The sequence below is a fragment of the Furipterus horrens genome, unplaced genomic scaffold, assembly GCF_987537825.1.
Source record: "Furipterus horrens unplaced genomic scaffold, mFurHor1.1.pri manual_scaffold_17, whole genome shotgun sequence".
In the NCBI taxonomy this organism is placed as follows: domain Eukaryota; kingdom Metazoa; phylum Chordata; class Mammalia; order Chiroptera; family Furipteridae; genus Furipterus; species Furipterus horrens.
The window spans coordinates 7,796,923-7,868,137 of NW_028327187.1; the positions used below are offsets into that span (position 1 = coordinate 7,796,923).

General features: G+C 46.1%; 2 protein-coding genes and 1 non-coding gene across 3 annotated transcripts; 1 reads left to right on the plus strand and 2 right to left on the minus strand.

Annotated features, from left to right (window-relative positions):
• Positions 1-266: 266 nt before the first annotated feature.
• On the plus strand, positions 267-32,451 carry ZC3H12B (zinc finger CCCH-type containing 12B). The gene is made up of 6 exons (XM_090264932.1): positions 267-449; positions 13,673-14,425; positions 23,711-23,850; positions 25,513-25,747; positions 26,323-26,429; positions 27,974-32,451. The coding sequence occupies exons 2-6, from the start codon at positions 13,815-13,817 to the stop codon at positions 29,392-29,394; spliced, it is 2,514 nt and encodes an 837-aa protein (XP_090121058.1). The 5' UTR covers positions 267-449; positions 13,673-13,814; the 3' UTR covers positions 29,395-32,451.
• A 5,910-nt stretch (positions 32,452-38,361) lies between these two features.
• LAS1L (LAS1 like ribosome biogenesis factor) lies at positions 38,362-58,374 on the minus strand. Its single transcript, XM_090263990.1, has 14 exons — positions 58,053-58,374; positions 57,099-57,224; positions 56,046-56,115; positions 55,126-55,207; positions 53,994-54,275; positions 53,674-53,720; positions 52,724-52,833; positions 50,891-50,976; positions 50,537-50,587; positions 49,948-50,154; positions 49,435-49,582; positions 43,400-43,917; positions 40,456-40,606; positions 38,362-38,609 (listed from the first exon to the last, which is right to left on the minus strand). Exons 1-14 carry the CDS (start codon positions 58,241-58,243, stop codon positions 38,516-38,518), a joined length of 2,163 nt encoding a protein of 720 aa, XP_090120116.1. The 5' UTR covers positions 58,244-58,374; the 3' UTR covers positions 38,362-38,515.
• A 5,158-nt stretch (positions 58,375-63,532) lies between these two features.
• On the minus strand, positions 63,533-63,639 carry LOC149990444 (U6 spliceosomal RNA). The gene has a single exon (XR_016508708.1). It is a non-coding gene; the product is annotated as a U6 spliceosomal RNA (small nuclear RNA).
• Between the last annotated feature and the right edge of the window lie 7,576 nt (positions 63,640-71,215).

The window sequence follows — 71,215 nt, forward strand, 5'->3', positions numbered from 1 at the left end:
ACATAGGTGTTTGACTACAGGGTCTATGTTCTTTCCACTAGGCCACACCAACCACATAGAGTGAGTCATTAATTTTATAAACTCTTTGAGGTCAGGGACTATTTATATATCACTGTATCAAAATTAATGGCTGGCCTATAGCAAGTACTTCATAAATATTTATTGGACTTTTAAACTGACCTGGAATATACAGGTACATTACATTTATTATCTTATTTAATCTTTATTATGACCAGCAAGTATTATCCCCACTTTACAGATGTTAACATTGAAGCTCAGAATGATGTCACCAAGGTGGCGACATAGGTAATTCCTGACTTCACTCCCGCTCACGAGAACAGCTAACATCTATTCAAGAATAAGACGCCACTGAGAGAATCCTAGAACATGGGGGTGAGGCTGAAGCACCAACCTGCACCTCAGAGACCAAGACACACTGCGTTAGAAGGGTAAGAAGCATCTGCATTTTCACCACATTGCTCCTCCCTCAGGGCAGTGCAAAACCATCCCAAGCCTCTGGTGCCTCTGGTGGGAAAAGAGAACCTGGGGGGAGGTGGGAGCAAGCAGTCTCCCCCAGCCTTGTGGGCTGCTTTGTGGGAACCTCCGCTCTGATCGTGCACTACAGGGATTTCAGGGGAAGCTCCAGGACCCAGCCTCTGAGAATCTGACTGTGACAGAGCTGCACCACCCAGCACATGGACCTTGGCAATTCCTGTGCTGCTTGTAGCTATCCCACCAGCAGCTTTGCTCATCTGCAGAACCAAGTCAGTGGGCATACTCTGACCACGGAACTTGGTGGGGTGCAGAAACGCCTGATTGTCCATCACTAGAGACTAGTTTGGTCATGCCCAGGCAAGGTGCTGAGTCATAGCACCACCTGCTGTAGAGAGTGCCTTTCAGGCCCATTTGACCAGAAGTGCTGGTGACAGCTCCTGGAAGCTGTTTGGCTTAGTGGTATTTAAGCCAAGAAGTGTGTGGGCAGAAGTGATTACCCAAAGCAAAGCCATTACCAGGCATGGAGGCTTCCTTGCTATTATACAGACAAGGGGATTAATTCATAGCTAAGGCGGAGGGTAGCTCCTAGCCCCTCCCAACTGGAAAGCATGTTTGGGAAATTGAGAGTAGCCTGACACACTCCTCCTCCTCTTCCAGGCAAGGGGGCCGAGAGGTAGCCCCACCTGCTGTGAAGAGTCTTCTGGCCCCATCTGGTTAAGTGCACTTGAGTCAGGACAAGGGCAGAGAGAGCTGATAGTGGGCAGAGCAAAACCGATGGCCCTGTTTAGCCAAAGGCCAGGGAACTTGGTGTGCAGGTCAGTTTGAATGAAAACACAAACAAAGAGGTTTACAGGTTTGACGGCTGCTTCTCCTGCTGTGACCAGGCAGGGAATCTAATTAATAGCCCTGCTCATTGCTAAACAGTCATTAGCCTGCCCAAGCAGGGGACCTAATTGGAACACAGAGTAAGCTGTGTAGCCCTCTCAACAGTACCACTTTGAACAGAGAGCACAGCCAATTGTCTCCCCAAACCGGAGAGCAAAATCACTGGTCTCATCCGACCAGGGAATTCAGTGCACACTCAGGCTTCTTCCGGGCCCCCATATAACAAGCCGTCACAGTCTCTGGGCTCTGGCTTACTGCCCTGGCAGGGCAGGGAAGTTAATAGCCCCATTTATTACTGAATATATTGTCCAGTTTTGACCATCCAGTAAACCTGACCAAAGATGATATATATGTTATGTATATCTTTTTTTTTTTTTTTTTTACTGTGTGGTTGCCTCTCACTCATGCCCCTAACTGGGGACCTGACGTGCAACCTAGTCATGTGCCCTGACTGGGAATCGAACCAGCGACACTTGGCTCGCAGGCTGATGCTCAATCCACTGAGCCACGCAGCCAGGGCTTGTTATGTATATCTTATATTTGATAGTCTATGTTAAGTTGATAACAGGTTAACTTCAACCACCTACAAAAACGGTGCACTTTTATGTCTACTCTCCCCACACCCCCAGCTGGGGACCTCACCAGCAACCCAGGTGTGAGCCCTGGGTGAAAATCGAACCAGCGACCTTTTGGTTTGCAGGCTGGCGCTCAATCCACTGAGCCACGCCAGCCTGTCCAGTTATTTAATGACTTCTGAAGTAATTCCATAAAGTCTGCATTCTTTGTGATGTGGTCTCTGATTGGAATAGCTAAGTTATCAGTTAACGATTCAACAAAGAAATTCAGTGCCACAAACCAATAAATTTCCGCTCTTTAGCCAAGGGACTTTGTGTACACATTGAGACACACTTTCAACAGTCTAGAAGGCACTTGATAACTTAGCCTTAGCCTTCATTTTATGATGAATATATCCTTAAAGTCAGCAAGAGGTGAAAGAATAGGGCCTTTTTAGGTCTTTACTGAGCACATACACAGCCCTGTGCATGCACATGTCCTAGATACCCAGGGATATTTTGAAGCTTTTTAGTGTCCCCTGTGGACATCTAGTTCCAAGCTTTTCCTTATAAGTTTTTGGTCAGCTTCTTGTTTGCCCCAACTGTTATTATGACCTAAGACACATGTTATGTTAAACAGTTGCCTCTAATTGTTTTTGATAAATATCCCTGGTTGGGGGCATCTATTTACCATGCCCCGGCTCTAAGTCATGTCAAATGAGGGCAACACCTGTGATTCAGGGTTTCCAAGGAAGTGCCATACAGGTCAGATAATGATAATTCTGTGGGGATGGGACTTCAGAGAAACTCCAAATTCATTCCTTTCCCTCTGTTGGCTTCTGAATTGGCGGTTCTCATGGCTGCTATGATTGTGAGGCTGTTGGCTTTCAGGGCCATTGTTGACATGGGGTGGGGGTGGGGAGATGGGAATAGGGGAAATTAAAATGCCACGACATTTTCTGTTCTAATCAAAGTTTAGCTAACACAATTTGTTTTTTTTTGTGTGTGTGTTTTGCTTTTGATTTTTGTTTTACAATTAAACACTCCTTGGATGATTGCAAATCTTTGCCTAATTTCCAGAGTTGTGGGAAAGTTGATTTTAACAATTTTTGTTATTATTCACATTATTTTTATTGACAAGCAGATTTTTAGAGGTATTTTCTTGACACTTTCTGTTGACATCATTCATAGCTAGTATTTATTTAAAGTCACGTAAATATAAAAAAATTTTCATGGCATAAAGGTAATTACATAAACTTTGAGACATTTGGAAAATTATTGCTATACATAGTTTTTATTATTTTTAAAGATTTTATTTATTTATTTATTTATTTATTTATTTATTTATTTATTTCTAGAAAGAGGGCAAGGAAGGGAGACAGAGAGGGAAAGAAACAGCTGTGTGTGGTTGCCTCTCACGTGCCCCCAACTGGGGACCTGGCCCACAACCCAGGCCTGTGCCCTGACTGGGAATCGAACTGGCCACCCTTTGGTTCACAGGGTGGTGCTCAATCCACTGAGACACACCAGCAAGGGCAGTTTTTATTATTTTTGACCTCTACTATGAAAAAAAAGTGCTTTGCAAAAAAGAAAAATAGTATTAATGTTGACTGAAATATAAAATCAAGTATAGACAGATTTTTATGGAAATTGCCTCTAGATAGGTAATAAGTGACTCACTCATCATCATTTAGGTAAAGTCAGGGCTATATATAACTGATATAAAGTCAAATGGTTTTTATTATTTTGATCAGCTAAAGTTGACTGCAGGCTTCTATGAATATGGCAGAGATTACAGTAGTAAAAAGAGAATACATTTAATAAAATTGTTATTAAAACCCACCACATACATAGCGATATGTCAGATGTTGGGATTGGGTAAAGTAGAGATACAAACATGAATGTGAATGGTTCCTGCCTTTAGCGGAACTTACAGTCTGGTGGTGGAGAGAGACAGACTTGTAACAAATGAGGGAGAGAATGAAGTGAGAGAAGTAAAGGGGAGAGAATCCTGAGCGTGGAGAGCATTACTCACTATTCTTGATCCCGCCATAGCCTTTCACACGTCCTTGCCCTTTTATGTGCTAATCCATCTGGTCAGTGTCTTCTGCAACTTCCTTACCTTTTCCCTGATAAACCCTGAAAGCCAGCTCAAATTTTACTTCCGTCACCTCAGATAACAGAACTACTTATTCCCTCCCTGGTATTCCCTTAGCACTTATGAACAACTTCATGAGAGCATATTATATTGTTCTGTAGCTATTTTTTTTTTACATGTTTACCTCACCTAAGAGAATGTGGAGCACCTTATAGGGACTTGTCATATTTGTTCTAGAACCTTCAGTACCTGGAGCAGTGCAGGGTACATAGTATGCCGAGAAGGAGTGGACAATAAGAACTTCAAAGATTCAAAATGGCACAGTGATGTTATAAAGTGGAAGGGCAGCTTTTGGATATCCTCCTAGTGGTGATGTCTTTTTTTTTTTTTTTTTTTTAAGATTTTATTTATTTATTTTCAGAGAGAGGAGAAGGGAGGGAGAAAGGGAGAGAAACATCAGTGTGTTAGAGGTACACTGATTGGTTGCCTCTTGCACACCTCCAACTGGGTACCTGGCCCAGAACTGAGGCGTGTGCCCTGACTGGGAATTGAGCTGGCGACCTTTTCGTCACAGGCAGGCACTCAATCCACTGAGCCACACCAGCCAGGGCCTTGATAAGTGATGAATGCAAGGCTAAGAGAAATACCGCTTTGACGTGTTTCAACGGTACAGTTGCTGGGAAGCAACCTACCAAGTCTGGGGTATGAAAATAGGTTAGTTAGGTGGGCAACTGGTAGAGAACTTTACAGCTTATATCCAGTTTTCACATGTTTTGTATTTAACCTTTACAAACCCCTATGAAATAGATGCCATCATTGTTCTCGATTTACAGGGGAAAGAAAACTATGCACGGAGAGTTCCAATTCGCCCGAAATCCCATTAGTAGTCCCAGTAGAGTTGGTACTAGCATTTAAATCTATTGACTCTCATTCTACTACACTATGAGCTGCTTACTATGAAGCAGTTCATACCTCTGTCTGCAGTAACCAGTAACAGTGGCTAACATTCATACAATTTTACCGTTTATAACATACTTTCATCATACACTTTCTTGTTCCTCGCATCAGTCATCTCAGCAGACGGATAAGAGTATCTTTATTTCCCAGATAGGAAAACAGACTCGTAGGTGAGATGCCTGCGTAAAGTCACGCAGCTTTCTTAAGTGGTAGAAGGAGGATTTGAATCCACATCTCCTTACTCCAACTCCAGATGCAGAAAGCTTTTCACTATTCTTTGGCTTCCTTATTCCTTTTTGGAAACTTTAAGGATCACCAGCATGCTAGGCTCATGGGGCATCCAGGAGTACCTCCGGCATAACATGGTTGACACATTTAGTATAACATATATTGCATTATTAAGCATTCATTATTCTGAAAACCTCTGAAATATTTTTGTAATGGTTTCTTATGAACTTTGCTGGCCACAGAAGTGCAGTGCTACTGAGATAAAACAGAGCTGTTACAAAAACAACACATAACTGTTTGAAGAAGTGAAAACAAAGAATGTATTGGTTTAAAGAAGGAGAATTAAGACTTGGGAGAGTCTAATAACATCTGTTCCACTCCTTTCCCTTCTACTTCCGTCTTCCCTTCAGTACATTTCAGATTTTGTCTTGAAGATCTTTGGGGATAACCAGACCTAAGCTAATGATGTCATGGCTGCAATACTGCAGCCACCCCTCAGAACTGTCCTGATCATCAAGTCCTTTCTCAGTTTAGTCTATTAATTTGCATGTGAAGAAAAAAAATCAGGATATACTCTATTCTCATTTTTCTAAGTAATCAAATCGGAGGGAATAAACAAAAGATCAAGCTCAGTGTTATTAACTGAATGGGATGTCCAAGATATGTTTATTCCCGCTGAAGTCATAGAACAAGCACTTTTTTCTTTTTCAGTTACTGGAAGGACAGAATAGTTTAGCCTCATTTCCCTACAGCCTTTTATCAAAAGAGTCTTAGGGGTGGAGGTGTGTAGCACCAAGAGAAAGAGAGAGAATAGAGAGGAAGGAGAGTAAAAGGGGAGAGGTAATAGAGGAGAGAAGAGAGCAAAAGAGAGAGGAGGAACTTCACAAATGAGTCATGGAAGGAAGTAGCTGTGTCCTCTGGAGAAGCTACTTTCCCAATAACTCCCCAGCCTTCACTACTGACCAGAGAACACACATTCGCTGCAGTTACTCCAGCAGGGACCATCTCCTGTAGTATATGATGCAGCTTTCCCGCACGAGTGTCAACTGATTTTTCTGCAGACCTTCTTTGCAGAGCAAGAAGTCACTAGTAAGTATGTAACCTACAGCTCTCCTGTCCTTCTGGAAGGTTGCGCCCTACAAATGCTTTTATCTGTGGAAGATAAAATCCAGTATAACTTAACGCTGCATTTTACAATGTGGTTTCAGTTCATTTGGACAAGAAAGTGTGGGTAGTGTAAGGTGTTTTAGATGTGCTATGGATATAAGTCCTCCCTGATGGGCTAAATGGTGGTGTAAGGTGGCAGGAAAATGAGCCCCAGTTTAAGACCTAGGAATAATGGATCTTGAAATCAAATTATTGTGTGTCTTTTATGTTTAAAATCCTAGGAGGATGAATGGATGATGAAAATCAACAGACTATTACTTTCCTATCAGCATTTTGTCTAAAGCTCTGACACTTGACATGGGGCAAAGGACAAGGATTGAAGCCATATAATCATGCAAAGCTATGAAATGAAATCAAACTTTTAAAAAGCTTGGTTGTGCTTAGTTCTGGTGGTGACAGGTTTTGCTGTGACATACATCATAATGAGAATGCACTGAAGACAAAAAAATTAAAGGAAGAAAAAGCCAATTTTGTTTTAGAGGGTAGTGTAAAAACAGACAGGCTGACAGCCATCTTCTCACTGAAGGAAATCTCGTGTTCACAAACTATAGAAAATATGCTATTTTTTATACTTATTTGTTTGCTAAGTGCTACCTACCTATAAACCATTCAAGAGTGCATGAACAAGTGGGCATAATTGGAGGTTGAGGAAGCATTGCAGCAAGTCTTTATCTCCTTTATAATTGCTATATGTAATTGATTTAATAGAAATGAAAATGGAAACACATTTTAGATTTTGGGTTTTGGATTATCTCAATTAGCTTTGATGTGAATCCTTTACATTTTGAGAATCAGTAAAGGTTTGAAACCCGTTAACCTCCCAAGCATTAAGAAAGGTTACACTTTATGTTTCTTCCTGGGATTTGTGTAATTTCTTTAGCTGATGTGCTTGACACAAGGAATTAAAGGTGGGCTATATAAGACATAACAACCCAAAGCTGGGTTGTGTAGGTTATGATGTGGCCCTGCTGATTGAAAGTATGTATGTGAAAGCACTTAGCTAACGCTAATATGCAATGCAAATGGAGATTATTGCTCATATGTTATTACTATTCCTAAAGTTTAATAATAAATTTTATTTTTTAAAGATTTTATTTATGTTTAGAGAGACGGGAAGGGAGGGAGAAAGAGAGGGAGAGAAACATCAGTGTGCGAGAGGTACATAGATCGGTTGCCTCTCACATGCCCCCCCAACCGGGAATCTGGCCCACAACCCAGGCATGTGCTCTGACTGGGAATCGAACCGGTGACCTTTTGATTCACAGGCCGGTGCTCAATCCACTGAGCCACACCAGCCAGAGCTATTTTTGCCATTTTTAAAGTAAAGTATGATGGCTTAATACAATACAGATTTGGATTTGTTCTCTTCAAAGCTAATTCTTTTAGAAAAATTGTACAGTTTGAAGAGTAGAAACCAAGAAAAGAGCTTAGTATTCTTAGGATGACTCAACTATAGCCACTGCGCAATTACCTGGGCCCCACTAAAAATCCCACTTTAGCAGATAATTTTTAGGTGCACATTTTCTTTGAGGATGCCTGCTATGAAAAAAATTGTGAGAAGGGAAAGGGAAATACAGTTGTCTAACTAAGTATTCCTAAATCTATCTCAAAATATGCCTTCACAGAGCAAAGCTTGAGACTTAACTCCACAAATAATAAAGTAACTTAACCATATGTAGATGATTAAGAATTTACTATTTTGTTCTTGACTTAGCATCTGCTGGATAGTTCTGTCCTACTTGGCAATTGGGTTTTTTTTTTTTGTTTGTTTGTTTGTTTGTTTTTTAACAGTTTCAATGGTTTTGGCTCAGTAGACATGGTTAGATATTTCTGTCTCCATCCAGGGTGTTTTTTGGCATATTTTGGTTTAAAGAAATGAAGTTTGTAGTAGCACCTGAGGATTGACCTTGGAAAATTGTTCTGTGAACATGCAAAATGAATGGATTGTATTTCATAAACGAATGATGGGGGAGAGGTGGAGGAAGAAAGTACACTGAGCAGACCGGAAGACTTCGTTTTGTTTTTTCTCGGGGGAAATTTATTGAGGTCACTATTGGCTGCTTTTGCCTGCATAGGTTTCTCTGCTTTTTTAAGATTCAGATGCAAGTTTGCAGTCATTTGCTTAATCATATTCTTCGGCAAATTATAGGTAAGCTCTGTACATACAGCACATGGCTTTCTGGTGACAAAGCTCTTAGCTTCTTAAATTATATCCTAGTCCTATAACTTCATCTGACTAACGTGATTTTCCATAGTATGCCAGTCTTCAGTGCATTCATTTGGGATTTTTTTTCAATCAATAACAATGAAAGATAAAAATTCTTTTCAACACCTGTCACAAGTACATGCTAGAGCGTCGTCTTTGAAACTTTTCTCCCCACTCACTTCCTTTTTGGGCGAAAGTAACTATTTTCTTTTAGACATCCTCAGTGCTTTTATTTATTACTACTCAGCAGTAATATTAGACATGAGGTATTGACTAAGGCACAATACCATATTAATCTTCATATATCTATAATTTTAAAAACTCTTCCCTGCCCAGAAAATTGTTACTGTTTCCTTCAAGCCTCAACTCACGGCTCCTATACTTTTTAAAATGAAAGTATAGTTGGCATACAATAGTATATTAATTTCAAGTGTACAAAATAGTGATTAGACATTTATATACCTTATTATGTGATCATCACATTAAGTGCAGTAACCATCTGTCACCCTGTAAAGTTATCACAGTATTATTGACTATATTCCTTTTCACCATTTTTATCCACCCACCCATCCCTCTCTCCTCTGGGAATCATCAGTTTGTTCTCAGTGTCTTTCTTTCTTTTTTAAGGTTTTATTTATTTATCTTTAGAGAGAGGAAGGGAAGCAGAAAGAGAGGGAAAGAAACATCAATGTGTGAGAGAAACATCTATTGGTTGCCTCTTAACGTGCCCCCAGTTGGGGACCTGGCCCACAACCCAGGTACCTGCCCTGACTGGGAATTGAACTGCTGACCTTTTAGTTTGCAGGCTGGTGCTCAATCCACTGAGCCACACCAGCCAGGGCTTGTTTTCAGTTTCTATGAGTCTCTTTTTGTTTTGTTTGTTCATTCGTTCTGTGTTTGTCTTTTTCTTTTTTAGATTTCGCATACAAGTGAAATGCAGTTTTTGTCTTTCTTTGTCTCTTAATCACTTGTCATAGCTTGTCATTGTGAATTATATAATTATTTTATTATTGTCTATTTTCACTCCCCACCACCATCACTATAAGTACCTTGAACTCAGAGACCATGTCTGTTTTTATGTCGTCAGCCCCTAACATATTTCCTGGTACTTTATTAATAAGTCAAAAAATGACTTCTCTTTTTTGTAGCCAAGTAGTATTCCATTGTGTAGATGTAGCACAGCTTTTTTATCCACTCATCTACTGATGGGCACTTGGGCTGTTTCCAAATCTTGGCTATTGTAAATAACACTGGTGTGAACATAGGGGTGCATATATTCTTTTGAATTACTGTTTCGGGTTTCTTCAGATATAGTCGCAGAAATGAAATCACTGGGTCATATAGTAACTCTATTCTTATTTTTTGAGGTATCTCCACACTGCTTTCCACAGTGGCTGCCCCAGTCTGCATTCCCACCAATAGTGCACTAGGCTTCCCTTTTCTCCACATCCTCGCCTGCAATTGTTTGTTGGTCTACTGATGATAGCCAGCCTTACAGGTGTGAAGTGATATTTCACTGTGGTTTTTATTTTCATTACCTTTTGCAACAGCATGGATGGACCTGGAGAGCATTATGCTAAGTGACATAAGCCAGTCAGAGAAAGACATTTACCATGTGATCTCACTTATATGTGGAATCTAATGAACAAAATAAACTGATGAACAAAATAGGAACAGACTCATAGAGAGCAGGCTGACAGCTGTTGTGGGGGGCTCAGTGGGGAGTGGAGGAATTAAGCAAAAAACAAGAAAGAGAAAAAACTCTTGGACAGGAACAGCAGTGTGCTGATTGCCAGGGGAGGTGGGTGGCGGCAGGTAGAAGAGGGTAAAGGGGGGTAAATGGTGATGAAGGAGACTTGACCTGAGGTGCTGAACACAATACAACATATTGATGATGTGTTGTAGAATTGTGCACCTGAAACCTGTATAATTTTATTAACCAGTGTTACCCCAATAAATTCAATAAAAAGGGGAAAATGACTTCAAGTATTATATCATTCTTGAACTTCTTCCTAATCCCTACAACCACCACTCCCATCCACAACCCCACTGACAGAATCAAACATTTCCTTTTCTGTATGTCAATGGAAATTCTCAAGTAACCTAAAGGACCAACCAGACATTAGGTTCGCCTATTGTTCTGACATCATAATTAATCATCCTCCTTTCATTCTCAAAAGTGTCCCAGCTTGGACTCTAATTGAGACGATCGCCCTGTATAGAATTGTGGTTCAGCACTTTGTAGGGCCACTTCTAGCCAATTTTTTATTAGTTTGTGAGTTCTTTGAGGACAAGGGTCAGTTCTGGTTTCCTTTCCTAGACCCAGGGCTTATCATAGTGTCTGGCACTCAGTAGCTGTTCTTTTGACTAAAAAAGACATTCCTGCTATCATTGCTTCAAGAGGTTTGCATTGTAAAACGATACAAAATAAACACAAAAACGTGACACCCACACACCTACATAGGTTCTAGGACAGATGAAAAACAGTTTTTAAACAATTATATTGCTTAAGGCTTTGAATGGTAAATCCACCTTTATGTCTGCTACATCATTTATTTCTGTTCTACTTTAGGTTATTGAGTAGGGCAATTTCCCAATAATACCTACTAATTTCAATGAAGATTTTCTTTGTGGTGGGATTTTTCCTGAGTGTAGATTTGCTATTGTATGTCTGTCTCTGCGAACGTGGTGAAGGCGCTCACACCAGCATCAGCTGGAACAACTAGTAGGGGAGAAACACATTCTGTGCTCCACTAGCTAAGAGCAGCCACATATGTCTTGTACATTGCTTCAGTCACTTAAAAGCAATAAAATATATATTTAGTCTTATAAACAGTTGTTTTCAAGTGACTCTGGAGTTTTGAATAAATACAGGGCCAGGGATCTCAATGTCCTAGACATTATTTTGAAGAGAATATAAGGTAAGTCAGATAGTAAATGTGGAACTTAAAAAGGGAATAGTCTTTAAAATTTGAATAACATTAATGGGGGAGTAAAAGCAAAATCGTTGTCTATGTGTTGGCTAATTAAGGGGCCATATCGAATTCACAAGTGGGAGAATAATCATTAGAGGAGTTCTTCTATGCTGTCTGAATGTCAGTTCTCATATCAATTCTGCGTGCATATGCCATTTCCACATGTCAGTCTTTTAAGTAAGCATGCAGTTATGCATATCATTCTTAGATGGAGCTATTGGTAGATTTTCTTCCTGTTTGTAAAAATAGGATTGAAGTGTAACTGGAAAACCCTAGTACATGGGTTACATAGATAGTCTGGTTTTAGATTAGTGAGCACAGCTGCAACCTGAAGAGCTGGTCAGCACTCACAGGTCTACAGCTTTCCCCTACGGTCAGCCTTCCCTTCGTTCCTCCCTCCCTTCCTTTCTCCCTCCCTCCCTCCCTTCCTTCCTTCCTTCCTCCCTCCCTTCCTTTCTCCCTTCCTCCCTCCCTTCCTTCCTTCCTTCCTCCCTCCCTTCCTTCCTCCCTCCCTTCCTTTCTCCCTCCCTCCGTCCCTTCCTCCCTCCCTCCCTCCTTCCCTCCCTCCCTCCCTCCCTCCCTCCCTCCTTCCCTCCCTCCCTTCCTTTCCGAACCCCTAGTGCTATGTGTTGCACCCTTTACACACATTGAGAACGTACTATGCTCTGTTCACTTATCTAAGCACTTCTCTTACTCATTGTATATAACCATTACCCTGGCTGGTTTGGCTCAGTGGATTGAGCGTCGGCCTGCGAGCTAAGTGTCGCTGGTTCGATCTTCCAGTCAGGGCACATCAGAGAAGGAAAACTCTGATTCCAAAAAACCTCCGCTGCCTTGCGGCATACCTCTTCAGGGGAAAGGCTAAGGGAGTAAACCCCGACAGAAAATCCGGAGCCGGAGTCCCTAAGGCGGTTTGACGTTGTAGTCAACACCGGCAACTCCTGCGGCGCACCTGAAGCCAAGCTGTATTGACTCCGTCTTTCCCTTGGACCCTTCAGCTGCGAAGAGAGGGGGGGTCTGCTGCATGGGCAACAGCAGACCCTCCATATCACCCTGCCCAGGCTCTGTAGCTTCAGCTTCACTGGAGAGGACACTCCAGCGTCATCGCAAGATGTCGATTCAACACGGGAGGAGACAGATACCGTGTCACTCCCGAGTCGGACTGCACAGCCATTCTCGGCGGTGCAGATAGACTCTTAAGAAGCTACACCATCGTCTCTCGAGACGGACGGCTGCCGACGATAACCATTACCCTGTGAGGTAACTATCAGTATCTTCATTTTACACCCGCGAAGCTGCGGCTCAAACTGCAGGAAACGCTGTAGCCAGGTTAGAACTAAACCCGCCGTGACAGATGAGGTTCGGTGAGAAGTTTGGATATAAAACTGTCCCCAATTCTTTTCTGTAATTTCTATTTTGTAAATGTTCTGGTTTCTTATGCAAGTTGAGTTGATTTTCTTTCTTTTCCAATACAACAAATGCAATTACAATAAATATAAGAGGCTGCAGATACAGTTCCTGAGTGCGCACGAACCTCTTTCCTTATCTGGAGCACACCTCTCTCTATTTGTTTCCCTTATATAGCCTTCTTCAGGCACTTAAAAGCAATTTTAATGGTTTTAAATTTCCCCAGTAGTTGAGCGCCCTGATATTGTGCATGGAGCAGCGCTGGAGAGGTTGCAGTCTTCAGGAGGGGAGCTCAGCTCTAGCAAGAAGCACCTGCTGTGGGGTCTGGACAACCTACCTGGCATAAAGGAAGAGAGAGAGTCCTTTCAAGGATATTTATATTTTTGCACCCTATGGAAATGCCATGTTTCTCTTCCTCAAAGCTGTGATAAGCAGTTTAACTTGAGCTGTGATTTGTGTGTGGCAGGAGGGGGGAATTATAGCATTATGGCCACCACTGAAAGACTTATCTATAGAAGTATTAGAGAATTAAAAAGTATGTATTTTAATGTAAGATGAGCCCAGCTGTTTTAAGCAAAATAACAATAGTAATAATAAAATGTCAGACAACCTATAGTTTCTTAGGAAGAAACTGCTGTATTCCGAAATGCCTTTCCAGAAGTTTACTAAATACGATTGTGGTATGTGTGTTCATTTGTAGGGACTAGTAACATCTGAACATCCCAAACCAAACGGACAAACCCTTGCCACCACACTTGACCACAAAGAAATGCCGCTGCACATGGGTTCTAAGCAGGCTAAAAGGAAAAAACGTTGAGCAGCTCTCAGACCCACCTAACGGGATGACGGCCACGGCTGCAGTGGAGACACCAAAAATGAAGAAGAGTGCTTCCAAGGAAGAGAAGCAGCAGCCCAAGCAAGACAGCGCAGAGCAGGGCAACGCTGACTCCGAAGACTGGCTGAGCTCCGAGAGTGACCCTGAACAGATGAGCCTCAAGAGCGGCACCAACAATGACAACAGCTGCAAACCTGGGGCTGTTCAGCTGAAGAAAAAGGAGATTTCCTCCAAGCCACACCGCCAACTCTGTAGATCCCCCTGCCTAGATCGCCCAAGCTTCTCCCAGAGCAGCCTTCTGCAGGATGGGAAGCTTGACGTGGACAAGGAATACCAGGCCAAGATGGATTTTGCTCTAAAGCTTGGTTATGCGGAGGAACAGATTCAATCGGTGCTGAACAAGCTGGGCCCAGAATCACTTATCAACGATGTATTGGCAGAGCTTGTCAGACTTGGGAACAAAGGTGATTCGGAAGGGCAGGTCAACCTGAGTCTGTTAGTGCCCCGGGGGCCCAGCTCCCGAGAGATTGCAAGCCCTGAACTGTCTCTTGAAGATGAAACAGACAGCAGTGACAATTTGAGGCCAGTTGTCATCGATGGAAGTAATGTGGCAATGAGGTAAGACTGGTACCTTTTCTCTCTTTCTTTAAAATTGCCATGAGTGCATAGAAATTCTCTTCCTTTGCCGAGCACCATGATAGGCCTTGGTTGTTGTCTGCAGCTTGTGCTCCCCTAGGTGGACAGAGGCTAAACTCCTTCTGGCCTGGCTTTTTCTCTCTACTTTGACATTGTTGCCGATCTGTCTTCAGCTGTCCTGAAAGCAGCTCGGACATCAGTGATGCTTCGGAAAAGACGTAACCATTTGGCCTTTGTTTTTCTTGGAGTTCTCCCTCTGACCTGTACTTGGCTACACCAATCATCCTGAAAATGTTGCTTTTATAATGTCACTTAGGCCCTCGCTGTTGTGGTTCAGTGGATCGAGCTTTGGCCTGCGAACCAAGTGTCACCGGTTCGATTCCCAGTCAGGGCACACGACTAGGTTGCACGCCAGGTCCCCAGTTAGGGGCGTGTCAGTGGCAACCACACAGTGATGTTTCTCTCCCTCTCTTTCTCCTTTCCCCTCTCTCTAAAAACAGATAAGTAAAATAAAATAAAAACAAGGTAACCTTGTTAAAAAATAAATATAATGTCACTTTGGGACCTACTTTGGAACTTACAGTAACTTCCAGCCACCGTTCTACCAAATTTGGATCCCTTTGCCTGGCTTTGTGATCTGATCTTTTCCTTCTCCTATTTGACCGTATCTCTCACCCTAATGCGTTTACATCATTCTTTACATGATGCTGATTTCTATGCCCACTACTTGTGTTCATGTCATTTCCCAGCCTAGGCATGACCTTCTACTTATGAGGCACTATCACCACATACAACATTCTGACTTTTCTGATCCCAGTGGTTGCCTCTGAGCTGCAGCACTTATGGCAGGCTGAATAATAGCTCCCTAAAGATGTCTACATCCTAATCCGTGGAACCTGTGCGTACGTTTTCTTGCATGGTAAAGGGATTTTGCAGGTATGATTGAGTTAAGGACTTTGACGTGAGATTATTATCCTGGATCATCAAGGTGGGCTCAATATAATCACAGGAGTCCTTATAAGAGGGAGGGAGGCAGCAGGATCAGAATGCATAGTGGGCAATATTCAATATGCTGATGGAAAGAAGAGGTTAGGGTGATGTAAAAAAAGAGCCATGGACCAAGAAGTGTGGGCAGCCTCCAGAAGCTGAAAAAGGGTGAGAAACTAATTCTCCCCCAAAGTCTGCAGAAAGAACACAGCCTTGCCAACCCTTTGAGTTTAGACTAATGATCTGCTGAACTAGAATAAATAGGTGTGCATTTAAGGCACTGAATGTGTCCTACTCGTTGCATCAGCAATAGGAAAGCAATACAGAACCAAGAGTGCCTTCACACTTTATTCCATACTCTCTCGTGTAATTTTTTATTTCATGTCAGAGAGCCTTCGAAGTTCCTTCTTCTCTTTCTCAAAAGAGTTGTCATCCAGCTTTGGCTTTAAACATCCCCAGTGATCAGGAGCCAAATTTCCATTGAGTCTACCACTGCTCGATGAGTTCAGTGAGATTCTTAGACCATACATGATCAGCACCAAGTAAAAAGCCTAAACTAGCAAGTTTCTCACTTGACTCTCCCATTCTTCTGGAGGGCAGGGACCTTGTTTCACATCCAGGGTTTTCCCCACAGTATGCAGCACAATATTGGATGCTCCCACACAGATACCAGGGATCAGGAATAAGGGCAAGTCTTGTGAAACATACCATTGCTGTACTCAGAAGCTGCTTAGCAGGACTATGTGCAGATACACTTTAATATATACAATAATCCCTCACTTATCATGGGTATTACCTTCTAGACCCCCCCTGCAATAGGTGAAAATCCACTAAGTAGGAACCTTACATTTATTTTAGTATTTACTATACAGTACCGCAAAATTCTGTGACATAGCAAAAAATCTGCGATGAATAATTAAATATAATATTTTTAAAAATCCATAAATACAACGAGGCTGCAATAAGTGAACTGTGATGTAGAGGGGTACTACTACAGTTCTATTTAATCATCACAGTAACTTTACAGATGACAAAACTAGAACTCAGCCAAGTTAAGTGCCTTCCTTGAGTTGACTTCCTATAGGTAGTAAGTAGCAAAGTAAGCACTTGAACTTAAGCGTCTGGCTTCAAATGAATGAAATTAAACTAACATTTATAAATATATCCCATGCCAGGTCCTTTTGCATATATAATATAATCCTCACTAAAAACTCTGTAGAAATGGACTAATTCAGTTCATTTTTGCAGGTGAGGAGACTCAGGTTCAGAGAGGCTGAGTAACTGCCCAATGTGCCACAAGTAGTAAATGACAAAGCTTTTATCAAAACATGAATCTGACACCAGTGCCTCTTCAACCATATCATGCAACACTATGTGGCTATTAGTGTTATTAAGAATGCTTTGGCCCTGCCAGGTAGCTCAGTTGGTTAGAGCATCATCACCATATGCCAACATTGCAGGTTCGAGCTCCAGTCCGGGTACATACAGGAATCAACTAATGAATGCATAAGTGGAACAAGAAATTAATAGCTCTCTCTCTCTCTCTCTCTCTCTCTCTCTCTCTCTCTCTCTCTCTCAAATCATTAAAAAATAAGAAAGAATACTTGGCATTCTTCCTAGGAGCAGTTAATACATTTACAGATTTATTTTTTCAAGTCTTTTAAATCATGACAGCATCATCGCACGGTGGAAAAACCAGGCGAGATGTAGTCCCTGTTTTAATGAGGGGAGACTAGAAGCATAGTAACAAGGAAGTTAAATGATCTGCACACAACATAGTAATGATGCAGTGGGCCAGTGGAAAGCAGAGGGTGATTTCTTTGTTCAACGGGCCAAAGGTAGCTCTGCTCCCCGCCTAATAGGCATAAATCAGCATGATTCATGAGAGGTAGCGGTATGGGATCTGCTGCAATTAATCTCTTATCAGATCAGACTGCCCAAAACACCTAGACTGGACATAGGGTTTTGTGTTTTAGAGGGGGGAGGATTTAGAAGAGCCCGGCACTCCTTTGAGGACTTTGAGTTCATGGTGATATACAGTCTTCCTTGTCTTTGAAATTCTCCCCAAGGATTGATAGTTACGAAGTATTCTATATGGTTCTTTTGCTTTGAAAGGAATAATGGAGAATTAATTACCAAGGTAATTAATTTTAACATATCTAGAGTGTGCCAGTAGCAAACTGTCAGACTGACGGGAAGATGAACTGTTGTCTTTTGTAGGAGTTGCTTTACTACATTAAAGATTTCTCACACAATTTAAATAAAGCAAAAAACGGACACTGCACCTTATTTGGGGGATTTTGTTTTAATTGCCAGCTTTGTTCTTGTTGGCAACTCTTCCCTTATTTGATAAGGTAAGTTACTGATGAGTCCATTATTCTGCAATCGTATTTTCCACGGTCAAAGTTCAGCGCCACAGTCAGCTTATGCATTCATTAGTGCCGTTGGTCTAAGTTTGGTTTGTTTTCCCCATCAGTGAGCTGAAATTGTATCATGACCAGTACTTCTCACATAAAGTACATAATGACATCTGTTCATCCTCGGTGTTGGATGAGCCTGCGTTGACATTATGATTCTTTGTTTGTCATTGACAGCATATGTTTAATATTTGCAGTAGTGATGTACCTGTGATTCACATACTAATATATGCTAAGGTACTGAAGAGTGTGTTCGTTCTGTGAGCTGTTTCCTAGGGGAGGAAACATCCATTTCAGTGAACTTAAGGCTTCCAAGTGTAAATGCTACCATATTGTTTGTTAAGTCTGGGAGAAGCCCAAATATCTGACCCTTATTTTTAAAAAAGCTCAGAGGGAGAGGCTGGTGAGCCATCTGCTAGTCAGAATTTGCTTTGGAACCTGGATCATGATCTGTATCTAAGCCAGTTAATGGGACAAAATGAGCTGTAGTGTCACCAAGCTACTCTGACTTTCAGGTCCTATAGGCTCCTCATTGCTTTGTAGATGGGCTTATAGGTCTTAGCTTTTTAAAATTGCAATGAGACTTTTTGTGAGTTTTGACTAAAACAAGTCATCCTGGCAAGCATTACTTTTTTTTCTTCACTTTTAAACTTTATTCATTCCTTAAACATTTATTGAGCACTACACTTTGCATATCGAGTCCTTATGTGGGACTTCATTACCACCTCGATATATGTGGAAAGTGAATTCTGATTCCTATTGGGCATTTGACATACTTCATGGAATGCTCCAATGACATAGTTTTAATATATAGGTATTTTACATTTTCCTTAACCTGATAGTTCTCAGTGTGCTAACAAATTGATATCAGAATACAGATGCATCAAAATGCTGAGAAGTGCTTGTCTCTCAGTGCTTGTAAAACAGATTCTGCAGGGTTTTAAAAAATAATTTTATGTATTTTCCACATTTCTACCATAAGTTTATATTACTTTTATAATGATGAAAACTAATTTTAAACAAATAATTTGGTAGTATAAAATATAAAGTTGAGGTATCCAACAGCAAATGTTATTCTTGTATTTATTCCTAGTTTTAGACTGTTTTTTGAACGACACACTTGATAGCACTGCAGAGCCAAGTGAAATGAAATCCCATCGCATTTCTCCAAATTTCTCCTCTAATAAAATTCTGATTTTCCAGAGTTCATGTTATTCTTTCACTTACCAGTATTATAACAGTGGGAGAAAAGCACAGCTGGACATCTTCCCTGCAAGTCAGCTTCATGCTGGGTTAATCCAATATTAACCCTTTAAGAACTATGGGCTTGCCCAATTTACCCACAATCCACCTTTTCAGAAGCAATCGGTGGTAGCTGTCTGTAAGGCTACCTTGGAGTGTATTGGCAATAAAATATATTTTCATTTCTTTTTTCTTAAGTGCTTTGACTTTTAATAGAGTAGTATAATTGCTTTATGGTACTCACCGGAGACTTTTAAACATGGTGAACGTGTTCGGAAATGTTAACAAGGGCATTTAATAAATTTTCGTCATGTACCTCGAGAGTGATAAGACTATGGGAAGTCTTGCAGTGCATGTATTAATGGGGCCCCTGAGATTATGTATGAATTCACCCAAAGGGAACAATATAATTGGAGCTAATTTCTCTTGTAGCTGAGTGATTATCAGTGAGAAAGTGAGGAGGAATCTAAAAAGCGAGCCTCCATCACATTGTCTTTTCTTCTAATCAGTCTTGTTTGACAGGTAATACCCAGCTATTGCCATGGAATTGTTACATGTAAGCCAGTTTGTTTTAGCATCCAAACTGTTTGAATTTACTGCAGTTTAGTGTGGTTTATGTATAGGTTAGAGCACCAGATTTGACGGGAGGTGATCAGAATTTTCACAGTCAAACTAGCACACCATTTGTGAGTTTTTAGGATGATGAGAATAAATATGTCTTTTCCCAATTTATCTGCTAATTTTCCTTCTTCCAATTTCCAGTCAAATGAATTTTTTACAGTGTTTAGTCTACAAGTAATTGCGGTAGAATGTCTTCTCTTTTTACATCATGTCCTAATTATAAGATGTATACTTAATATTTTGAAGAAATTTTGGAGTTAGAGAAAATAAATCACTAATAACCCTGTCACAAAATAACAATTTTTAGTAATATTTTGATTTTTTCTTTTCTAGTATTTTATGGGTTTATACATAGACTGTTTTCTACAAAATCGAGATATTATATATACCAGTTTGTATCCTTTCTTTTCTCTTTTAGTATTACAAGCATTTCTCACTTCTTAAAATTTCAGTACTGTGATTTTTGTTGGTGTCTTACATTTAATTAACTATGGTTACTATTTTCAGTTAGTGTTTATATGTGTGTCTGTCTTGCTGACATTGTTCTTTTTTTTTTTTTTTTTTTTTTTTTTTTTTTTTTTTTTTTTTTTTATTAATAATGTTTTTTATTGATTATATTGTTACAACAGTTCCAATTTTCTCCCCCTTGCTCCCCTCCACCCACCACCCCCCTCCCCCAGCAATCCCCCCCAAGTCCATACCCCTGGTTCATAGAAATTCACTATCCCCCCCCTTGCCCTGGCTGGTTTAGCTCAGCGGATTGAGCGTCGGCCTGCGAGCCAAGTGTCGCCGGTTCGATCTTCCAGCCAGGGCACATCAGAGAAGGAAAACTCTGACTCCAAAAAACCTCCGCTGCCTTGCGGCATACCTCTTCAGGGGAAAGGCTAAGGGAGTAAACCCCGACAGAAAATCCGGAGCCGGAGTCCCTAAGGCGGTTTGACGTTGTAGTCAACACCGGCAACTCCTGCGGCGCACCTGAAGCCAAGCTGTATCGACTCCGTCTTTCCCTTGGACCGACCCTTCAGCTGCGAAGAGAGGGGGGGTCTGCTGCATGGGCAACAGCAGACCCTCCATATTACCCTGCCCAGGCTCTGTAGCTTCAGCGTCATCACAAGATGTCGATTCAACACGGGAGGAGACAGATACCATGTCACTCCCGAGTCGGACTGCACAGCCATTCTCGGCGGTGCAGATAGACTCTTAAGAAGCTACACCATCGTCTCTCGAGACGGACGGCTGCCGACGACTATCCCCCCCCTCTCAAATATTAGGACCCTTTGTAATCTTGTAAAGGACAATGGGCGAAGGTCTCAAGCTCCTCTAGCTGCTTCAAGCTGGACATGGTCGTCGTCCTACCTACCCTTGGGTCCAGAAAACCCTGATAAGAGTGGGGGTGTGGAGGGGAGGGTGGCCTTCCCACATGGGGAAGGATCGTGCAGACTCCAGGTCAGTTGGCTGTCTCCGGTCATCGGCGTGCTTGGTTTAACAGGCTGGTGTCCTTGTTGTGTTCTGGGGGCAACAGATTTGGCGAAAAGGGTTAAAAGACATCATTCAATCCATAACTACTAGATGACAGAAGGCAGGGATTAATTTTTCAATGTTCCATATTAGGGAAAGAAAAAAAAAAAAAAAAAAAAAAAAAAAAGGCTTCTTTGTAAGAAGGTGTGCTAGGCACAACTCGCCTGTCCAAAACCCTTTTGCCCATTATACTTAGTTTGGGCTGAGGTAAATAGTTTAGGTATTTCCCCCTCTCAGACCTCTGGGCCTTTTCTGTCCAAGCCATTAGGATAGAAAAGAGAAACCCGTTTTAAAGTGAAGTCCACAGACCACCCCATTCTTCCCCAACCCAGCCATTTAGTTCAGCCAAACCGTTGAGTCTCAGGAGGCAGCGCTGCAGAGAGGATTAAGTGAGGCTTATGCGTACAGATAATCACTCAGGTAATGCGATCATAGGCTTATGTCCTTTGAAAACAAAAAACACGTGTTAATTTATGTAACATAACCCGCAAACAAGTCTCTAAATCTGGAGAAGAGACTTTTAAGACGGTTAGTTGCCCTGTTTTATACTCTACTACTGATCATTGTGATTTTCCTTGAATAATAATTCTTCTCCCTAAGGTTACCCTCCTTGTCTTTAAAGGGACTACATTAAATCCATTTTTAATTTATCCTGTTCGTTTGCATAGACATAACAAGAGCAGCAAATGATCACTTATGATCTTTAGTTCTGCTTTGCTGGAACTTACCCAAGGAATATTTGGGGTGACCTTCAGTCTGTTCTTCAGGGCACAGAAGCTGTGCCACATATCTGGCATTCATCCTTGCCCGTACACACCTGTTTTTTCCAAGTCTTTCTGGTCTTTCCTTGTGCCTTAAGGTCCCTTCTAGCCATCTTTCAGGAAAACAACCTTCGTTCCTTCCCTGGAAAGATTGCTGTGGACCGCACAACCAACCATGGTACCAGGCCTTTTATCTCGCGGGCTTTTATTACCTTTGAAAGTCATTCCCAGTTCCTCAGGGCTTTCTGGCAACAATCTGAGGCCAAGTATGTTTCCTTTAGGCTTGACATTCCAGTCAAAGACTTGGTCAAAAAAAAAAAAAAGAACCTCTGTTGACAACTGGTCTTATTAGTTCTATGCAAAGGAACTTACGTCATTACTTACTTGTTTAGAATGCCAAACTCTGGAGGGATCAAATAGGGAGAAAAATATACAACGTGAAGGAAAATCTTCGTCCTAATATTCACTGAACTGGCATTTCCATTCTTCATATTTTCATTTTTCCCCCACTAAGAGATTTTGGTTTGTTTTTCCATTACAGTTGTCTCACTATTTTAGCCCTCTTGTTTCCCTGCACCCTGTCCCTCCCCTCCCCCACATTTAGTCCCCACTCAGTTGCACCTGTCTGTGGGTCATTCATATATATATATATTTTTTAACTTGACCCATCCCCTTACACCTTTCTTTTCCTCCCCCCCCGCCCCCCTTTTTACTGTTAGTCTACTTCTTGTTTACATACCTCTGGTTCAATTTTGCTCATTTGTTTGTGTTGTTCATTAGTTTCCTGTAATAGGTGACAGCATAAGGTATTTTTCTTTTGTTGCCTGGCTTATTTCACTAAGCATAATTTTCTCTAGTTCCATCCATGTTGTTGCAAATGGTAGAAGTTCCTTCTTTCTTTCTGCTACATAGAATTCCATTGTGTAGATGTACCACAGTTTTTTGATCCACTCATCTACAGATGGGCATTTAGGTTGTTTCCAGCACTTGGCTATTGTAAATAGTGCTGCTATGAACATTGGAGTGCATAGGTTCTTTTGAATTGGTGTTTCGGGATTTTTTGGATATAATCCTAGCAATGGAATTGCTGACATTGTTCTTTTTTAAACTTAATATATGTACTTAAGATTCATCTGTACTAATCCTCTGTATAAACTTTATCTAAACCTCTGGTGACACCTCTTCTTTTTTATTTGTTGAGAATATCTGAGTCATTAAAAAGAAGGTGATAGTGGAAACAGAAAGAGAAGAGAGAAAATGGAAGTAGTGATAGGAAATAACCTGTCACTATAAACTGGGACTTGTTTTTAACCCTTTGAGTGCCAGCGTCACTGTGAATGATGCTGACAAATTTTCCCAAAAGTGCCATTGTCACTCCCAGCGACTCTTTTTTTGATGGCTATAAATGTAAATAACAATGAAAACATTCATATTTTATGTTTTGGTCTCTTTTTTTGCACCTCAGATTATATACTGACATAATTTTTTTCTCATGTTGATCCAAATTTCGAATGACGCATTCGAAGGGTTAACCATCTGTGACCTTGAATGAAGGACTAATAATGGCAGCATTGGTAATAACTGGCTAAAGAAGAATTTGATTTGCTCTTTTTCACAATATATACACGACCGTTCATGTCTTGCTGCTAAGAAAGCCTGTTTAGAGCACTCCTTTGCCACCTGTTGTCAGTCCTCGCCTCTCACTCTCTGTCTTTTGAAAGCCATGGGAACAAAGAGGAGTTCTCCTGCAGAGGAATACAACTTGCGGTGGACTGGTTTCTCGATAGAGGCCATAAAGACATTACTGTGTTCGTGCCTGCGTGGAGAAAGGAGCAGTCCCGGCCTGACGCCCCCATTACAGGTACAATTTTAAACAAGACTTTGTTTTTCTCATCCAGAGGCAGAGCTTAGCAAGCTAGTTTGGGGAGAGGGAGATGGTCCTGATTTAGATCATTATTTTTCTAAGTGTATTAAGTAGACTTAAAATGTATTTTAATTAAGTGTATTTTAAGTAGATTTTCCCAAAGAAAACCATCATTCTGTGGTGGCATACACCACAGTTAAATAAATAGAAGCAGCTTCAATTCAGCAAAGAATAAAGCACACAGCTGGAAAAAAAAAGTGTGCTTTTCTATTTTACCATAGACGTCAGACTGAAGGGGGATGCTTCTGGTTATGAACATGGCTGTCTTCCAAAAGGCTGAAGAAACTACGGTAGAAAACGAATCTCATTCTGTACCAGAGAAGTGGTTGTGGTCCTTGCAAATTAGGGGGTAGAATAGAGAGAGAGAAAAGTCCCATGTCAGTCAGAGCCAATTTCTCCATGCGACTTTTGGGGTCCCACCAAAATGTTTAAATTTTCTTTTCTTTTTAACATCAGGGGGACAATTGAATATAATAACAATGACTGTCTAATAATGTATCTGACTAGATTATTTGTCTCTGTACCAATGCAGCTTTAACCCTTTTGAGTGCCATGCATAATTCAAAATTTGGATCAACAGGAGAAAAAAGTTATATCAATATATAACCTGAGGTGCAAAAAAAAGAGAGCAAAACATAAAATACGAATGATTTCATTGTTATTTACATTTATAGCCATCAAAAAGTCGCCGGGAGCGACACTGGCATTTTTGGGAAAATTTGTCAGCATCGCTCACAGTGATTGATGCTGGCACTCAAAGGGTGAAAGTATAATTTTAATATTTCTTTGTGGAAGAAGGGGCCCATGAAGGCGAAAGTACCTAAGGTCCACAGAAGTCACAGGCAGCCCTAACAGCAGTGGGATCACTGCAGTCACTAACAACAACACGTGAAGCTAGCTCTTTACGACATTTGAGAGCCACATAGACCCCAGTCCTCTGAGTCCCAGCTGTTGCCTGATGTGGCAAATGAGAAAGTGCTGTGAATGGCCGGTGGAGCTGTGTCGTGGAGCTGGGTCACGGAGCTGCGTGCCAGCGGCTGAACAGGCTCCCAGCCTGACAGTGGATCGTGGCCCTGTTAGAGCTCAGCCTTTCTTTCCTCAGCAATGCAGAGGCCAAAAGGAAAGAGGGTCAGGACTGACACGCTACAGCTTGATGTTTGCCCTTAGCTGTGGCCTCCTACTAGGCAGAAAGCAAAAGTCCCTAGGAGGGATGCTTTACTCTCCTTGTGGCAGACACATCCTCAGCATATTGCCCTATTTTCTTCAGCAACGGAAAGCTGGCGCTTCAGGCAAAGGGGGAACATAAGCATGAAGAATTCTAGAATATCAGTGTTCTTTGTCACTCTTCATGACAGGTTTAAAACTGAGTTGTCATCAAATCCAACTCCCTCATTTTATCGGAAAGAAAACAAGTCCAAAGGGGAAGGAGCCTTGTTTAAGGTCACAATCCAAATTGGTCCCATAGTCAGGAAGAGAGGCCACTTTCTATGGGAAAATAATATACTCATCCAGTTGCAGCTTATGTATTCATAATGTGGGGCTAATGTTAATTTCCGAAGATAGTTTGTACTCTGGAGCATATGATCTGTGTTTTGACAGATCAAGATATCCTGCGAAAACTGGAGAAGGAAAAGATTCTCGTATTCACACCATCCCGAAGGGTCCAAGGCAGGAGAGTTGTCTGCTACGATGACCGCTTCATAGTCAAACTGGCTTTTGATTCCGACGGCATCATTGTATCGAACGATAACTATCGAGACCTTCAAGTCGAAAAGCCAGAATGGAAGAAGTTTATAGAAGAGCGATTGCTGATGTATTCTTTCGTAAATGACAAGTACGTTTCCTCCCAGTAGACTCATGGGGATAAAATGCTGGGTAAGAAACAAGAGTTACCCTTAAGGAGCGACAACCACAAGGTGTTGTGATCACTGCTAAGGTTGCGATGTTTAAAACTGTTTTATCTGTGCGAAACGACAGGAACAGGCTTCATAGAGGAGATGACATTTGAGATGAAGTTGACAGCTAGAGGAAAGGGGGCTGCTGGGCGTGACAGGTAAAGGGGACATCATGACTAAAGCTAAAAAGGTGTGAAAGCATGCTGCACATTGGGGAAGCCAGCAAAGCATGCCAGTATGGCTGGAATGTATGGTCGTGGAAGAATTATACACAGGAAAAAAAGCTTTCTTGTGTGTGTGTGTGTGTGTGTGTGTGTGTGTGTGTGTGTGAGTGAGTGATCAAGTGCTAAGAGAGAAAGAAACTGCTGGCTTAGCAGAAGATAGACTTGAGGCAGGAAGGGCAATTATAAGGCTGTGGCTATAGAATAGGCGAGAGGTAATGAAGGTCTGAACTTCTATAAGGCGTAGTGGGACCGGAAGGGAGGGCATTTACCTCTTGCTTGCTTGCTTTCAGATTTATGCCTCCAGATGATCCTTTAGGACGCCACGGGCCAAGCCTTGAAAATTTCTTAAGAAAGCGACCTGTCGTTCCCGAGCACAAGAAGCAGCCATGTCCTTATGGTGAGTACGTATGTACAAAACTGAGTTCCTTCTAAGGGAAACGTGAGGACTCTCAATGCTTTTCTCTCCATGGTTTCCCTTTCAAATGGAAAATGCTGGCTTTTCCACTCTCTGTGAGTTAAAGCCTGTGCCTTCCAGCCGTCTGATTTAGGCATTGAAAGGAACATCCTAGAAGCTGCACGAGCAAAAGGTAACTAGAATTGCAGAGAAGATGACTTGTCACTTGTTCAAATGATACACTCCGCCTAGCTGCCTGTGGCCTGGGCAGTGTTGCTGGGGGCAGGGAGGTGCGCAGCCCCACAGGGCCCACAGAAGCAGAAAGGACAACGCCCAATTGGGTTGGGCACCAACGAAGACATGAGATTGCACCCTCTGTCGACTAACAGATACCATTTTCTTTGGATCTGTACTTTGTTTTCATTAACTTTTTAAAAATACAGTTTTATAGGGTACATATTCCCTCACTTATCATGGGTATTCCGTTCTAGACCCCCCCACGATAGGTGAGAATCCGCGAAGTAGGAACCTTACATTTATTTTAGTATTTATATATATTTTAAGGCTTTAGAAACCCTCCCCACACACTTATAAACCGTTCCCAGTCCCTTACTAACCTTCCCCACTCCCTTATTAATCTTTTCCACAATTTTATAAACACTACTTATGTTCTTAAACATATTCTACACTCTTAATCCTACGTAACTTTAACAACATACGTATACAGGACCGCAAAATCCCGCGACATAGCGAAAAATCCGTGATAGATAATTAAATATAATATTGTTTAAAACCCCGCGATACAGTGAGGCCGCGGTAAATGAACCGCGATATAGAGAGGGACTGTACTTCCATGATCTTACACAAGTTGCTCTGTTACAAAGTTTGTGGGCGTAACAGCGCAACATCGGCTGCCTGATCTGAGGCTGGTTTGGATGTTCGCTCTCTGGGCATCATACTTTGTTTCTGGGACATCTTAGTTTTTGCTCTCAGGTAACATTTATTTCAGTCATAGAGCATTTTCATGTTCACTGTGTTCATTTCACCTTCACAGAAACCCTATACCATAGACATAATTGCAACCCTTGTTTACAGAAGAAGAACAGGAGGCTCAAGAAGTAAAGTCAACTTCCCAAGGTCACCCAGCTAGTCAGTGACATAGATGGACCTGAAACTTAGGTCTCCCTGGCCTCCAAGCCCGTGCCCTTTGCATCGCACTGTGCCGCCTGCTGCCACTTGGCACCGCCTCGGCACGCGGGTCACGCCCAGGCAAAGTTGGGTGTTATAGGAAAACAGAGGCTGTTCAGCTGCTTAGCTCCTAGCTTTCACACTGCAGCTTCCTCCCAGCTTCCTTCTTCTCTCTCCCCTCACGGTGTGTGATGACTCCTTGGTCTTGTCTGTCTCTCATCTTCACGGAAAGCTACTTTTTGGCTTTAACCCCAAACAGTAAAACTCTAACCCAACTGACCAGATTGTTACGACAGTTTCTAGCACCGAGAGTTGCACCACTATGAGAGAGGTCTTACCCCACGACATTATTTTTTCAGGCAAAAAATGCACCTATGGCCACAAGTGCAAATACTACCATCCGGAGCGGGCCAACCAACCGCAGCGGTCAGTGGCTGATGAGCTCCGCATCAGTGCCAAACTGTCCACAGTGAAAACCATGAGCGAAGGGACCCTGGCCAAGTGCGGCACGGGGCTGTCTAATGCCAAGGGTGAGATAACCTCAGAAGTCAAGCGTGTGGCCCCCAAGCGCCAATCAGATCCCAGCATCCGGTCCGTGGCTGTGGAGCCTGAGGAGTGGCTGTCCATTTCCCGTAAGCCTGAGGCCAGCTCTGTCCCCTCACTTGTGACTGCCCTCAGTGTCCCCACAATCCCACCTCCCAAAAGCCATGCAGTGGGTGCACTCAACACCCGTTCAGCCAGCAGCCCAGTGCCGGGATCCTCCCATTTCCCCCACCAGAAGTCCTCATTGGAGCACATGGCCAGCATGCAGTACCCCCCCATCCTGGTGACCAACAGCCACGGGACCCCTATTAGCTATGCTGAGCAATACCCAAAGTTTGAGTCCTTGGGGGACCATGGCTACTACTCAGTGTTAGGCGACTTCTCCAAAATGAACATCAACAGCATGCATAGTCGAGAGTACTACATGGCTGAAGCAGACCGGGGGCTGTACGCCAGGAGTCCCAGCCTCTGTCCTGACAGCCATATGAGCCATACCAGGAGCGACAACTATTCTTCTTACAACAACCTGTACTTGGCTGCAGCTGATGCCCGTCCCGAAGGCAGTTTGAAGCTGCATCGCTCAGCATCTCAAAACCGTCTTCAGCCTTTTCCTCATGGTTACCATGAAGCCTTAACGCGAGTACAGAGCTATGGCCCGGAGGATTCTAAGCAAGCCCCCCACAAGCAGTCAGTCCCCCACTTAGTTCTGCATGCCCAGCACCCAGCAGCTGGAGCTCGCTCCAGCTGTCCTGGAGAGTACCCCATGCCTCCCAGTATCCATCCTGGGGCAACCCCCCAGCCAGGACGTGCCCTGGTGATGACTCGGATGGACAGCATTTCTGACTCCCGCCTCTATGAGAGCAACCCCATGAGGCAAAGACGCCCTCCGCTGTGCCGGGAACAACATGCCAGCTGGGACCCACTGCCTTGTGCAACCGATTCCTATGGCTACCACTCCTATCCCCTGAGTAACAGCCTCATGCAGCCATGCTATGAGCCAGTCATGGTACGCAGCGTGCCTGAAAAGATGGAGCAGCTTTGGAGGAATCCTTGGGTTGGAATGTGCAATGATTCCAGGGAGCATATGATCCCAGAACACCAGTATCAGACCTACAAGAACCTCTGCAATATTTTCCCGTCCAACATCGTTCTCGCAGTGATGGAGAAGAACCCCCACACAGCAGATGCCCAGCAGCTGGCAGCCTTGATTGTTTCTAAACTTAGGGCTGCACGCTGATGTGGCATTAGACCTATTCCTTCATACAGATATGAGTATTAATACTACTAATGCACTAATCCTATGATAACACTAACTAATCATTGTGTGCTGTGCTTTGCAAGGTACAGAGTGTTTATGTCACTGAAGCACATAACAACCCTGTGAGGTAAGTTTTACTGATGCCTTGTTTTCTACACAAGGAAACTGAAGCTCAGTGAGATTAAGTTATTTGCCAAGGTCATCCTGGTACCAAATGACCCAGTGAGGACGCACTCACACCCAAGTCCTCTGACTCCAAGTCTCATGCCCTTTTGCACTGCACTGTGCAGGTAATGAAGGACAAAACCCTAGGGGAGAGACCTAAATGCAAGAAACCCCAAGGGATTCCATGATAGATGTTGTCGTAATTACAGGTTTTATACTACAAACTGTTGATGATATATCTAATTTAGAGAACATCAGGATCAGATAACATGTTGAATTAACCTTTTAGAATTTTTAATGGGAATATTTAAAGGTATTTAAAAGTAAATGCATATTTTATTGCATGGATATCTGACCATTTAATATCTTTATTAAACAAGCTGTAGGGGCGCACTGAAGCTTCTAGAGCTATATTTCAAACCTATTGATAGGAATTATACTGCATGTATGACTGTATGTATTTAGTTTGAGATGTGTGTGTATCTCTGTATAACTTTTTAAATAGTAATGATGATAACATAGGCTCTACACGGACCCTTAGTCTACAGCTAAATAGATCACAAATCTGACTTGATGATTTTATGTCACGTTTCACAGTTTCAACGAGTTTCGAAAGTGAAATTACATACCAGTATTTGAGCATTGCTTTCTTAAACACCCGAGCCAATTAGCTCTATTTCCTTTGCACTTTTCTACCTGTCAACACGTAGACAGTTCTTAGCTTATAAATCTCTTCACCTCAACAAATTAGGGATCAGATTGCAGCCTTTTTCTGCAGAGTAGCTGATGGATAAGCTCCCCTCCCAGGCGTAGCAGGTGTGCACTAGACAAGCACAGAAGAGTTTGACCAGGAACAAGGAACTGACCACCAGAGACATGGCCAAACTCATGCGGCATTGCACGATGAACACCAAAGCTGCACTTGAGGAGGGGCTCACGGATGAGCTTCGGACTTCTGATCTATGCAGTACTCAACATCACAGGATGGAACGCAATGGAGGACAAGTGCACAGCCATGCAGTTCGCTTTCTCCTGCTGTCCATTCTTTGGGCAATGAAGTTGATCACTGGTGGAGCGGAATTTCTTTAGGAAACCAAACCAGGGGATTTTCTAGATAGAAAAAGGTAGCTCCCAGAAGGAGATGCTACGGCTTTTCTAATAGCTGGCTCAGTTATGCACTTCACATGCACTCCAAGAGCGTGAACTTGCCCTTAGATCATTCTTAAATGCATTACTAAAGAAGGCAGGACTTTGGGTTGAGTGGCATCATTTGCACAACTTGTATCTTGCTCAGGGTGGGAACCTTTGTAGCTAAATGCCTCTGGAGAAGGCATTTTTGTTTTTTTTAAAAGCTGCACTAAATGAACCCCCTTTTTGAATCCATTGTATAGTTCAGCATTTTGAACCATGACCAGCTCACTATGTATTGAGCTGGAAGTTGCTAATTTCTACGGTCGTTTTTTCATGAAAGTTGAGAAGGCCTGGCCTTGGCCTTTCGTTTCTTCATGAGAAGGTGTGACACTGCCTATAAATGTTTCTTACTCTGAAACACTCCGAATGTGAGGCTGTAGTCAGGGTTGTTTCTGGTGGTTTGATAATGGCTTGCATGCTGCTTTCTGGCTTTCCGTCTCTGTCCTGGGTGATCAAAACTGCATCTCAACCAATGTTTCTCTTCTGTTAACCACAGCTTCACATTCATTTCCTACCCTCTGATCTTTCCACCCCCCCCCCCCAGCATACTGAGGTGTAAAAGTATTTTATGTCATGTAGGTCCATAGAGAGGAACAGTTCCCACTAAAGTGCTTGCCATTTCCCACCATGTCATTCTTTCAACTTCTTGGATCTTCTAAATCTGTCCTGTGTCTACACCAGGGTATTTGACAATCGTAAAGAACTCTGCTGACTTTGTGCCAGTTAGTTCATCTTCCTACCAAAATCATCAGTGGCATCATGGTCTCCGCTACCTGCACGATTCACCAGCAAGCACAAGATTAATCTTGTCAGCTGCAGTTCATCTTGAACATGTTTGTATTTAGTACTCAAAAATTTGTGCCCTGGCTGGTGTGGCTCAGTGGATAGAGCACCGGCCTGCAAACCAAAGGGTTGCCGGTTCGATTCCCAGTCAGGGCACATGTCTGGGTTACGGGCCAGGTCCCCAGTTGGGGGCGTATGAGAGGCAACCACACATTGATGTTTCTCTCCCTCTCTTTCTTCCTCCCTTCCCCTCTCTCTAAAAATAAAGAAAAATATTTTTTAAAGAATTTGTAAGCTCCTCCCAATGCAGGAAATATTTTTTAAGGCAGAATATGTAGTTCTTATTTCCTAAAAACAATTGTCATTCTTCTCTTCTCATAAAATGTGTATGAACCAAAGCTGCTAGGAGCAATGCCTCAAATAACCAGAAATGACCTTTTGTTGATACAAATTGTATCTCTTTTTTTCCTGATTGTATAGTAACAAATGTACAAAACTCATCTTAAACTAGGTTTGGTATTGACTTTCACCATGATGTTTGTGGCACTGTGTGTCACAGGGAAGTAGCCCAGGGGTCGTGAGAGAGCTTTAATTTCCAAAGGGCAGTAGTAGTTTATAGACAAAGACAGTTTTTCAAGGCCTCTTTATTATAATGTGCACAGCTATTGTGTATACAGTTTCAAGCATTATATTGCAATAATTTCTCTTTAGCCTGTTAAATTTAATACGTCCTTGCAAAAGGGATTTTGTATAAAACGTGTGTTAGTGAAATCATCTACAGGAATCTATATATGGAGTGTACAATTATGCATAAACCCAGTTTGGTTCTTAGTGAACTTATTAGAGAAACATTTTCTTTATATTGAGGTCTGCACACTTCTTGACTTTTCCATTTTGTAACTATAAAACAGCAAATACAAAGAAGCATTGGGAACCCCTCGGCTTCCTTGATAATGAAATCAAGCTTCCTCCCTGGGGCTAAGTGGGCGTCCTGCGGGATATTTACCTCAAAGCACTCGGCAGGGGGCTGCACAGTGTTTCGTGTGGTTTTCAAGCAACAGTACGTTTTGCAAGAGGTGCTTTGCGATTTTAATTCTTTCACCGAATTTCTGAACTCATGGGAAGCCTGTGCTCGTTCAGACCTTAGACTTTGTAGATGTCGTGATTTTGTTATTGTTCTGTTTTATTTTGACCCGAGGAAGTGTGACTCTGGAGTGGCATGTTCAGCCCAGTGAGCCTTTTCAAAGGCAACATATAGCCATTGCATTCTCTTAAGGGTGCAAGGTATGGAAGGGACAATGACGGAGATGCCTTATGGAGACGCTCTACAAAGCTTTTCTGCTCAGTAATTGTCTCTGTCTGTCTCTCTCCCCATTGCCCTCTCTCTGCTAGTTTCCATGAGAATACTTCTAAATCCCATTTTTGTTTTAGAATAAAGGATCTTTATACAATATTCGAACATTGATATCCATTAACCTTTGGCACTGGGTTTTCTTCTAACATAAAACAATTCATTTTGAGAGGCACTGAGTTACCATTCTATCTATGCTGTACAAATGCCCTTTTTGAGGGCCAACAATTTTAATACACTTTTTTTGACCCTGTGAACCGGGTCTAGAACTTCACAGGGAAAGTAACGTCACGCTGTCCAAAGAGTCCTGCTCAGGTCTCCTCCTAATCCTTCTCTGCCTTCCCCGAGCTTGCTTCTCCTCAAGCCTGAACTGAGAGGAGTGCAGTCTTCAAATAAAATCCCAACAGTTTGTTCTCATTGGAAACCAAACCCGGTATATTTTGGGAAAACCTGCTTGTCTAAAGTAGTCAGCGCCTTTGAAAAGACTCAGAACATTCAATACCTATCATATTGTAGCTAGCTATATACATAGGCAGACTGACTATTTTTAATCCTGGTTTGTGAATCGTGGAGCTATAGTAGTTTGCTTTACCTATTTGTGGGATTAAACAATACTGTTTAATGGTTGTAAACTTTTATAAAACCTCTTTGGGTTTTTTGTTTGACCCAAACATAATGTAAGTCTCAATGACAAAATATACAAAGCCAACCAGAGCTGAGTGAAAACATATTCCATCCCCAATTTTGTCTGCCCCCCTATAGTGCACGCGTAATGCTTTGCAATATGTTCTTACTAGCATGAATGTGCTATGACTACTTCATGAGGTTTTCATTTGTTTCACCTATAATAGTGATGGAAATGCTGTAACATTTACAACAATGAACTGTAACCACACTTATTTACTGCATAAACTATTTGTCTACTAACTACTACTGGCTCTGTTTCTTTAAGAGCAACAGCACCAAAAACCGTAGCACACCTGCATATACACACACTCGTTTGCTCCGAAAAAAATTAAATTTCTGTACTTGGGACTTGCATCTTGAGATAAGCTATGGAAGAGGGATCCCCCTAAGTGAGTTCACCTGAATTTTATTGTAGTAGGCATATGCACTCCAGGTTTTGTACGCTAATAGCTCTTTTCTTTTTCTATCAACATTTTTTTTTAATTTTTGATTTATTTATTGTTTTTCTATTACAGTTGTCCCATTTTTCCCCCATTGCTCCCCCCCACCCAGCCCACCCCCTCTCCCACAGTCATTCCCCACCCCGTTGTCCATGTCCGTGGGTCATTTATACTAGTTCCTTTACTAAACCCTTCCCCTACTTACCTCCCTTCTCTCCCTCCCCACTCCCCGCTGGTCACTGTCAGTCTGTTCCTTGTTTCCATGCCTCTGGTTCTGTTTTGCTCATTTGTTTGTGCTGTTCATTAGTCTCCTGTATCAGGTGATATCATATGGTATTTGTCTTTCCTTGCCTGGCTTACTTTGCTAAGCATAGTTCTCTCTAGTTCTATCCATCTAACACAGCTCTTAATGCTAGTCAACTGGTGTTTCTGATGGGGTTGGGCAGGACCAGGTATGCACTGGTGGGTCAGAACCAGGTGGAGAGCTCAGATCTAGTTTATCTTCTGGATTGCCTTGGGGTCACAGACACATCATCTGCTGGGCCTTGGCCAGAATATCAAGAGCTACAGGTGGCCTGGCACCGTACACTTCAAAGGCAAGTCACTCGGGGAGTATCCAGCTGCATTAATTCCATCAGGTTATAGGTGTGGCAACGGAGACTCCAAAAACAAGAGATACCCCAGCTGAACAGGGAGTTAGTGGCAAAGCCAGCAATGAAACCCTGGCCCTTTATCACGGTGGGGTCTGCTTTTCCCTCAGGCCTCTCTAGAGACTCCTCCTCACCCCACCCCTGCCACTTCACGCCAGTCTCATTGTAAAGGCAGAGGTGACCACAGTGCCTGCAGGGGAGCCCAGCCCAGGAGCCTTTTGTAGGGGCTGTTGGCGAATCTGAGGATATCTCTTTTTTCCTTCTGTCATCTGCCTCGAGACTAAGAGCGCTCATGTCTCCCTACCCTCTTCCTCTCTGTCTTTCCCCTTGCTACCTTCTTGCGCATTTCTCAGGCAAACGCCTGCCAAGTATCTACTGAGTACAAAGAGGGGCTTGGCCTCTACTGGCCTAGGGAGACCGAACACGAGGAAACAGTTCCCATCTTCTGGAACTAGCACTCTAGTGAGGGAATGAAGTACACTTAGAGAATGAATTAGTAAATTAAGACTTTCCTTGGTTGGGAGGGGGGAGGTATAAGGAGGATAAATGGTAATGGGAAAAAAATACAATAAAAATTATTTAAAAAAATAAACATAAAACTCTAGGTACGAGCTGAAAAAACAACTTTCCTTAGTAGAGAATTCTACACCTGAAACTTACAGAATGTTATTTTCTACACCTGAAATGTATAGAATGTTATTAAGCGATGTTACCCTAATACCTTTAATTTTTTTTAAGAAAGGCTTTTTTTGGAGGGCAGTGGCAGCATGAAGGTAGGGGAAGTGATAAAAAAAAAAAAAAAAAAGAATTCCAAGGAGGGACAATTCAATTTTCAATGACTTTCCCTAATCATGGGTGGAAACTCAACTAGTCTGACTAGATCCCTCCCTAGCTTACCTGTCTGGCCTCAAAACCTACATTTTCTTCACATAACCCTTGTTCCAATCATCCTGGACCCTCCACAGTTGCCCCAACATGCCTTCCTCTTTCTTATCCCCTCCAGACTTTTACTTTAATCTTCTAGTTCTTGTTGTGACTAGTATTCACTCTGAAAACACCTTGCTAATATCACCTCCTCTGTTAAGCTGTCCCACCTCCTTGCCCAGACATTGTTAGTCGCCCCCCACCCAGTGGGCCTTGCAGGCATCTTGAACAATACCTCTATTTAAGCACTTGTCACTCTGTTATAATTATGTTGACACAGCAGACTCCCCCACAAAGCTGGTGTTCCTTTGGGGCAGGAATCATGAAGGGGTGACTCTCAATTACAGTTGTTGAATAGCAATATAATCTATGCTCCCTTCCCTGGACCCCCAACCCTGTTCCCAATTAAATGCGTACAACTGAAAACACTTTTTCTAATCAGTCTCTGATTTCCAGTCAGAAGGAAAAGGCCCAAGGGCATTGAGCTAGGGCTACTTCCTGCCAGGTTGTCTCCCAAACCTCTCCCTCATCCCACCCCCCATCCCCACCCCTACCATCTGAAGCAGCCTACCCAGGAACCTGGCCACACAAATCCCAGCTTTCAGGAGGCTTCCAGCCAACAATGACTTTTGCCTCTTACTGTCCCTTGACCTGGACTAGAACTGAGCTCCAAGAGCCTGCTCCTCATCTTTCAGTGTTTGAGGGCCAGGGGAAAGCACTTTGTCCGAGGCTCTATGGAGACCTGAGTCCTGATGTCAAGGCCCACCAACGCTGGCATGAATCCACATCACTTATACATGCAAAGCATATTAAGCTTTACAGAGCACTTTCACCTCTGTTCTCTTTTTTTGATCCTTACAAGCCTGTGAGGCAAACATTATTCTCCTACAAATAAAGAAACCGTGTCATGATTTGCCCAAGGATGCTCTTGCTAAGCGATGGAGCTTGCCTCAAAGTAGGTCTCTGGGTAGCTTTCTCCTGTATGCCAGTGCATCGCAAACTTTACCATCCGTCAGTCACCTGAAGAGCTTGTTAAACCAGATTGCTGCCCGCCATCAACCTGATTCAGGTCGAGTGAGGTTAAACATTGGCATGTGTAACAAGAACCCAGGTGATGCTGATTTTGCAGGAAATGTGGATCTACACCAAGCTATTGACTTGCTCTGCGCCCTTGTACTCCCTTCCCTTTGTTTCCACCTCAGTGTCTCAATGCCTAAAGCGAGGGAGCTAGGTTACAACTAGGATTTCCAAACTTTTAAGCAGCAAAACCAATTTGGCAAAATATTTAAAAATCCATACACACTAGCAAAAATCCAGGCTGCTCTAGAGAAGTGGTGGAGGGAAACGAAGCTTGCAGCACCCACCTTCTCATGGACCAGGCGCTGAGCTACCCCCCAGAGTAGTTTTGCAAATCTCTTGACTAGGTGTGGCCTAGATTTTCTTTGAGGGATCCATCCTTTAGCTCTGACATTTCAGGATGCAAAAACACAGCATTTGTCTTTGTGGCGGGAGAGGCAAGAGCTGGCTAAACACTGATTTTAATCAGTGCAGGAGACTGCTTGACCCATGGCTAATGCTTGGACCTACACAGTGCAGGAAACCTTAACCCTGTTGGGCTTCTAGGTTTGTGGACCCCTTTCAGAATTGGATCCGATCTGTGGACCAGCTCTAGAAAAATGACATATACACATAGAGATATTCAGGATATCCTTTTAAAGGTGTTGGGGACTCCCTAGAGGTCCTAATTAAAACCCTTGGCTGAGGGCTCTGGCGTTAAGGTTTCCAGTAAATTCCTCCTTGTCATCTTCATAGCATAAGCCCTCTATCATTCCTCAGCTCAGCCACTTCTTGGGCCAGCTTCTTGGCTGGAATGTTGCCTGGTTCTGTCCCTTGCTCCACTCCTCGGGGTCCAAACTGGGCCCCATAGAAATGCCCACTCTCTTGCCCAGTTGATGACTGTCCCCAGAGTGGGGGATGGGGGTATTGTAGTTAGACTTGTCCTTGGCCAATCACCGCCCTGGAAATATCACCCGGAGAAAAACCAAGAACTTGTGGTGCCATACCAGAGATCCCTTAAGACACTTATTTGTGACTCCTTTCTCACCTGGCAGAGGGCTCTAAGGGGTGAAAACATGGATTATTCATGCACATGTGTCTTGGCAGCTCAGGGCTGGCACAGGGTAGGTGCTCTAAGTGTCTGAGGGAATTGGGGGACCATAGAGGAGCTCTGGGTCAGTGGCTAAGGCAGCTCTGGCTTTAGTGCGCACCACAGGGAAGTCCACTGTATCTTTTCTAGGCCAAAGGGGTGGGAAGTAGCAAAGAAAGGTTTCCCGCACTCTCAACTGCTGTGTGGTGCCGCCCAGTGAGGGCAGGCAGGAAAATGAGTCAGAAGCCTGCTGGAGAGTATCAGCAAGGTCTGGGTATTCCCACTGTCAGGAAGGCCCTGAGCAGCTTCTCCTGGTGCTCACTGGACTGTATGTCCAGCGATGTTCTCTTCTGGGACTTGATGCTTCCCAGTGAGCTGGCCCCAAACTAGTGGCTGAGGCCAACAAACATGGTTTGCGTCAGGAAGAAGCTATGAGTGGAGCCTGGTGATGGAAACAATCAGGGGTAGTGGGCCCAAGGGGCTTCAGAACCCAGCTCCCACTCAAGGCCCCACTATGATCCCGCCTTCTCTGGAGCCCCCAGGATAAAGGGAGAACCAGTGCTCTGCCCCAGCACACAACTCCTCATCTCAAAATAACCAAACCAACACTTGGATGCTCATTGTATTTAAAACAAAAACAAACAGGAACGATGAAAACGACACCGTGGTGAAGCTGGGGTGATGCAGCTGGGTTGCTTCACAGAACGTCAGGCGTGCTGCAGGGAAGGCACCTGCCCCAGCAGAGGTGGTATGAAGGTGGCCATCAGAAGAGCTGCACGCTATTTTTGATCCTCTGCAGCTGGCTCGGCGTCCAGAGAAGGCCCTCCGCATTGTTGCTGCCATCAACACAGTTGCCACTGGTCAGGGCCAGAGTGCTGTGGGGGGGCGGGGGGAGGGGCGCGGGGAGGCCGTCAGGCAAGGAGGCGGCTCTAGGCTCTGCAAGGGCTAAGAGTGCTTGACTGGGTGTCTATGGGAAGGGCCCACTCACTGTCCTGCTTGGCCTCACAAAGAACAGAAGAGAGCAAATCTGAGAAACCACTTCAGACAGCCTCTCTGGTGGTGGCTCCGCCCTCCCATCAGCTGAGGGAGGGAGGGGAGATGCACAACTTTTCAGATGAAGCTTTATGCAGCCCTGGCTGCTGTGGCTCAGTGATTTAAGCGCCAGCCTCCAAACCGAAAGGTCACCGGTTCCATCCCCGACTGGGGCACATGCCTGGGTTGCAGGCAAGGTCCCTAGTTGGGGGCATGTGACAGGCAGCCGATCGATATACTCAGATGTATGTTTCTCTCCCTTTATTTCTCCCTCCCTTTTTCCTTTTCTAAAATTAAATAAAATCTTTTAAAAAATAAGTTAATTCTTCTCCTTCAATTGATTCCCTAGTTGTTCCTTTAAAAAAAAAGAAATTTTATGCAGAGTCCCAGTGTATAAACCAAATTAAAGCAGAGAGATCTTCGTTGAGGTATGAACAGCGTCCAACGCCACCCTGCCCACAGGAAGATATTTTAAGTGGCTGCCTTAACAGACCTTCTTTCAAGGCCCTACCTCTTGGGAGCCCCAAGAACCCCAAGCTGGAACCCTCCCACCTCCAAGAGCTGAGGAAAGGGCCTAAGGGCAGGCTTGGGCTACGGGACAAGGCCCAGCTCCAAAGCCAGGATTTCAACATCGCTCTCGGGAGACACTGTGCCCGCCTCCTCCCTGGCCCTGCTCAGAACACTGCGGTTTCCCCTGCTTTCTGCAGGTCAGTGGGGCTTCCGCGTAGATGAGGGTGACAGCTCAGAGCAAAGCCATCATCGATCGCTTCTCTCAGGCAGGTCCATGGTTACAGTACAGCATCTGAAAAAACCTTTACAAATGACCTAGTCCCATTCCCTCCTACTACCCACCAATTTACAGACATGAAAAGGCCTAGAGATGAAAAGGGACTTGCCCAAGGCATAAAGCCAAGTCAGGGGCAGGGAAGCCTGCTATAGCAGAAGCGGCCTCCCTACTCCAGGGAAGAAGCCTCTCTACTCCCGGTGTGGGAGCTGAGCCAAATCAGCTTCCTTCTGGAATTAGGTCTGCCTGCCCACACTTCACCCTTGATACCCCGGTCCTCATCAAGCCCGGCTCACCCAAGGGGACAGGAGGTCTCTCATGTGGGCCCCCCTCTCAACTACAACCCACATGGCTTCCCCAGCTGCGTCCTCCCTCCCTTCTCCTCTCCAAGAGGCCTGCTGTTCCCTAGCCTCGGACAGCCAGTTCATGGCACTGCCTTGGGCCTGGCCAGCTGCCAGGCCCGTTTTCTTCTCAGGAACGTGAGGAAGTTGGATTACAGCATCCGTTCTTGACCTTCTGGGAGTGGTAGACCCTTTAGAGTACCTGTGGAAAGCTATGGAACTCTCTCCTCACACTCTCTCTCTCACACACACACACACGCATGCACGCACATGGACAAAAAGCAGATGCAATGTGAGAAGGCTGCCAAACCAGTTCCATGTGGTTGCCACACTGGCTGCCCCCACTAGCAGCTGGGAGCCATGGCAAAGGCCCAGCCAGGACTGGAACTTACACTTCACCCATTTAGGCTCTGACCGGGGACATCTGTGTCCCCCATCCAGCCCTCTTTGTGTCCTGTCCGCCCCTCCTGTCCTCCCTCGCTCCCCCCATCCATCCTGCAGGAGGCAGAGAAAAAGGTGAGAAACCCTGCGGCCACAGGCACTCACTTCATCTTGTATTTGGGGGGCTCCAGCCGCTGCTCAAGCACAGGCTGGTCCAAGAGGTACATGGTGTCATATTTCTCCAGCATCAGCTCTGATGGGTCCTCGGTCTGACCCGGCATGAGGCCAATGGGGAAGTTGCTCCACTGCACATCTTCTGTGGAGCAAAGGGAGCAAGAGAGGGTTGATCAGTTCTTAGACCAATGCACAGGCCTACCTCCCCGGTCTACCCGCCCCCGTCCCTGAGCCCACTGGGCACGGGCTCTGTCCACCCAGCCTCACTCTGTGCATCACCTCCGCTGAGCGCCTCTCCACGTGAGCGCCCCGCGCCCCGGCCACACTCCCCCATACAGCCTTTAAGGCCCTTCTTCCCGTGCTGTTCACACACACACCCCATGCACCCTCAGCACCCGCACAGCATGCACAGCACAGACACCTTCATTCCCCTCCACTCCTCTGCCACATCCCCAGACACGTCCCCACACAGACACAAACACCCTCAGACCTGGGTGTACACCATGTCAGCCTCTCACCTGCACCCCTATTTCCACACAGATGTCCTGGAATGGCTACATGCCCCCACATTCCCACCTCACCTCCTCCCCAAACCCACAGACACGTCAGAGTATCTGGAGGATGTACATTTCCTACACGTGACACACAAACTCTATGACGGGTTTGAAGGCCACGCCACTTCTTAGTGGCGTCGGCTTGCAAGACTGACAGCCCACCTCAGGGGGAACTTCTCAGAGACAGTAGGCTTCCCCGCCCCCTGCAAGGCCTTATGGCCCCCAGCTGCACACCCAAACCTCGTTCCTTCTCTACAGACGCGCAGTGTCGCTGAGCGTTCCAGCCCCACGGCCACCTGAGCACCACATGCACACAGACCAAGTGCTCCCCGTTCCACGAATGTCCCATTTCATACCTTACCTCCTACATCTCTCACTCACAGGCACAAAACCCAGACACTTTGTTACTGTGTGCCCACGTGCATGCGCACACGCAGGAAGCAATGGCAAAGGGGACAGGGAACGGTTTTTAATGGCCTCGCCTTTCCATGTTCCCAACCAGACACTGTACCTAGCAGTGGACTGTGTCAGGCACCCTCTGTCCTCGGCTCTGTTACTTAAATGCCACCCACACAGCATTGTACTAAATGTCCGTCCCCGTCCTTACACCAGCACATCCAGCGTTTTCAAGTGAAGCCTCAAATAGTGAGCTTCTCCGAGTACATCCACTTCCTGGCCTTCCGCGTTTCCCTGGTACCCAAAGAATTCTCCCTGTCCTCCGGCCGCTAGAGTTCTGGGAAGTGCCAACCCGGGACTAGCTTTGGGTGTCACCCGCACAAGCCCCTCCGGAAGGGCTGCTGCCCTGCCTGCCTGTTTCCCCAGGCCTGGTGCTCTTACAGGAGGGAAGTGGCGCCTGTCCTGATGCTGCGCACTGCCCTGGGCAGGCAGACACGTTCGTACACAGGGACCCTACGCCCAAGTCACTGATTTGTGCTCCCCCCGCCGCTAACATCACCAGCGCCGTCTACACCGCTGCCCCTGCCTCTCCAGCCTGACAGCCTTGCGCATGTTCCTTCACGGACAGCAGGGAGACACACAGGAGATCTCGGGAGGGCTGTCTCACTGCCGGTCTCACGCCTTTCCAGACATCCCCTCCTCATTGCGCTGCGCGAGCACGTGTGTGCGTGCACACACGTGCACAGACAGTGACTCCCGATGGGCTCTTTTCACAGCCCCTTCTCTCAAACACACGCACGCGCTGCCCGTGTCAATGCCCCTCGCCCACGAACGCAGGCCTTCCTGCCCTAAGATATTCCTGCCACCGTGCCTGGGTTTGTCTGGCACGCGCAGGCACAAACCCGATCACACAGACACAAACATGTGCCGTCACCCCTAGCGCTCGGGGCTTTTGTGCCACAGCCCTTCCACGCACATCCACATGGGGCCAAAAGCTCCACCCTGCCCCCTCAGCTCCTCACTGCCTCCCCTCCCTCAGGCTCCATCACACAGGCAGTACTCCACATCTATGTGTGGGCGCACACACATGTGCCCACACACACACCAGACTGCTCATTCCTTTGGGGTCTCCCTGCCTTAAGGTCCCTGCTCCCTCATGTAAATGAGAGCCGTCAAAACACCACCCTCCCACTGTGGCTCAGTGGATTGAGCATCGGCCTGCGAGCCAAGTGTCACTGGTTCGATTCCCAGTCAGGGCACATGATTAGGTTGCACGGCAGGTCCCCAGTTGGGGGTGCAAGTGAGAGGCAACCACACAGTGATGTTTCTCCCTCTCTTTCTCCTTTCCCCTCTTTCTAAAAATAAATAAAGGAGCAAACAAATTGTTTTTTTTAAAAAGGGCCACCCTTAGGAGGATCAGACTCATGGTCCCCCACTTTGTCATCACACAACCCTCCCTGCCCTCCCCTGGCTTTGTCTCACTAACTTCTATGCTCACCTCCTAAAAGCCATGCCTCTATTCTGATCTCGCTTCCACTTCCTCTTGCCTGAATGCCCCTGGGTTCCTTCCTTCTCATGCCCACAACAAAATCCTGTGTGTCTCTTCGCCACCCCACTCCATGTGTACACGCCCATCCACATATACACAGAAAGCACTGCTCTGCCTCTGTGCCCGGCATCGCTGCACGTGACGAACACATGCAGAACCAGACATCTGCCCACTGTCTGCCTGTCACTTCGTCCCCCGTTTTGCAGCACAGGTCCCACACCATCCCCTCTGAATGTGCTCTGTGCATGAAGTAGCCAGGAGCAGGGCAGTGTTCAGGTCCCTAGCACTTACATGCTTAGTGGTAAGGGAGAGGGAAGCCAGCTGTCACACATATGGTAGGCTGCCTCCCAGGGGCTGCCTCTTGCTACTTTCCGTTTCTTCTGCAGCCTGAGAACGCAGATGGGTGTCGGGGGAGAGTGGGCACCAGGCCTCTTACCTGAGCTAACTTGCCAAACAGAGCCCTGCAACGCTTCTCTTTTCTGGGCTAGGAGCCTGGCATTCTCGACAGCAGAGGACTCCGCCGAAGGGAAAAGCCCCACCTCCATTTTCTCTTCCTCCTCCTCCTCATCTTCATCTTCATCATCGTCGTCGTCATCGTCGTCGTCCTCCTCCTCCTCTTCCTCCCACATCCCTTGGTCAACACTTCCCTCTTCCTCCATTTCTACCTGGTCTTCCAAGACCACATTCTCTGCCTTCTCATCTTCCTTGATGTCAGGAATGCTGTTCTTCTCCTCCTCCTGCGGCTGCCCTTCTACTCCAGGCCCGGGGTCGGAGCCAGGTGGTGTGAGGCTCTGAAACAGGTTGTCCACGGTGTATGCGGCCTTCCCAATGGTGGAGGCCTGTGAGCCCTCCTGCACCACGCTGCTTTTTTCATTCTGGGTATAAATGGAACAGATGTGCAGCAGCTTCTCCTGCTCCTCATCTGGCAGGAACTGTCCCATGGCTTTGAACATGCTGCCCAAAGGGAGGGGTAGGGTAAACAAGATTCAAAAAGTCAAGTCACAACATATCCACCACTCCACAGTTTGAACTTTATCTCTGAACTTCCAGACCCACTTCTGAAAAGCTGTGCAGCACAGCAGACGGAACACAACTACAAGACTGTGGACCCTAGCCCTGGCTGGTGCAGCGCAGTGGATTGAGTGTTGGCCTATAAACCAAGGGGTTGCTGGTTCGATTCCCAGTCAACGCACATGCCTGGGATGTAGGCCAGGTCCCCAGTTCGGGGACCACCCATTGATGTTTCTCTCCCTCTCTTTCTCCCTCCCTTTCCCTTTCTCCAAAAATTAATGAATACAATCTTTAAAAAAAAAAGACTATGGACCCTGAACAAGCTCCATGATTCATCTCTGTGGCTCCCTTACATTCTAAGTAAAACAAGGACAATAATGGCATCTGACTAACAAAATGCCTGGCACACGGTGGGCATGCAATGATAGCTAATGCTAATCTGTACCTAAATGCTATGTGAATACACAAACTAGACAAACAGGCCTACAGGGCTGGACAGGAGAACGGCAGATTCTCTGGCCCAACTGAGCAATCCGTCCTGAGCTCCAAAGACAGGCCTGGAAGTGCGCTGGGCTCCTTTGGAGCAGAACAGAAGTGTGATCCCTCTCTGGGAACCACTACAGCCCAGCCTGGAATGGAAAACAAGGAAAAGAGCAGCCGCTGACAAGACAAAGCGGGACGTAGGAGGAACGTCAGATGAGCACTGAGGAGCTCGGGCACCCCGGAGCTGGGGAAGGAAGAAAGCACTGGACGGCAGGAAAGCCCCGGGGAGGCCTTCGGGCAGAGCCAAGAGCGACCACACCGAGCTGTGAATGTGTGGAGGGAGGGACAAGCCCGGCTCCGGGGGGAGGGCTGTGCTCAGGAGCTGTGGGGGGAGGGACAGAATGCCGAAGTTCAGTGTGTGTGCTGGGCAGAAGGGGTCACCTGGTGACTGAGCACGGGTGCCAGGTGCGGTGCTGAACGTTGTCATGGCACCCGTGTGGAGGGTGGCCACGTTGATGGCCGGGATGTGGCAGCCTGCAGGCAGGGAGGCCAGGGAGAGTCGGTGAGGGCTGACCTAGGGCGCGGGCCGTGGAGGTGGGAGGGACAGAAGCTGTGACAGAGAGCAGAGCTGGGTGACAAGATGGCAGGAGCCAGGCAGAGGAGGGTTCAGAGGAGGACATGGTGGTGCACACAAGACAGCTGTCACAGCTAAACCGCCAGCAGATACGGAGCCCTGGGACAGAAGAGGGTGAGCACGCCTTGCGGAACCTCACACAGAACGAGGCCCCTCGCAGGCACCTGGTCACTGACGGAGGCCAGCGTCGGGGGACAGATGGATATGTTTCTTCCAGGGGTAGCCAACCCAGTTTGAACTGTGGGCCATTCTTGAAGGGCCATGTATTCTGAGGGGGCTGTTTTCTGTCTGTGCTCCATGGGCAGACTGGCCACATATGAGTGGTGTCTGGTCACTGGTCATGGGGGGCAGTGCTGGGGGGCTAGTGACTCTACTGGGAGACTGGGGGACCTCCCCTGCAGGGCTGATTTCATATTCCAACAGGACACTGGCTCAAATGGAATTGACATTGGCCGGCAGGGGGAAGCTCTTGAAAAGCTTCCAGCTTTATGAGAGGAAGAGCCAGAGAGAAACTCTCTTCCCTCTCACTGTGGTCCATTAGTATGATGAATAATAAATATTCCTAGGCACTTGATATTGGCAAGGTGCTGTATCACCGTTGTTTTATTATTGCCCACCCGCTATCTGGAGCTGTCTAGTCTGCCCACTCTGGTGCAGGGGTGATGGGAATCTTAAAATGCATCTCCTTCTTCGGGTCTGTCAGGTCACAGGGGAGGTTTATGAAAAGGTGCACCCTGGCTGGCGTGGCTCAGCGGACTGAGCACTGGCCTGTGAACCAAAGGGTCACAGGTTCGATTCCCAGTCAAGGCACAGGGAGGCCAGGTCCCCAGTTGGGGGCACACAAGAGGCAACTATACATTGATGTTTCTCTCCCTTTCTCTTTTCCTTCCCTTCTTTCTAAAAATAAATAAATAAGTGGAGCAAAGGGAAAAGAAATTGGGACAACTGTAACAGCATAATCAAATATGCTTATGAATAAAAAATTTTTTTAATAAAGGAAGAAAAGAAGGTGCACTCACAAGACCTGTGCTCAAATCCCTGCCCTATCGATAAGACATGTGACTTCTGGATAAGTCACTTTGCTCCTCCTAATCTCAATATCTTTATTATCTGTCAAATAGGGATCTTACACCTCCACCTTCAAAGACTGCTGTGTCAAATGAAATAATTTCTACTAAAAACACAGCACCACGCCTGACATTTAATTGCCGGTGCTATGTTTATATTTTCCTCTGGGGAAAACAAAAACCAACGTTTTAAGTGCCTGATAACCCACGCTTTGGGCAATAGTGCCATCTAGTGGAATACTGTAAAAAGAGCACAGGAGTAAGGATAGGATATCTGGATTTTCACCTCAGGTCTGATTTGCAGAACTTGCTACTGGCTTGAAGCATAATACATGGCAAAATCCCATTTCCCAATCTGTGTAATGGGGTGATTTGGCCTAGATTCACTGCTTATCTGGGAAAAGCAGGATCCGTGCACAAGAAATCGTACCCAAGTGAGCTGCTGTTAGTGCTGGCACGTGTCGCATCCCTCTGGCATGCTTGGGCGGGGAGATCTCTGTGCTCCAGACTTCTCCAAGACCAGCAGCTTCCACGCTACAGGCACTTAGGCTCGCAAAGTACCTTGAAGGCCACCTATCCAAGCCTCTCCGTGCCGCTCTTTTCACTCCCTCCCCCATGACATAGACATGCCATGTTCCTTCTGCCTTTGAAACCTCCTTTATTCTCTTGTGCTCTAATTGAAATGCTCCAGTTCCTCATCTGTAATGCTTTCCTGACCCCTCCAGGCTTTTTTTGGTTCTCCTCCCAGTTTCCCATCCATCCACATCACTTCCAGTCTAGAGCATACACATCTGGAGATTTGGGGTCTTTGATTCAGTCCCATCTCCTGCAGGTCTTGCCCTGGCTGACTCTACGAGGCTTTTTTCTCTTACAAGCTACTACTGTGCCCCCAGGCTCAAGAAAGCCTTTCTGACTGTATGGAAGGGGCATCAGGGGACTAAGAGGGTCTTGGCATCCAGACTCTCCCTTCATTCCTTTCCCTGGCATGGACTTAGCTCCCACCAAAGACAACACTGCTGGCAACAAGACAGCAGAGTATAGTCTAGTTCAAAAATGTTTCAAAGGGTCGCAGGTTCAATTCCCAGTCAGGGCACATGCCTGGGTTGTGAGCCAGGTCCCCAGTTGAGGGGCGTGTGAGAGGCAACCACACAGACGTCTCTCTCCCTCTCTTTCTCCCTCCCTTCCCCTCTCTCTAAAAATAAATAAAATCTTTTTAAAAAATGCTTACTGAGAGGTATTTGGAACGTGGTTTGGGGTGGTGTGTTGGGGCACACATGGTTAATGCCGAGCCCTTGCCCTTGCCCTTGAAAAGCTTAGTCTGAGAGAGGGAAAGAGACACTACAACATAAAACCTCAGGTTTGGGAAGAACTTGAGAGTCAACAGACAGGAGATGGTGTGAGCAGCAAGCGAAATAGGGATCCAAGGGGGAAGGCCACTTTGGGGTTGGCGTGGAGTGTAAGATGACCAATGCTCTTTCAGACATAGTCAATTCCCTGGGCAACCCAAGGGGAGAGGTCTGATGTGCCGGCAAATACAGGAGGTTGAACCTTGGGGAAAAGGCCTGGGCTAGACAAAGAGATTTGGGCCTCAGCACTTGATAGGAACTAGTAAGAAAGCACAGGCACTTCAAGGAGGGAGGGGTAAAGAGCACCAATGCCGCAGACACAGCAACAGACAAGGTAACGAGGTCCAAGGCATTATGGACATAAATGCCAAACTGTGGCAGGTTGAGGAGTGAGATGTAGTGAGGAAATCGAGATTGCTGAGTAAAGATTTTCTCTGGAGATGTGACAGGAGAGGAAGCAGTGACAAGCTGGTGCTAACTCAACAGAAGGACACAGGGGCAAAGCACGTTTTGCTTGTGTTGTTGTTATTGTAGTTTTAAGATAAGAAACACTCAAGTACATTCATAGGTTGAAAAACAAGAGCCAGTGGAGACAAAGGAGAGGCTGGCATGAGGCCCCAGCGAAGTGGCAGAGGTGGCTCCAAAGCACAGGTGGCGGAAAGGCTCTGAGGTGGGGAAAGGCCACCTCATCCTGACACTGGCAAATGGGTTGAGTGTAGCCACAGATCAGTTCAGGAGGACTGGATCTTGGGTCGAGGGGGCCCTGCTGGATGCCTCCACGTGCTTGAGGAAGCTAAGGTGAAAGGTGCAGGGGGGTGCTTTAAAGTGAATGCTAAGGGTTTAGAATAGTCAGGAAACAGGAAAATGGGCAGCAAACAAGAAAAAGTTCAGGTAAGCAGAACTAAGGTCTGGCCTGAGATTAAAAATCATACCTCTGCAGTGGCAGCAGTCCGCAGGGCTCTGGGCTTTTCTCCAACAGGGCTCAGCTCCTCGGGCCGAGGAGTGGGGGGAGCAGAATTGGGATCAATCCCAGCTCGGGGGTTCGCAGGTCAGATATGCCCAAAGGATGCACAGAGTCAAGGGTGCTGATGAGTGGCTGAAGCGATCAACCACAGGACCAAGGGGAAGCAGGCTGGAGGGAGGCGGGAAGTGCAAGGAGGGAGATCTGGGCGTGGGCAAAGAGCAGATGCTGTGGGACGCGAGGGTGAGGACTGGAAGGACAAGAGGTAGAGACCACTGAGTGGGATGCTGAGTGTCACAGAGAGTGAAGGTTACTGGAGTCAAGGAGCTGCAAAGTGTCAGATGGATCATTCCAAGGAAACAGATACTGCTCCAGAAAGCAGGAAGCGAACTGGGTGCTAAAGCCTTCCATGAGTATGAGGGAAGTGGCTCGGGGTGAGGAAGTGACAAGGAAAATGGAAGGGACAACCACAGGTAATTACAGGAAACAGTGCAATCTTCAGCTAGACCACAGCGCCCAGGAGGGATGGGGTAAAGAGGAATCCAATGAAGTGGGGTTAACCATGGCAGATTGGGGCGGAGTCAGAAAGATCTTTGAATGCCAGGCTAACAAGCCTACGTATCCGCAAGGCAATACAGAGCCACTGAATGTTGCAGAGCATCTAAGAGAGGGATACTTTGGGAGGACAAGAGAGGAGACTGCCCTGGGCTTAGAGTAAGAACACTGGGTTCAATAATGAACAGCAGCTACCATTTACTGGGCGTTTGCTCTGTCCAGGCCACTGTGCAAAGCACTCCAAGGGCGCTGTGTCACCCATGCTCATACTGGACTCAGCTCTGCCGTCAGTTAGTAGGAGGGAGAAGGGATAGCTGTGCTTGCAAGGGCCTAACTCTACCACTTTAGGGCTGTGTGGCCCTAAGGTCTGCAGGGCCTCACCCTCTTAACCGACGGAATTCAAAAGAGACTTACAGCTGCAGGAGCTGGGTGCTGGCCCAGCAAGGGGAGCCCAAGCAGGACTCAACCATCCGGGGCCAGTCAAGGGAGGCAGAGCTGTTGAAGAGCCTCCAGCTCTTTCTTGCTTCCCACTGGATTGCAGAAAATCGGCGGGAATTCCGTCCTGAGAGAGAAGAGAGGGCCTCAGGAGAAGGAACCCGTAACGGTCCCCACCCCAACCCAACCCTGTACTTTGAAAAACCTGACTCTGTCCCTCCCCACCCCACCCCCAGACTCCCCCACTCTACACCTCCCAATTGCTCAAAGCATTTTGGAAGCCCTTTGCCTCCAGCTCAGTTTAGTTGCCTCTGAGAAGAAAAAGGCGGAGGGAAATTTGTTCCCTGCTACTGCAGGGCCCCTTCTTAGGCAAACCTAAACCTTTAACAAGGGATGTGTCCACTGGGTGCTATTCAGCAGAGCTGAGAACAGCAAGCGGACACTCTTGTTTCGGCTGTGTTGGGCCCTGAGGCTAGGGCTAATCTCCCTCACCAGTCTTCGTGTTAGCCACGATCAGTTCAACGGTCCATCTGAGGATGTAGGTGGCCCGGATCCCAGCGTTCCCCAAGGTTGGCAGCTCGGACAGCATCTTCTCCAGCAGGGCCTGTGTGAAGGCCTGGGAGTGCAGGCCCCTCAGCAGGGGTTGCCAGAATTGAGAGAATGGCTTTGGTACCACGATATCTCTGAAGTTCAAATTTTCTGGTGGTAAGGAAGGGTCACGCATTGAAACAAAAAGCAGATGTGGGGGTGCAGACGGAGACACGGAAGGGGAGAGGAAAGAACGGAAGGGTCATGCATTGAAACAGAAAGGTATGGGAGTATAAATGGAGACAGGGAAAGGGAGGGAGAGGGAAGAACGAAAGGAGGGATGGAGGGAGAGAAAGGAGGAAGGAAGGGGAGGAGAGTGGGGAAAAGAGAAGAGACCCCACCATCAAAAAAACAAGAGTTGCCATAACAGAACAGGAGGGAAGAAGGGAGCAGAACAGCAGGAAGAGAAACTAGTTAGTATCTGACAACGAACAACTGACAGTATACATGCAAAAGAGCTCTGGTTCTAGCTTCAGCTCTGTCAATAACTCACTGTGTGACTCTGGGTCAGTACCTTCCCCTTTCGGGACCTCAGTCTGCCCATCTGTAACATGAGGATGTAGGACTAGATGGCCTCACAAGGCCCTTCCAGTTCTGCTGTTCTAGCTCACTAGAAAGTGGCTAAGTCACAATTAATATAGCACAATAATAGCATTAAGACCTCCTCCAACTCTACCCCTGCCCACCCAATTCTAGGCCCCCTAAGCAAAGCCCAGTGTGGGCTTATCAGTGGGGTTACCTGTTCTGCTCAGCCCAGTGGGGCTTCTAGAGGCTATGGAATGGCGGGGAACAAACAGCCTTTCTCCCAAGCCCAGGCCCACTCAGCAGTGAGCCCCCAAGACCATACCTTCATACTCTATCTGCAAAGCTGCCAACTGCTCAAAGGTGGGGATGAGAAAGCCATCATCCAGAAAAGCATCTAGCACGACCTCCCTGGGGAAAGATGATGCTCAATTACGCAAACTGAAGCAGGTGGGACACCCTCTGCTACTCCCCTACCCACTCCCAAAGCAGCTAACGCCTCTGGCTCAACTGGCCCGGGCAGCACGGGGGGAAATAGCACCATGGACAGTTGGATCTCAGGCCTCGGCCTCCTGGGGAAGGGGCTGGGCCAGACACTGGGATCAGTGGGCTCTGAACAAGCATTTACCAAGCACATGCTGACCTAGGGCCCATGACGAGGGCGGCAGTGACTGAACAAACCTGAAAGCCCAGATGCACGAAAGTCTCAGGTCCACAGAGGAGTTAAATGTCTGGAGTCAACGGGTGAAGGGATTTTAAGAGTTCAGTTCCTGCTCAGACTGTTTCTCTGCACAGTCCTCTGGTCTCTTACCCCTCCCCTCCCCAGTTGTTCTCTTTCAGATCCCAGAAACAGAAACTTTGGGGACTGCATTGCTGGGCTCCTACGGGCCCAAAGAATCCAAAACTAAGTTATAGGGTTCAAAGTGTAGACTGTAAGAGTAATTCATCACCCCCATCTAGCACAAACCGAAACCAGCAACAGCCAGCTATCTCCTCCAGAGCCTGCAGTTCCCCAAAAGAGGGTCTTCTAGCTGAACAGGCCTAGAGGGGAACCCAGTTCCCAAGGTATCTCAATGCACACAGAGTTGTCATGCTCAGATCCCACCCTCCACAAGGCTAAAGAAGGAAAGAGGTTGTCTGTCCTTCCATCTATCTCCCCAGGTCAGCGACCAGAAAGAGCACTTAAAGAAGCCAGTCAGCTGGCTGCTCAGCACAACAAAGCAGACACAGGGATCATTCTCCCAGCTGCTGAGGGGGCCAGCACCACCCCTTTGCTGAAGGCTGCGGCCAAGAAGCGGAGGCTGGGCAAAGATTGAGAAAACACTCTTAGACCTAATAGTATCCTGGAAGTGAGGAAAATGCCAGGGGCAACCCCAACCTGCACTGCAGGCTGTCACCGAGGCCCACCCTGTCACCTACACGCCACCTTCCCACACTCTCTGCTCCATCCTGGATTCATTCCTCCCTGGCTGCGAAGCCTAACGCTGCCTCCACAGGTTCTCGGTGGAACATTCCCCAAAGTCCTTCCCAGATGAATTTAGGTAGCAAGCCCCCAAGAGCGATAGAGGAGAGGAATAGACAGACATTGCCTGTCTGCCCTGGGCTGAACTGAGCACTATTTTTGGCGGGAGAGGAAAAAGGGTCATGGTCACGCCAAGTGGGGAGGGATTTAGTCTTTTGAGGAGTTGGGCCCTGGGAAGGCCCCTCCTGTTGTCCCAATGACTGCCCAAGGGATGCTGATACTCTCCTACAGAATTTCAAAAGGAAAGACCAGCAGCACCCGGCATGTGTCTTCTACCACAAACTTGGACAAGGCCCGAGCCGTGAAGTGATAACGAGTAAGGGCTTTTCCTAGTCGCCAAGAGCTCCACATACCACTGGCAGGAGAGAAGCAAACCTGGCTAGTGGACAGATGACAACAGACATCCTGCCTCTGCCCATTTCCGTGATTCACAGTAGGCAAGCCCAACCTGATAGCTGGCAGGGCCAAAGGAAAAGGGTCATGGAGAATGCAGGGTCACCCCGTGTAAGGGTATCAGGATTCCCCCTGAGACTTCCTGCAGCAGAGGCTAGCAAGCTGGGATATGGAAACTGATTTCAGTGAGGTTGCGACACTGGACCCTAGAAAGTAGGCAGCCCTGATCACGTAGTTACACACCTGTTCTCACATGCAATGCCCTTGAGCTCTGCCAGGATGTTGTCTACAGGTGGGGGCAGCTGATTCCACACCTTGATGGCTGGAGGTAAAGATCGATATTTCTCCAGCACCTGCCAGCAAAGAGGGTACCATCAGCAGCCTGGTTTGGCCAGGCAACCTGCCCTCACTCCTCCAGGATCCTTTCCCATAGGACTCCCCAGCACCTTCCTTAAGGGAACAGGGCAGGGCATACAATGGTGGGCCCACCACTCCCCGATGGGACCTGAAACTAAAAATATCCTGATCCTCAAATGCCAGAACTTGCCAGATTTTCTCCTCTTCATTCTCCTCCCCCCAGCCCTGAATTCCCTGCGGCTCCCAATCACCAGATACCCTGATACTGAGTTATCCATTGGAGGCATTTGGTTGGAGTTGGGAAGAGACCCTTGGGCCAAGGGGAAGCAATGGATTAAGGAAGAAAGGGAATCTAGAGACCCAAGTTCTAATCCTGGTTCCACCACTAACTGCATATGTGACCCTGAGCCAGTGCACTTATCCATGGCTCCAATTTCTTCATCTGTGAAAAGGAGGAGTTGAGCTAAATGGTTTCTAAGCTACCTCCCTTCCTGCTAAAAACAGCACCCCTCAAGCTCACCTGGTCTACGAAAGTCCTCTGGGTGCCACCTGCTGAAGTACTGCAGGGCTATGGACCCGCCTATGCCCAGTTGTTCCCCACCACCCAATGGGACAAACAGATTATGAGCAGACTTGAATCATCTGCTCCCTTCCATCAGTGTGGCGGATCGGCCAACTGGACTCTGGTCCTCTTGTCTCCTTCCTATTGCCCTCTCTGTCTTACCAGGAAGTTCCCCCAAGCTTTGCCACTTTTCTTTCATATTCCTTTTCAGGACTTCTCTCAGGTAGCTGGCAAAATGGCAGTGGCTGGGGCCAAGTCAAGGGCACTCTCTTACCTTAAACTGCTCTTCTTCGTATGACACCAGTAGTTCTCGGGCTCTATCTGAAAAGCAGAGAGGGAAACAGATAGAGCAGCCAGGCCAGCCTCTCCTGCTGATGGAAATCTGAGGCCTTCTCACCTCGTTTCTTGAATAACTAGAATTCTTGCCTTTCCTACCTCACAGCGCTGAAGGAAGATGGTTTGTGACAGTAATTCTTTTAAGTTAAGACTCACCACAACCCCAAAGGAAAGGCTGAGCAAGGAAAAAAAACTGTCAACCCTAAGCCTGAGAGGGCCTCACGGGGCTCTTCTCTGCCCATTCCCGATCATACATACCATACAGCTCTTTATTTCTCTGAGCCTTTTCCCAATGTGCTTCAATCTCCTTGTCGCCTTGTTCGTCCCCATCAGCCTTGACATCCACCTCTGCAGCTTTCTGCTCATCCTCAGACTTTGGTTTCTGTTCTGTGGTGTCAACAGCAGCGGCTTTTATTTCCTCCTGGTTGTCTTCGTCTGCGTCTTCCTTGTCCTCCTCCAAATCCCAGGTCTCTCTCAGACTGTTCTCCAGTTGGCGGCTCCAGTAGGTCTTCTGGAGCCAATTCAGGACAAAATAGCAACCTAAAGGAGGGCGGTAAGGTGGGCAGTGCCATAGGAGCAACCACAGGCAAGCAGCTCCCAGCAGGCCCCAGCCTCAGCATGCGAGCGCTATGGGAAGGCCCAAGGGAAGAGGCTTGGCTCCAAGAAGGCACAAACCTCCAATATCCAGGAGCAGCCCCTCCTGCTCGGGGTTATCCCCCTGTTCTCCGCTTTCCCCTGCTTACTAGCGCCTTTCCTAGAAAAAAGCTGACACCAGACTTGCAGATAGTATGCCCAAAATGGCACAGGACTGGCAACTGGAAGGACAGGGACAGCGCCACTAGCTAGTTACATGGCCTTGGCCAAGTCTCTTTCTCTGGTCTAAATCTCAGTTTCCCCAACATGCTGTGGCTAGGCGGAATCAGAGGTTCCCATTTGGAACGGAGTGTGCAAAGCACCTCTGGGTTCATGATATTTGATGACTCACACCTCTCGACCCAGTGCCACTCACCTCCTCCTCAGGCACAAAACTTAAGGGGATGCCAAAAACAAAAACAAAAACAAAAAACTCCATAACTAAATCACAACGGTACCCTGGCAAGCCTTATTGGAGTTTAAAGCAAAAGGAGAACTCAGTAACGCTAATCCTGTCTTCATTTAAAAAACTGTGGGCTTTTAGTCATCGTGGGATTTTCCAAATTAAAACGTTATGTATTGTGATTGCTGAGCCTTGGACATCCCCTTCAAGTGTGTGCCCAAGACAAGTGCCTCACCTGATTCACTGTAGTGCTGGTTCTGACTCCGGGTGGAGACCCTCCTCTCCCTTCCTACAGTATCACCAAGCCCAAGCCCCTAGGCCTAACTGTGATGGGTGTCGTCCCTGGGGACTCACCTCTGCGGCACTCATTTATATGGGGCATCTTCTTGTGGGTCAGTCGATGGCGCAGTTCAACAATCCAATCTGGAATGTTCAGCTGATTGTGGTGGGGGGAGGGAGGGAGGGTCCAAATTAGAAACAGACATGAGGGAGCCCAGCCTCCCCCGCCCCCTGCCCCCCGCCCCCCCGTTTTATAGATGGAGAAACTGAGGTCCTGAGAGAAGCTCTCAGTCTTTCTGGCAGAGCCAAGAGGAGAAACCAGGCCTCCCGATTCTTGTTACTGCTCTGAGGAGGTAATCCTGAAAATCGGAAAAGACGCTTGCCCCCTCCAACCACTGACCACATCCCGCCAACAAAGAGACTCCTATAAGCAAGCATCAACGATCACCTTCTCCAGGTGCCCTTTATCCTGTGTATACCAGTCCCTCTCCCTGAGTACCCCATATCCCTTGTCCCTCCCTCCCTTTCTCTGTCCCACACCCTGTCCAGGAAGCTGCACTTGATGGCTGAGAACGCTCCTGCCCTTTACACACCAAACGTGCTCACTCAGGGCAGTCATGCCTGGCATTTCCATGCTGCTTGGCTAAGCTTGTCCCATCCCAGCAAACTGTCAGCTCCCAGAGAGCCAGCACTGTGACTGCCGCCTCTTTCCCGTCCCCACCCAGTAATACATCCCACTTGGGCACCATAGCTTCACTGGGCCATTGCCAGCAAGCTGGGAAGGCCAAGCCCACTGAAGATAGCAGGCACAAACAAGGGAGGAAGTGCCCTTGTTACTAGCTGGAGTCGGAGGCTTTGCGGGGCTTTTCTTGCTGGGCTTGGCTGGTAGTAATGGGATGAGGAAGCCTTGCTCTGTGGCCATGTCACCCCACGCCCCATTTAAATGAGCCCTCCCGGGGGAAGAAAACTGAACAAGACCACTCTGTCATACACACCTCCTGAGCCAGGCACTTGAGGGGGAGCCTGGCAGTCTTTGTCTTTCTCTCGGAGATAAGGTTCACAAACCTGTGGTTGGGGCAGAAATGAGTGGCACAGCCCAAGTAACTGTTCTACTCACGCCAGTGGAGCCTCAAAACACCTTGCTGTTGTACTGACACCTTGCATGTGCACAACCTGTCCCCGGACTCTTCTGTCCTGTTCTTATGGCTGGTGTCAGCACAGCAGCGGTGGGTCCATCCAGCCCGGCACTTACTGAGAGTGCCCTGCCCTGAAGCCATACAGGTGAATAAGACACTGCTTTGGCCTCGGAGAGTTCAGTCTAGGGTAAACAGTCATCACATTAGACAGCATGTTAGGCTACAGCACACCACGTTGTGAATGGCAGAACCAAGGACTACGTCCCACGGCACGGGGAGCAAAGGTAAACAAATGGGGACAGTAAGAAGAGCTAGGAAGGACCCCGAGGCAGACACAAGCACATCTTTGACAGGTGAGAACACTTCTTTTTAGCAGCCTTTTTCCCAATGTGCATGGGAGAGCTAGATGCACTCTGAGTCACTTTGTAAGCCGGGAACAGCCCATGCCTTCACTTCCCCCACTCAGCAACCTTTCAGAGAAGGGGAAAAGGGCGGTGCTAGGTATACATCGGGGCAGAGTTGAAAAACCCACATCAAACCATGGCCAGGGACACTGACCCATTCAGGACGGCTCCTCTGGGTGAAAGCGTTAAAGCAAGAAGAAAGAAATTAACCTGTCAAAGCTGGAAGAGACCCACCAAGATCACACTTGGTCTGAACCGCCCGCACCACGCTTTCTAAGAAAGAAAAGGCGAAAAAGTGAAAGAGAAGGCTCTCGGGTAAAGAAAAAGAGGAATGCGCGTCGGCAGGGTGTAACAATAGCTGTCAGTTCAATCAATCACAGCGACACACGGGGCTTTTTCCTTCGGGTAGAACCTGAAGCCAAGATTTGTTGATCACATGCTACCCCCAGCCCACTGTTACCACCCCCCCCCCGAAACCACCGTCCACGCCTACCCAGGGAGGTCTTACCTGACCAATGCCATGCCATAGAGCAGTCTAAGTTCATCAGTGCCCAAGCCACCGGTTACATCCAAGAGCTTACAGCGGACCAGGTCAGCAGTAGAAGCCACTGCCAGCGGCAGTTCGTTGCCTAACCTAAAGGGCCACAGTCCAGCACCACCATCAAGGTCCCCGACACAGGTCCCCCCCCCCCACCTCGGAACCCGGTGATGTGAAAAGCAGGTTTGCAGTTGTGACCATGCAGAACACAGGTTATCCTCGTGTTATTATTTATTACTCGCAGTATTATTTCTCTTCCAACTGTGTCCCTACTTCTGCCAGCCTCTGTATAGACGGGCTCACGTGTACACAAACGGACACGAGTCAAGAAGGTGGGAAGGGGAAGGGTGACGTCCCCGGGACCCAGTAGCATACAGGCTATGCCACGCTAAGATACGCAGAGGACACCTAACTTCTATGTAATCAATCAACAGTTCCGCGCCGACACATCCTTTTCTTCCCCTTAAAACCTGAGTTTATTCTGCTAGAGGACACCCTTATTCCTTGAGACTTTTATCCCTTCAATGTTCCCATATCAATCTTACCAACCGGACTAAGGCGCCCCATTCAAACGTGGTTTTGCGGGGAACCTCCCCCCGAGCCTCCCGAATTCAAATGGGAACCCACCCTAGGATGCTAACCTACTCCTCAGGCCCTGACTCAGCCACACTGGTCCCTCTGCCACACCGCCCCGCCAAAATGGGAAAAATACGGGTAAAAGCTTGCAGATTGAACCCTCTTTCTTTCCGCAAATAGGATCGGGGCGAGGGTTTGGCTACGGCTTTCCCTCGAAGACTTGAGAGAAGCAATGGCCAAACCACTCATGGGGGTACCAGCGGCAATTTATGGCAAGACTGGAGAACAAGGCCCTTATAGGAAGTCCACAAAGGAAAGCGTCACAACACTCAGTCACGAGAGCCTTACCTGCTCCTCCACGCTGTGATGCGGTTCAGCGCGTACCGCTGCAATTTGTGGTCGTCACAGAACAGATACACCGACACCTGGTCCCACTCAGCCTTACTGAGCCAAGCGACTACGATGCGCTGGGCCCAGAGGGGCGACAAATTTTTCTCTTTGACCCCCTTCCCGCACCACGCACTCAACACACGATCCATTCCTCGAGACCCCAAACCTGACTCGACCCCGAAATTCCACCACACGCTCAGGTAGTCGCCTCACGACAACCGGCAGAGTCCCCAACGCGACGCGGAGCCTCACTTCAAACCGCCACCGCGCCAGTAGCCAATGGGAGAGTGTGGCCCCGACGCAAGCCCGCCTCCCAACGTCAGCGTGACCTATCGGAACGTGAGGGCGGGGAACCGCTCGGACCACAAGTTGAGGGTGTGGCCTCATCCGCCGGAAGTGTTCTTTCCTCAAAGCAACTCTACCAGCTACAAGCATACGGCACCAAGGTTCCGCTAATTTCCTGGTTGCTAAGGGGTCTCCGTTACAGCTCCGGAGAGCTGTGTCTGAAGTACAGGAAAATTTTAGTGTGCGCCCCCTGGCGGGAAGGGGAGGGATCGTGGTTGTTCTATGTACTTATGTACTGGAAATGCACTTATGTTTTTATTGCCTCGAATCTGCGCTTGACCCAGTAGAACATTATGGACACTGAGACAGGACTACAGAGAAAATATCTAAACATCTAAAGCTGGGTTGAAAAATCTGCGGGGCCTTCACATCTGTACAATGCAGGGCTAAGAATGGATGATCTCTCGGTTTTCTTCCATAGCGGAAAGTTGTAGGGAATTGACTCTGCCAGCATTGCATTGCTATGTTGGCTTCATCATCCATAAAGGCATATTTAGTTTTTCTGAATAAGTCCTTGGAATTCTGCAATTCTGGCAGGGAAGCAATTTTATGAACCCCTTATGATTTTACAAGTCGGCTAAAATGTGTTCAGGACTCTGTCCCAACGCTCACGGAAGTCATTTTCCAATCTAATACTGGAGAGAGAAGTGTTGCTAGCAATCTGAAGATCACTGCTGTGAGTAGACTCTTTGTTTCACTTTGCAGCAAAAAACTCTAATCAATTTTCCACATGTGCTTCTTTCTCCACCCAGCTTCTTCTAGGATGTAGTCTGTCCATGGTTCTTGAATGGCGATTACTCTGTCCTGAATAGTCATGACAATCACTTGGCCAGGTATCTTCCAGAAACCAGATACCCTTTCAGTTCTGGAAGTCAGAAGTCCAAACTCAGTTTTATTTGGATGAAATCAAGGTGCTGGCAAGGCTATAATCCATCTAGCTGCTCTGCAGGAGAATCCATTCCTTGTCTCTTCCAGCTTCTGGTAGCTACTGGAGTTCCTTGGCTTGCAGCTCCATACTCCACTGTTCAAGGTGAGCATCTTCAAATGTTTCTGTGCTTTTTCTTCACTTCACCTCTCTCTGTGTTTGTAAGATTTCCCTCTGCCTCCCTCTAGTACATGTAATTGCATTTAGGGCCTGCCTGAATAATTCAGGGTAATCTCCCCATTTCAAGATCTTTAATTTGATTATGTCTGAAATTAGATTTATTATTAAATTTATTTTACCTAATAAGGTAGTATTGGTTTTAAAATTTATTTATTTTACCATATAAAGGAACATTCACAGGTTCCAGGGATTATGATGTGGATGTCTTTTGGGGGGGTGGGAGGAGTGATTTCTTCAGCCTACTACAGACACGTGCTCAAGAATCCTAAGAATCCCTAGGTGTATGGTGCTGCAGGACACCTTCAGCTGTACCAGTGGCCTTGAATTTAACAGGCACTCACCAAGTCTAAGCCATTGCCTATGAAATCTTGAAGTTGGTTAAATTTGTCTTCAAACTACTGCTTCCCCTTATTTGTTTCACCACCCCCTCCCTCTAATTTCTCAGCCCCACTTGATGCATCCCACTGACCTAAGGCAGCCCTGAGGCCCCTACTGAATGCATATCTGGATGTTGATGCCTTTCAAGTCTCTAGCTCTGGTCCTTATCTTTCTCTGGAGCTCCACATTCATTTACTCAACTGCCTGCTGCACTCAATATCAAACTGTTCAAAAATAAAATACCTTCCCCATAAATCTGACACCCCCCCCCCATATCCTTCAATCCCAGTAAATGGCAGCGCTATCCACACAGTCATCCAAACTTCAATCTCTACCTCAGACAGCTGGGTCTTGAATTCTGACTTTACCACTGACTATATGTGTAAACTTGAACAAGTTATTTAACCTTTCTGTGCCTCATTTTCTTCATCTGAAAATGCAGGGAAAAAGAGCACTTACATCATAGGACTATCGTTATTAATATTAGCATCCTTCACCATTCCACGTCCTCCCTCCCCTCTTGCTTCTGTTCCCCACAATTACATAATCTGTCTAGTAAATTCTACTTATTATCTTTTTGAAAATTTTTATTTATTTACTTTTGGAGAGAGGTGAAGGGAGGGAGGCAGAGGAGAGAAACATTGCTCAGTTGCCATTTGCGTGCCCGTAGCTGGGAGTTGGCCCACAACCCAGTCCCGTGCCCTGACTTGACATTCTCATGGCCACTGCATTAGTTCAGGCCTTGGTCCTCTCTGGATCGCATACTACCTGCCTAACTGGTCTCCCTGCCCCCATTCCTTCCACAGCAGAGAAGGGGGTTCATAAACTAAAACTGCATCTTGTTAGAATCATAAATTCCTGAACTATTTTCCTGAAACAGTAGGCATTAAATGGCTTTTCGAATGTTTTTACAACTTGGCTCAAACCTACCTCATGCCCAGTTACTCTTTGTACTACATTGACGTTACAGCCAATCTCTGAATATGCAAACCTCTTATATAAGCCTCTATGCCTTCGTCTACTATGTTAGCGCTGTTTAGAACGCTCTCTTTTTTTCCTCTTTCTGGCAAACCATTATTCATCTTTTAAGATTCACAATCCTTTGTCAAATCTAGTTCTCCTAGGCAGAGTAAATCTATCAGGTTCTTCCCTGACTAAGCAAATGGTTCATTACCAGAACATCCCCAAAAAGCCAACAACTAAGTCTTAAATGGAAAGCATTAACAGAGATTTTGAAATGCCCTAAGGTTCTTTAAATCCCTTATCTCAAAATCCTTGTCTTGCTGTTTCCACCAACCCTGGACTGTTGTATTATGATTCTTACCCAATTTTAATCAAGTCTCTGCATTGAAAAACCTACTTTATACCAAACTCCCAATTCTCCAGTTCTAACCCTGCCTTCCCTCCCTCTGAGACACCTCTGCTGAAGTCTTGCAGAGATGCTGTTCCCCTCTACCCAGTAAGCGGTAAGCGAGAAACTCAGCTCGTTCTAAGCAACAGGCTGTGTTGGTAATATTTCAGAAGCCAGCTTTCCATATGCAGCATGGTACAGTTAAAACATGGGGTTTGTAGAGGGGAAAGTTACAAGCAAGCCAAGAAGTAGCAGAACACACACAGTCTCTCGAGCTCGCCTTCTTCCATGGCGTAAGCCCGTCACAGATGCTCTGTGTGAAGTAAGGCCAAAGTCCCAGCAAAGAGGAGCTCCTTGGACAACGGGATGACTGTTCTAATGCTAGCACTCAAAGAGAACAGGGGCTCCGCCTATGCACTGGGAAAAGGGGCTAAGGCGATACCTAGTTTCTCTAAGGAACAACAAATTTACCAGTGACCTCTCAGACTATCCACAGTGTGCATGATCAGGGCCAAGGTCTGCATACCCAGGGCCATAGGAAGAATTTGGCCTGTCCAAAATGCTGACATCAGCCAAAGGCCTTCTCTTTCCACAGCTGGCTCAGTACAGCACAGCCAGTTCTCAGTTAAGCGACTGAAGAAGGGGATGAAATAAGGATGCAACGGCAAACGGAGCAAAGCCCTGGCCCGCATGGGGCCTACTACATTCCAGTGTAAGGAGAGCGAGAACCTACACTACCACAAATACTGAGTGACATCATTTCAGGTAATGATAAGAGCTATAATAAAAAAGAAATCAGCCCTGGTTGGGGTGGCTCCGTGGATTGAGCGGCAGCCTGTGAACAAAAAGGTCACCGGGGTTCAATTCCCGGTCAGAGCGCATGCCTGGGTTGGAGAAGCAACTGGTCAATGTATCTCCCACACATTGATGTTTCTCTTGTTCTCTTTCTCCCTCCCTTCCCCTCTGTCTAAAACTTAATAAATAAAATCTTTAAAAAAAGAAACATGTAATGGAGTAATACAGTCGTATACATGCTTGAGAAAAATAAGTAAATAAGCATAGGGATAGGAGGGTAACAAGGAGTTCAGGGGAGACCTCTACAGAATGGGCTCAGTGTAGAGGTGGGAGTGAAACACTGGAAATGGAGACAGGAAGGAACAGGAAAAGGGGATTTCATATTAGAAATTAAGGTCTTACGGGACATTGGAAGAAAAATGCTAAAGATAAGGGAGATGTTGCTCGAGTGAAATGTGTCAAAAAGCCCCTGCCCTTACCCCTTCTAACAGAAGGGAACAAAGATAGGGTTTGGGGAGGCTAAGTCCTAAGGGATTGATGCTCAAGAGTCTAGTCCCAGCAGGAGACTGGAACCCTTAGGAAGTACCCAGCTTTTCTTCTGTCTGGGCTGGTTCTGTTCGAGGTGACACAGCCCATCTGGTTTCAGGTTGGTCACCTTTCTGCATTGAATTTTTCGTCTCTTCAGTGACCTGGCTGTGCCCTGTGTTGCTCAGCAGTTGACCTATACTTTGGGTCAGAAAGCCAGAGGAACTGAGAATTGTTAAATCTTGGTCCTTTACTTACTGTCCCTAAGGCGGTTTGACGTTGTAGTCAACACCGGCAACTCCTGCGACGCACCTGAAGCCAAGCTGTATTGACTCCGTCTTTCCCTTGGACCCTTCAGCTGCGAAGAGAGGGGGGGTCTGCTGCATGGGCAACAGCAGACCCTCCATATCACCCCGCCCAGGCTCTGTAGCTTCAGCTTCACTGGAGAGGACACTCCAGCGTCATCGCAAGATGTCGATTCAACACGGGAGGAGACAGATACCGTGTCACTCCCGAGTCCGACTGCACAGCCATTCTCGGCGGTGCAGATAGACTCTTAAGAAGCTACACCATCGTCTCTCGAGACGGACGGCTGCCGACCGACTTACTGACTAGGATTAAGGAACTGCTCCACTTGTGGGAGTGTCAGCTCAGATGGATCCTTGATACTATTGCCATGCCTGCTGCCATCTTACCACCTGCCAATTTTATATCTTTTTAATGATATTCTTCCAAACAGGTTTACATTTGCAGAATATGTAAATTTTCATCAATTATGTATACCTGACTATATAAATATTGGGGCTATTTTGAATAGCTTTTTTTTTAGGGTTTTTTAAAGTTGTTTTTCTATCACAGCTGTCCCACTTTTTTCCCTATTGCTTCTCCCCACCCTGCCCACCCCTTCTTCCACAGTCAGTCCCCACCCCATTGTCCATAAAAAATATGGAACACTTCACGAATTTGCGTGTCATCCTTGCACAGAGGCCAGGCTAACCTTCTCTGTATCATTCCAATTTTAGCATATGTGCTGCTGAAGTGAGCACAGATAGTCTTTTCTTTTAAAGATTTTATTTCATTATTTTAACGGAGAGGGGAAGGAAAGGAGAGAGAGAGGGAAAGAAACATTGATGTGCAAGAGAAACATCACTTGGTTGCCTCTTGCATGTGCCCCCAACCGAGGACTTGGTCTGCAACCCAGGCATGTACCCTGACAAGGAATAAAACCAGTGACCTTTCAGTCTGCGGGATGACGCCCAACATGCTGAGCCACACTGCTCAGGACTGAATAATCTTTTTGTGTGTATATGTGTGTGGTAATCCTCCTTCCCATCATTCTGATAATCTGTGTTGATATGCTGTTACATATCAACCAAATTATGCACATAACCAAGTATCACTATGCCATATTACCATGTCATATTGTTTGCTTTCTGAAATGCGATCATATCATAAAGACTTGTCTACATGTTGTCTTCAACAATATTGCATTAAAGCCCCTTAAGTCATTTGGTACAGCTGCAATTATTTCTTTTTTGATGGCTACATAATATTCCCTGGTGGGACCATACTGTAATTTTTTTCAACTACCCCCTGTTGCTGGGCATTCACTTTATTACCAACTTTTTGCCACTAAGAACCGTGATGCAAGAACATTCTTGTTCAGATTTGCCAGAGAGGCAGTATTCCAGTACTCACATAGCTATACCTGGTAGCCCTGCTAGGAAAGATAAACAGGCTCTTAATTTAAAAACAAACAAACCTGATTTGTACTGTTCGCTGCTTTCCATGCTTTAAATACCATCATCAGAGCTGATTGCAAGCTATCAATGTGAAATTACTGAATGCAGAGTTGCGAAGAGAGGTCCAATATTGGCTCCAGCTTGTAGGAGCCAGCCCCAGAGCATCCCCGTGAGGAAATGTGGAGCTCTTTACTTGGTGGTTAACTTATTTTCACGGCAGGAAGTAGAACAGCACCCTTGCTAGCAGGTCTGCAAGGCACACACCTACATGGCACCGTTCACATCTGTGTAAAAGTTGTACAAAGTGCAGCTGCTCTCGGGTGGCTGTGAGGCAGGTTAGGAAGAAACTAGGAAAATTCCCTGGCAAGTAGAATGAGGAAACGGAGGCAGACGTTTGAACAAAGGGCCGGAATGGCTGAGCAATTAACAGCCAGCTAATAAATCCCAGGGCACTGTCCTCCCTAACTGAAGATGCCTAAGAGCAGATGGTTTAAATCACCACAGTGAGGGAGGGAGATAACAAACACCAGTTAGAGCCAGACTCTTCCAAGATGGAGGAAAAACGGACCGGAGAACCCCAAAGCTCATCACACATCATGGTAATGAAAATGGATACCGCAAGTAGAAGCCCGCCCCCCACCCCCCAGGGCTGTCAAACACCGTGACACTTCCATTAGGAACACAAAAGGAACAAGACCCCCTCCCAACCAGAAGGCGGAATCAGAATTTGGCGCCGTAAAGCTTAGAGCCAATCCTCCTGCCTCGCCAAACACATAAAATCCCAAGAATTAGCTGACCACATGCACAACCCACTAGTGCAGCGGTTCTCAACCTGTGGATTGCGACCCCTTTGGGGGTCAAACGACCCTTTCACAGGGGTCGCCTAAGACCATCGGAAAACACATACATAATTACATATTGTTTCTGTGCTTAATCACTATGCTTTAATTATGTTCCATTTGTAACAATGAAAATACATCCTGCCTATCAGATATTTACATTACGATTCATAACAGTAGCAAAACTACAGTTATGAAGTAGCAACGAAAATAATTTTATGGTTGGGGGTCACCACAACATGAGGAACTGTATTAAAGGGTCGCGGCATTAGGAAGGTTGAGAACCACTGCGCTAGTGACTTCTCCAGTGTCCACTCAGGTGTGTACTTTCTGCTTCTTTCACAGCGGCACCTGTACCCTGACCTTTTTCTACTTCTCTACCTGGATAACACTTGCTTTGTCCTCACCTGGACTTGTGCCTTGAAATTTTTCACGCGTGAATCAAGAACCTGTAGGTCCCCTGACATGTGAAAGCTCCCGGATGGGACTGTGCTGGGGCAGGGCCAGCCCCTGGGGTAGAAGCTGTCTAACAGCCCTATTTCTTAGTACCCCTAAAATGATACAATTTTGCTTCTTCGTAAACTAATCTTAAGTAAGCTAAAGGTACAGGACAATGTCTCCAAGTCCAGCTTGTAGCAGGCTCACTTGGGGTGCTGGTTAAAACCAAAATTACTGGGTTTCACCCCCAGGGTCTCTGACACTGTAGGTCTCAGATGGGGCCTGATATTTTGCATTTCTAACAAGTTCCCAGATGGTGGTGACATTATTGATTTGGGGACCACCTTTCAAGAACCACTCTACATAGTAAACAAGGTGCTTTCTCTGTGAGCAGGATAACATTCAATTGGACTGCCTGCCTTAGGGAGTAAGGGCTCAGGGTAGTGTGGGGTCCCAAACTCCAATACCTATTAGGTCTGGCAGGTGATGGAAGTATGTGTAGGGACTAGCTTGGGTGTATAAAATGTTAATTTATTAATTCATTTGCTTTGAGGTTTAGTTGTGTTCAAGACAAAATTCCATTGAGTAAATCTGAAGATCTAATTGGCTTTATTAAATAATTCATGAAAGAACAACATCCCACCTAGCAATTAGAAGGGCACTTAAGCTGTTATACTAAATGGAATGTTTCTATAGGAAGAAGCACATGGCAGGGGAGTAATTAGTAAAATAAAATAAAAGATTATTTTTAGACCAGGACATCATCTTTGCGGGGGGTGGGGGGCAGCAGCAAGGATTTTATCATGCAGATTGCCTCTTCCTCCTATTGGAAGGAGTTGTAGAGAGGGCCCACGTGACAGATCACCTCTTTGGTGTTGACCAGAAAATTCCAGACTGGTTACATTTCTGGTTTATGTCAAAACCGCAATTAGGTCAGGTATTAACTCTAGCTTTCCTAACGTGGGCTGTAGCACACGTGATGCCATTTTGGGCCTATGGTTTTCTGTTTAACAGGAGCCTTAGAAAGCACAAATTGACCAAGATCAAGAGTATTGGGAGAATGGGACCTAGACAGTGAGGCCGGGAGATGGCGTTGACATGACAGAGTCAACCACCCAGCCGTCTCTTATAAAAGAGATGTCAAAAGGGAGAGAGGGAAGGTTTATAGCTTCTTTTCTTCCTTCCTTCCCCCACCTCCATACCCTAACATCTGCCCCAGGATCCTCAAATTCCAGGGTATTAATAGAGCCTGCTGGGCGAGGGAGGGTATTGGCTTGCACCCAGCACTGAAGTGGAAGAGCCTGCTTGGCCTTCAAGCCTCCGATTCCACAGAATGCAGTGACATAAGTTGTGCACTAGGTGGCAGGATACCCTAACGTTTCTGTCTCTCCTCAAGACAATGAGCCAGACAGACCCTTTCCCGGATTTCTGTTAACTCTAAAATGAAAACTTTGGAGTAGATTACAACAAGAGTTCGCTTCTACGAGCTCTGCAGTGCAGTATGTGGTCCCGCTTGAAAACTGGTTCTGGAATCGGGAGCTGGAGACATTCTTGTGAATTCCAAGAGGCTGGAGGCGTGGGCTTTCTTCCTCCCCATAGCTGACTGCTATCTTTGCCCTCTTACCTCGCCTCCGCCACCCTGATCCCCAGCTGTTACTCACCTCCAGGCCTCTCAGGGGGTCCCAGATAATCACCAAACCCTCATTTCTATCATACCTTGTGCCCCGAGAGCGGGGTGGGGTAGGCTGTAGGGTCTAAACCTGCAATGGATTGAGAAACTAACCACTTGAGTTTTGGAGACTCCATCTTTTTATCTGTAATTGAGGCTCTGTGTTAACATGCTAGGGATGTGATTAAACCCAAAGGAGGTGACAGACAAAACATTTCTCAAGAGCACTGTAATATTGTAAGAAAAGAACTGGATTCAGAGTCAAGCAGGCTGGGTTTGAATCCTATGTAGGCCGTTTTCCGGCCCTTTGACTTAAGCTATGTATCTCGCTCAGCCTCAGTCCACGTTTGTAGCATCTATTGGGCTGAGAATAACCACTAGATCTAGGTTTCTGAAGCACTATTGACATTTGACCCAAATAATTTTTTGTTGGAGTTGTCCTGTGCATCATGGGACGTTTAGGAGCACCCCTGGTCTCCACCCACCAGATGGCACTCTTCTCCCCTCTGGCTGTGACAACAGAAAATGCCTCCAGACATTGCCAAGTGGCCCTGCAGGTAAAATTGCCTCAGTTGAGAAGCACTGACGGAGAACACAAACTTAGAGACATTAGAAGCATGTTGCAATTTGTTGGACTTAGGTATTTGTTACACATTTTTAGGATTTTGGTTAGCGAAATGCAGAGGTTGGTTGGTTTCTGAGAGAAACAAACAAGGATGTGAGATAGTTGGATTGTGCCTTCATTTGGAGAGCTGAGGAGAGGGGATAGAAAATAGGGTGGCCTGCTGTCTACTCTGCCAGATTTCAGGAAATTTTCCAAGGTGAGAAACTTTCAGTGTTAGAACCAGGAAGAAAGTCATAGGCAGACCGGGATGTCATTCTAGTCAAAATAGGCAACACCAGTAGGTACTATAGGCACTTTACACATGTTGTTCAATCCTGGCAGCAAGTCTGTCACAAAAGTAATATCCCTGTTTCCTTGGATAGGCAACTGAGGCTCAATGTTGTATGGTTTAGCCACAGGCGTTTCGACAAGTCCATTCAAAGGAAGTGGGATGGTTTCAGGTGTTCCAAAAACCCAGTGGGATGATTCAGACTCCCTTCCATCCCAGTTTGGGCTCTTCCTCTCCCTCCGTCATTGGCCCAGGATATGGAGGAGGCCCACCAGAATACGGCCAGTGACTTGCTGTTGACAGCGTGGACACACACATCTGAGCATATTGGACTTCAGCATGAAGTGGGCCTCCTCGGAGTATACTAGTCTACATTGCCAAAATCATCTTCAAGGGTAAGGAGAGAGTGATGAGACATGGGGGAGTCCCAGAAAGGTGCACCTGCAAGATGGTCTTGGCACCTTTCGGGAGTGTTACCCTTGAGTAGGCGGAGGGAGGGTAGGAGAGGTGAGTGGGTGACTTGTGTCAGAAAGGAGACAGCAAATGCACTGTGCCGTTCTGGAGCTCGTATTTCCTCAGCGCGCCATCATTTCCCAGGCGTCCTCAACACCCCACCCGAATCTCTACCAGAAAAAAAGGTTTTGTCCCTGGAGAGCTTGGCCCAGTGCTCTGGCATCACAAGCCCTTGCTAGGCGTTTTGCAAGGAACATGTCTTTTCTGGGATGAGGAATTTTTTTTAGGGAAGTCTGGGGCCTTCTCTACTAATTGCTGGAAAAATACTGCCTGTCTCTTATGCTCTGCTTCCTGCCTGCATTTTGATGTTCTAAACCGATGTCCTCACTCTAGCCTTAGGGATGTGAAAACAAATTTGCATTTGCTTCCTAGTACCCAGTGTAATTTGTGAGCTGCTCACTGCTTTCCCATGAGTATCTTTTGATTAAAGGCCAGAATTTATTAGTGCTGCTGTTTGCCTAAAAGGAAATGGTCGCTCTCATCACAATATTATCTCTTCTTCTCTGACGTCCAAGGCTACCAGAAAATAGTGTTCTTTGATTTATCCCCCTCCCACTTTCTGGATGTAATCTACTGGTCTCCAAGCCAGTCAGTGATACCTCAGAAGGAGTGGTGATGTTAGTGTACATGGCTAGATTTTAATAAATGAAGGAAGCAAAGGGAATCAGACATTATTAAGCATAATCAGCCAGGGATCATGAGCCTGCTTAACCAGGAAGCTATAGCTTCATGCACGCCAGGGGATAGCAGCATTGCCCTGCCATAGGGATTAATACTCCTCCCTGCCTTGTGTTGGGAGGACCAGCTTTCCAATCTCTGAAGATTCCATCCCCACAAACTATGGGGGGAGGTAAGCACATGTTCAGTAAAAGCCAAAACGGCAAAGGGGGAGGTGCTTCTATGAGGTATGTGCAATAGGAGCCAAGATGGTGACCATAAAGGCCTGTCTGCCTAACCTGGGAGAAGAATTGGATTAGATAAAGGACACAGAACCCCGGAAGATCTGGGAAATAGATTGGTTAGGGGGAGGATCCACTGCAATCCCACAAAAGCTTGGGAGGTTGACTAGTTACTGTAAAGAAGCACCTGGTCTGTCCCAAGCTGGAGATGATATGATCATTCTAACAAAGTATCTCTCTCCCCCTCTCTCTCCCTCTCCTTCTCTTCTCTTTTATCTTTGTGTGGGTGTGGGTGTGGGTGTGGGTATGTGGACTTGTGTGCTGTGGGTTGTGATTTTAGGCTCGTGTATGATTTGTTCTCTGTTGGAAAATTCTTTTCATGGTTTTCATGAAAGAATGAAATAAAGGGCAGTAACACTGGAGACTAGCAGATGATTTAGTTCCAGGCCCATTTGAGTTTACTTACTGGTTCTCCTCGTGTACACAGAATTTTCTACCTTTATTCTGAAACTTAATGTAGTCGATCTTATAGTGTGTTGTATATTTCAGCTCAGTACCCACTTAAGAGTTGCAACTCCTGAAGAGTGGGTTTGGCTTTAGAATCTGAGAGATCAGGATTGAAACTCAGGCTCTACTAATCATTTATTGGCTGTAATACCTTCAACAAACTGTTTAACCTCTTTTAAAATTTTTTATTTATTGACTTTAGAGAGAGAGAGGAGGGAGGGAGGGGGGATAAAGAGAGAGACAGACAGACAGAGAAACATTGATTGGTTTTTCCACTTATTTATGCATTCATTGCGTTCATTGGTTGACTCTTGTATGTGCCCTGACCAGGAATCAAACCTACAACCTTGGTATGTCGGGACGATGCTCTAACCAGCTGAGCTATCTGGCCAGGGCAAGTGGTTTAACCTCTTGAGTCCAGTATCTGTATTTGTTAAATGATGTAAAATAGTAAATATCTTATTTAATCCTTGTGACAATTCTATGGGGTGAGGTATAGAGCTGTCACAAAGATTAAATAAGATGATGTGTGCAGTTTGCCCAACATAGTGCTTGGCACATTTTCAACCAATATTAGCTTCTCATTTGCCTATGAAAAATAACAACCACATTACATTAAAAAGTGTAGGAAATAGAGGGAAAAAGAAAAGTTATTGATAGTCCCACTACCTTAACATAACAATATTTGGCCTTGTCTTCAGGGATCCTGTCTTATTTACTTTTGTAGTCTCCACAGTGCCTGGCACATAGTGGACACTTAATCAATGTATTCTATTCCATTGACTTACGAGGGAGAAGTAAATAAATGGCAAACATATGTAGAGATCTTGACAGTTCACAAAATCCGTGTCCATTACACACACATCTGTTGCCCACATCAACACTTTGAGGCTAATATATTGTCATTACTTCCATTTTATTGAGGAAGAAATTGAGACTCAAAGAGGTACAAGTGATTTGCCTGAGTCCACACAGCCAGTAAGTAAATGGCAGTGTTAATGACAAAATGGCACCAGATGTTAGACCTTGGGCCTTGAGTTTGGCTAAAAAAATTCAGAGCCAAGGAACTCAAATACAAGCAAAAGTTTATTTAGAAAGTCATAGGGGTAGAAGAGAGCTACG

Coding starts and splice junctions, on each gene's coding strand:
- ZC3H12B (XM_090264932.1), top strand. CDS start 13,815: ATGACGGCCACGGCTGCAGTGGAGACACCAAAAATGAAGAAGAGTGCT. Junction 25,748..26,322: donor TATTCTTTCGTAAATGACAA/GTACGTTTCCTC, acceptor GCTTGCTTTCAG/ATTTATGCCTCCAGATGATC. Junction 26,430..27,973: donor GAAGCAGCCATGTCCTTATG/GTGAGTACGTAT, acceptor TTATTTTTTCAG/GCAAAAAATGCACCTATGGC.
- LAS1L (XM_090263990.1), bottom strand. CDS start 58,243: ATGGATCGTGTGTTGAGTGCGTGGTGCGGGAAGGGGGTCAAAGAGAAA. Junction 55,208..56,045: donor TCAAGTGCCTGGCTCAGGAG/GTGTGTATGACA, acceptor CACCACAATCAG/CTGAACATTCCAGATTGGAT. Junction 38,610..40,455: donor CCCCCCAAATACAAGATGAA/GTGAGTGCCTGT, acceptor GGCCCTGACCAG/TGGCAACTGTGTTGATGGCA.